We start from the raw sequence: 72089 nt of genomic DNA, 5'->3' as shown, positions 1-72089 counted from the left end.
CATAACTTGACACCTTAGGTAGCCTTGGGCCTCAAAAAGTAAAATGTATTTTTTTTTGTTATATTAACCATTGAGGGGGCCCGGCCCTCTAAGGTGTCGGGCCCTGTGGTAGCTGCTACCACTGCTACTGTGGTAGTTACGCCACTGGGTACAAGTGGTTATAGTATCTTGACACCATGCAGCCATATTTAGATCTATTACATGTATTGAGCTTTATTTACTTAAATATTTATGCATTAATCACTTTAAATATCAATTGGTTATGCTTCCTAGATAATTATGCTACTACTTATAGATCGTTCCAACTACTAGGTGTATACGTTTTGCCTCTCAACAGTCTTGCCATGATCCTTATATTTCATGACAGCTATTTATCATTACATATTGGACATTTCTCACTGACTTCTCATGGATATACTGTTCTCCCACTATCAGAATCTGTTAACATATGTGCCAAATAATTGGCTCATTATACTCTTTGTTTTGAAGTGTGAAGTCTGTTAACTACATTGATGTATGTATTGGGATCCTACTTCCATGCATAGAATTAATGGTGTGCAGCCTATACCTCTTTAGAAGAGCAGTGGGAGGATTACTTATTTGGAGAAACAGCAACACTTTCACGCTCCAAGGAGCTCATTTGATTATTGGCAGAAATGGTGATATCTCAGCAAAGAATGCACAGATTCACAAGGGGAAAACACTGCTTGATTTAGGTGACCCTAACCTATCTGTGGGAGTTGATAAACTGGATTTTCTTGTCAGACTCCCTTTAAACCATTAAAATACTGTCATACTATACCTTTCAATCTATTGGCAATTTTGATTTTGAACAAATTTATTGGGAATGAAACACATCTTGGGTCCAAATTTGCCATATTCAAAACTAAACAGACTTTGAAAAGTTTGGTCTCTTCTTTAAAGGGGCTCTATCATTGGGAAAAGTCATTTTTAACTAATCACATCCTTGCATAGCCTTTAGAAAGGCTATTTCACACCTACCTTTAGTATGTAAATTGCCTCAGAGGTTTTTGAATAAGTCTGTTTTTATTCATATGCTAATTAGACTGGTGCATGATGCATTGTGCACCCCATTTGCTATTGTTTCCTATGGGTGTATACAGCACAGGCTGCTGCTGATGATGATGACTCAGCTTCCTGTTTGCACACACACATAGAGGATAAAAGCAGAGAAGAGGCTGCTGGGAACTTCCTGTGCTGGCTGGGAGCTCATTAGCATATGAATAAAAACTGACTTATTCAGAAACCACTGAGGCAATCTACATAATAAAGGTAGGTGTGGAATAGCATTTCTAAAGCCTATGCAAGGATGTGATTAGTTAAAAATGACTTTTCCCAATGATAGAGCCCCTTCAACAATACAAATAAACTCAAACCCCAAACCAGACCCAAAATTATTGTAGTTCCCTGTACATAAGCTTCAAAAGCTAAAGAGGGATTCTATGTGAGGATGATATTATCTGCTATTTATTATTCAATGAATCAGATAGTGGATTTTATACAATTGGCACAATGATGTAGGTAGGAAATAGTTTGAATTGTCCTGGCTAACCCTAAACTTGCCACAGAGCTTTTCACTACTGAGGCAAAGATTACATTTACTTCCCTAGCCCTGTATCTAAATACTCAGGGCAGTCACTTGTTGACTCTTCCTTTGGCACTTTGTTCCCAGGGCGTATGCTATAACAGTTACCTACAGTTCTCTGGCATGCAACAAATTCTTAAATGGCATTGTAGCGTCTTGCCTGTTCAGGTCTTTGTGCCACCCTCCGTTTGCATGCTACGGCGCAGGAGGTTCAGAGTTTTTCGTTTCTCTGTGTGAACACTGTCCTTGTTTCCATATGTCCATCTAATAGTTAATCTTAGCCTTGCCTGTGTGATTGACAGCCTGTCTACCAATCAAGTCTGTGGCAGGTCCTGGACTTCCTACATACAGATCATCAGCCCACACAGGTTTGCTGGCTATTGTGACTCTGTCCTTAGACAATGTCCCTGCTAAGCTCCTCTTTCTTCTCTTATTGTATAACTGACCTCTGACTCCTGGCTTCCCTTGTGACTACTCTTCCGGTTACGATTTTGTACTGCTTTGTCTTTTTGGCTTTGACCCTTGCCTTGCTGACTCCTCTTCTGTGTTGTTTGTCTTGTCTGCATTCTGCATCATGTATATCTAGAAAGGGCTTTGTTGAACAGTTGTCCTCTGCTGCCTATGGCAGTGAGGCAAATAGGCAGGGGAAGAGGGGTCAGTTTAGGGCTCACTGTCAAATCATGCTCCTCATCCCTGGGTTCACCAGCAGCTACCGAGGAATTGCTCCTCTAGCAATTCCCTCTCAGGCATGCAGCATGTTAGAAATTGCAGCACACATAGCAGTGATTGTACAGACTAGTATACCACAGAGCAGTTTTATGGAAACTATGTACTAAACTGATGGGAAACTGATATATATGTAGTATAAGTCTACCGCATCGGAGGTTCTATCTAAATCATATGTTACAATAATAGTAATGTATAGTCATGTAAGAAGAACCATCACTTCAAACCATAACTCGTGAAGACCGTTATGCTCTGCAAAATAACATCCAGTCATCAATCAAAATCACTAAAACAATTAAAGCTAGACATGTTTTTTGCACTATCATTACCTGGAGGAGCTATTACTCATAATTACCTTATGATTAAAGTGGAGTAGTTATTCCTGACTTTATTATCATAGGCATTGTAGGTGTGACTGCAATTTAGTGTGTCCCCAGTGTCTGCAAGCAAGGATGAAAACAAGGTATAATGTTAATAAAATATGTATTCAGCACATTCTTCAGTGAACAAAGTACAATTATTTCCTTTTATAGTGCCTGAAACTTTTTTTTGAAGTTTCATGGAAATAGCAGAAGAAGAGGTGTTAAATTTTAACTTTATTCTGCTTTGGCAGTTTTTTTTCCCTTGACAGCAAGGAAATATGTTATAGCACCATTATACGTTTAGAAAATTAACTGACTGGAGGGCAGAAGTAGTGCAGGAGGATTATAAGGATCTGAAGCATCAACAACTAATGCATGTAAAATTCTCAGCTCTGACGCATTGTTGTCTGTTGTGTATATTAATTAAGTAAAACTCAAGTATATTATAGCCAATATGAATATACCTATCTAACAAATGTGCCTACGCATTTTAATAGTGGTATTATCCTGTTAAATATAACAAACTTGGAAAAGATTATGTTTAGTGGGTAAAATTAATGGGTTGTACAAAATTATAAAATTAATCCATTTCAATAGGCCAGGGGATAAATTCATGATCGGGAGGGGGAGCCCACCAATTCCAAGAACATGGCTCCAGTTCTCCCGTCCTGATGGAGCAACAAGTAGAGTATGTCATCTGCTGCTCTATTCATTCTCTATGGGAGTGCTGAGTACAGCACTCAGCTATCTCCAGCGCTCCCACAGAGAATAAATGATGTGGAAGAACATCTGCTTGACCTGCTGCCCCATCAGGATGGGAGAGCCGGAGTTGGAACAAACAGGCAGACCCCACCATTTTCAGGAACAGGGCTCCAGTTCTCCAGTCCTGATGATGAGGATGCGTGCTGCCATTTCATTCATTGTCTATGGGAGTATCAAGTACAGCATTTCACTACCTTCAGCGCTCCCATAGTGAATAAATGGAGAAGAATAGTGGTTGCCTGTTTTGATGTTCCTTCATGATGGATGAACTGGAACTCTGTTCTCAGGATAGGTAAGGGTATAGAGTGGTTGGACCCCCACCAATTATGAAGTTATCCTCTATCCTATCAGTAGAGGAAAACTTCATGACTTGGTACAACCCCTTTCATACAACATTTACCAGTATCATAAATAAAGGCTCACAAACCTCAATCTAGGCCCCTCTCTGCAACATTTCAATATAATTTACATATCTTTTCCCTTTGCTATCTTGGCCCAGACCACAATGAAGATTTGTTCACAACATGTCTGTGTATATAAGCTTTCCATAATTTCCATCGCTTGTCTCTGTCTCTACACAGTAATCCTGCTCCCCTTTGCATCACAGCCTACTCTACAAAATTCCTTCTTGACTATATGCTGACCCATTGCATTGAAAGGTAAATTTTTTCCTTTCTAACAAGGTAAGGCCGTGTATCATCAATGCTCTTTGCTTCTCTCACTCCAGTGTACCAGAGTACACAGATAATAAATTCACATGCACAGACTAGAAATCATCCATGTTCAATCAGAACGGAGGTCAAAGAGGTTTAATCAGCCTTAAGGTGACTTGTAGGCCCCCTGGCTCATCGGCCCAGTCGCATCTGTGACCACTGCATTCCCTATAGTTATGCTAGTGCCATTGACTCTGGGACTGAGGCTGAGCTTACACAGAGTTTTTTTGATTAGGAATTTGGTCAGGAATCCGCCTCAAAATCAGCCTCCAAAAAAAGCCTCCCAATAGACTTTTATTGGGAGGCTTTTTTTGGAGGCTGATTTTGCGGCGGATTCCTGACCAAAAAACTCTGTGTGAACTCAGCCTGAGACTAGTGACATTACAAACACCGGCATGTTGGTATGATTTAGTATAAGACACACACTTGTCAAACAGAATGCTCTCAATGGAACCCCATATTAAACATTTTGCCTAAGAATTGCAAAATAAACCGCGGGGTATGATATACTAACTGACCATTCGGTCTGTCAATGATGATGACATATAGAATATGGCTGGAAAATGGCAGTATCAGTTGTGCTGGGCTCCGTTCATATTACACTTTCCGTATGTTCCATTAAATTTCCACTGCTTTTTCACAGTATAGTCTGTGCAACTTTTCTTTCTTTTTGAAAACTAGAACTGGGTTCTTTTATATAGACAGCACAACTTCAAAGGGAAAATACTGTGATGTAAGGTACAGTAAAATACAATTCATGCTTGGAAAGAAGAGGATATCAAAAGGCTATTCAGGCACCGTAAAAGTTATATTAAACTACCCCCCCATTTTAAAATAATAACCTAAAAAAGAATGTTATCTAATTTCAGATCGTGCACGCTGGGCGGGCATTCAGGGTGTATCTTCATCTTCCTCCACGCCTCTTCTTCCTCCGATGTCCTCCGGTCCCGTCCTCCGGCGCTCGCGAATGGACATTGATAAAAAAAAATAGCCTGGGCGCATGCGCAGTAGCCGTAGTAGAAACCGCATGCTACTGCGCATGCGCCCAGGCCATTTTTTTTAATCAATGTCCGTTCGCGAGCGCTGGAGGAAGACGAGACCCGAGGACATCGGAGGAAGAAGAGGCGTGGATGAAGATGAAGACACACCCTGAATGCCCGCCCAGCGTGCACGATGTGTAAGTAGAGCACATTCTTTTTTAGGTTATTATTTTAAAACGGGGGGGGGGGGTTAGTTTAATATAACATTTACGGTGCCTGGATAGCCTTTTTAAAGGCTATTCATGCATATGTGGGGCTCTATCAGCATGATTTTGCTGATAGAGCCCCTTTAAAGTAATGGTGCCTATACACCTTCAACACCTGTTAGATAAACAGCTGTTCCTTTCTACTCCTCCATAAACTTTCACACTTAGTTCATCCAATAATGCCTTAAATTCACCAGAAGACATTTCTCAATTTTGAAATATACTCTATCTGTGGGGGACACAACAAAACATATATAGGACCTCATCTAAAACCATGTCAACCATTGGGTGTGGAAAAAGCCCATTTTCTAAGGGCTGGTAATAACTTACCACTAGATAATAGAACAGATCTTACAACCATTAATCATTTGTATTAAACACTAGAAAAAGAACCCAACTTTGCCCGGGTATAACGTTTGGGTGCAAGGGACTCCACCAGGTCAAGATAATCATCTGGCAGTAGCTGCCTCTATTCAATAGTTGTGACTAACAACTAATGTGTGCTGAAAAAGTGGAAAATGATTTATCTAAAGCAGGCTTCTCTATAACATATCAAGACATCCAGTGACCTAAGAACTGGGGTTGCAGTGGTAGCAGCTGCCACAGGGCCTGGGACCATAAATGCCAAGGAGATGCACTAGTACATAATGAAAAGTAGATGGTTATATAGCAAAGCTAACCCCCAAAATTATTTAATTATATCATTGGAAAAAACAAGGACAGAACAAGTAGGTCCCCTAAATAATGGTAATAGAGAGTTGGTCACCGGAGATCAAGAAAAAGAAGAGCTACGAAATGGGTTCTTTAGCTCTGTGTATAGAGAAGAACAGGGAGTAGTTATTGTAGGTATCACCAATGCTGGTAATACATCAATCAATATGTTAAACTGGATAAACTTAGAAATGGTCCAAGGCAAGACAAGCAAAATAAACCTGAGCAAGGCTCCAGGTCAAGATGTATTAAACCCATGAGTACTTAAAGAACTCAGACCTGTCATTGCTATACCCATATTCTTCATTTTTAGGGATTCTCTAGTGACTGGAACAATACTAAGGCATTGGTACAGGGCAAATGTGGTGACTATTTTCAAAAAGGGCTCTAGGTTGTCTCCAAGTAATTATAGACCGGTGAGATTAACATCCATTGTGAGAAAACTGTTTGAGGGGCTCTTAAGTGGCTAGATATAGGAGAATTTGACTGTACTGTATATTATAAGTGACAGACTGCAAGGTTTTACTAAAGACAGAAGTTGTCAGGCTAACCTGATTTGCTTAAATCAAGAGGTGAGTAAAAGTCTGGACAGAGGGGAGGCTGTGAATATAGTATTCCTGAACCTTGCAAAAGCATTTGACACTGTGTGGGTCCAGTATTATAAGTGGTGTACCCCAGGTCTCAGTGCTGGGTCCTCAGTAGGGTTGAGCCGATCTTTAAATTTTAGGATCATTTTTAAAATCCGATTTCCAATCATTATCCATTCGAACCCGATCCCGATCACAATGAAAGTCAATGGGATTTTTTAAATAATTGGAGATCGGATTTTAAAAACGATCCTATTCACTACACAGCATGTAGATTCAATTTTTGGACCCCACGCTGTGTAGTGATTAACCGCCCCACCCCTCAGTGTCCACTTACCTGCACAGCTGCAGCAACCTCCCCCCTCCACCGCCTCCCTAAACTAGTATTGTAGAGATGCAGGGAGTAGGCGGGGCTTGGTGCGGCTGGAGAGTGTGGGCGGGGAGATGTGAGTGCATCAGTCAAGTCTCCCCTCCCAGTACCCACCCACACTCTCCTAAGCCCCACCTTCTCTATAATACTAGTCTAGGGAGACAGAGGCGGGGGTGGGCCGCTCTGAAGCCACATGAAGGAGAGAGGACCGGACCAGCAGATGGCAGCAGCAGCACTTCTGAGCAGGTAAGTTGAGTGAAGTTCACGAGTAGATAGATATTACTGTACATTGACTTGTCTAGTAGATAGACAAGTTAATAGTATCTATCTACTCGTGAACTTGCCTTGTCATCCTCACAGCAGCGCAGCACACAGTGATTTACCGCAGCCTGCCACTCTTCTGCTTCGTCCCTGTTTTACCGTATATTCAGCTGAGTATACAGTAAAACAGGGACGAAGCAGAAGAGTGGCAGGCTGCAGTAAATCCATAGGAATGAATGGATGCAGCCGGCACGCAGGGGGTTAAGCGGCTTCCATTCATTCCTATGGGTGCTAAGCTTTTCCCACAATGTTTGGCCAGTAGCCAAGCATTGTGGGAAATAAGCCCCAATCTTGATCCCGCCCGAAAAGATCGGGATCAGAAGTCCGATCGCGATTGTGAAATTTTCTCGAATCGCCGTTCGGTATCCGATCTTTTCCGATCCCGATCACTCAACCCTAGTCCTCAGTTACAAGTGGTGTACCCAGGGATCAGTGCTGGGTCCACTGTTATGTAACTTATTTATTAATTATATAAAAGATGGGATTAATAACACTGTCTCTATTGTTGCAGATGTCACCAAGCTATATGATACAGTGCAGTCTATGGAGGATGTACATAAATTATAATAAGTCTTGGACAGAAAGACTGTTTGGGCATCCACATGGCAAATGAGTTTATATGGATAAACATAAAGTTATGCACCTGGGTGAAAATGACCCGCATGCAACATATGTCCTGGGGGAGTAAATCTGGGAGAGTCATTGGTGGAGCAGGACTTTAGTGTATTTGCAGATCATAGATTAAGTAACAGCTTGCAATGTCAATAAGCTTCTTCTGATACCAGCAGGATACTGTTATGTATTAAAAGGGTTATGGACTCATTAGACAGGGATGTAATATTACCACTTTATAAGTCATGGTGCGGTCCCATCTGAATGATGCAGTTCAGTTCTGGGCACCGGTACACACAAAGGATGGAAAAGGTTCAACAAAGGGCTAAAAACCACTAAAGGGCATAGATAACCTCAGTTATGAGGAGAGCTGAAAGGAGTCAAATCTGTTTAGTCTGGAGAAGAGGCATTTAAGAGGGGATATGAGAAACCTGTATAAATATATAAATGTCCCATACAAAAAATATAGATAAAAGCTGTTCCATGTAAAATCCCCTTTAAAAATGCATTGACCAGTGTTGATTGGCCAGTGTACAGCATTCGGCCAATCAACGCTGGTTCTGCTGGAGGAGGCGGAGTCTAAGATCCGTCCACAGCAGTTTCCATTGTGGTCCGATCTCAGATGTAGCAGTGCTGACACAGTACTGTACATCGGAGATGAAGCAGAGCTGGGCATGCACTCTGCTTGGCTGCATCTGCCAGCTCTCCTACATTGAGCCGTGCACTCAGCTCAACTACTTCGGAGTAGTTGAGCTGAGTGTGCAGTATCATCTGCAGAGTGTAGTTGAGCTGAGTGTGCAGTATCGGACATTACTACGTGGGAGAGGAAGCAGAGCTGAGATTTTAAAGACAATCCTATTCACTACACAGCATGTACCAGGGCTCACCAGACTTTAGTTATGCCAATGGCTTAGATCCTTGACTCCTAAAGAAAAAGCACCTCAAAATAACAAACAAACCAGGGCTAACATAATACGAACCACAAAAAACACAGAACCAGCCCAAAATAAATGGTCAATAATGACAGAATCAAAATAATAAAATAATAAGCAAAATGTATTGATAAATACAGCAGAACAGATGTTAAAGCCAAGATACTCAGAAAACATACAGTAGGACAACCAGCCAGGGAGACAAATGGTATCCAAAAATCAAAAAAGAATGATGCACAGATGCAGGTACAAGTGTAGACATGTAAATAAACAGAGAACATATAGTGACTAGGAAATGTGAAGGTGAAACACCCTTTATATCTAAAAATTACATCAAGGAATATATAAACAGTATGTGAATATATAATCCTGTCAGGAGGGCTGAAAGCTGGACTTAGACTCCAGACACCTCACTGCACAATGCCGAGGGCGAGGTTTGGATTGGCCCACAGGTGGCACTATGCGCTGGACAGGAAGCCTGCGGGACCCCATCCTAACATCAATCCACAAGTGGATCCTGACAGTTTAGTATGGAGAAATACACAAGTTGACCTAGTCAAGCATGATCACATTGCTAAAAGAGCAAAATCTGAATGTACGTTATCAAAACAACCATGAGTCCCGCAACCCACAATACTCAGTGGATATGGACGAATATGGTACCTGTAGTCATGATGTAAGTAATAGATCTCCACACGTAAACTGTGTTCAAGATAATTTATTGTAGCGAATGAGTGAGTACTTTCGGTCTATTTTTCGACCTTCCTCAGACTCTACATAGAACATAAAGAGACATTCTGTCATGAAAATTGCAACATGTTGTAACAGCACATGCTGTAAAAATAAAAGGAACAAAATATGAACATTTATGACACAAACAAATCACAAACATAAAAGCCATGTATCAGCAAAAAGTGGGTCGCCATCTGCAGTGTAGTTAGGGTCTGGATAGTAATAGTAGTATATATTGGTCAAGGAAAATTGTCAAACCAAAACACAAAATATAACATTCCAGTAAAATAGTCTATAGATAAAGATAATACAAAAATATGTCATTTTGGTATGGAGCTGCATGTATTGTCCCATACATAAAGACATAAGTAAAGCAGAACAGAAATAATCACCTGTTGATTCAGTAGTCCAGTATGCATAGGGAGTTAATTTAGTTCTGCCTATTAGATTAAAGAGTGCATAACATCAGTATAATAGCCCCCCATGAGAAGGGAGTATAAATGTAAATAGCAATGCTCGTTGCCAAGGGTCCTTACCTCCCGCCCGTCCGGGCCCGCATAGGGTTAATGCAGCAAAAGTTTTTGCAGAGATGCGCAGCAGGGAATTGCCTTTGGCGAAATGGAAAGAAGCGCGCCATGTCAGCGTCCCTGTCCGCCTTAAAAAGGGGGAATTTCCGGCCTCTTGCTATCAGGCCAACGCGCGCATGACATCAAACGTACGTGCATAGAGGTAACTGCGCATGTGCGCGCGCCCGATGCATAGAGAGACTGCCGGTCAAAAAAGGGCGTCCGCCCGAGAGGCGCATGCGCACTAGGGAAGTGCGATGTGCTAGGAGATCTCACGTATATAACATAGAGCATAGGTAAAGAGGGAGAAGCATGTGCAAAGGACTATGGGGCAGGGATGGGAAATGGCTGAAAATAGAGGATACTATCTGATACTAGAAGAAAGATAAAAGGAAAATGAGGAAAAGAATGTGATAAATAGTGAAAAGACCAGTGAATATAGAGGTGGAGATAAAAGGTAATGAAAGCCAAAAAATAAAAAATAAAAAATCAAGACCAAAATAAAGATAAAAAATTGAAAATTACAAAAAAATAATAAAAAATAAAAAAATAAAAAATAAATAATAAATAATAAAAAATAAAAAACAAAAAAATGAAGAATAAAAAATAAAAATAAAAATATGAAAAGGATATATTTTCTATCATGCGGGCCCAGGCGGTAGTCGGGGAGCAATCTTAGCGAGCCTGTGAAGAAACAAGAAGAATGAATTTTTGAAATAATGGGAACAATATGCAAGAACAAACAAGAAAAGTATGTTACGAAAAACAAGTGGGAACACCTTAAATGAATGCCTGTACTTCGTATTCTCGATTGAGACCCCTAGGCTCCATCGTCTGGAGCCTATGAATCCAGTACGCCTCTTTTTTCTTTAGCATCAATATTCTATTACCACCCCTCCGAGGGATGCTCACTTGCTCGAGTACCTGGAATTTTAACTGCGAGATGTTGTGCCCCATTTTGTCAAAGTGTGCTGGTAAGGGCAGCAGTAAGTTGTGACAACGAATGTTGGATTTATGTTGCTTCATGCGGTCCTGCACACGCTGGGTTGTCTCCCCAACGTATGCGAGACCGCATGGACATTTTATTAGGTAAACGACAAAACTTGAGTTGCATGTAAAGTAATCTCTGGATAATATTGTTTCCCCTGTTTGTGGGTGATAGATCTTTTCCCCTTTTAATACATTAGAGCATTGATGGCAGGATAAACACGGAAAGGTCCCTTTCCGTGGTGTGCTGAGGAATAATTGACGTGACATCTTAACCTCAGAGCCTAAATCTGCTCGAACTAGTCTATCCTTGAGGTTCTGTGGGCGTCTGTAACAGGGGCGAAAACTTTTATGAAATGATGGTATCTCGGGGTGAGCTCTGGCCAAGAGTGGCCAGTGTTTTCTAATTATGCCATGAATTTTATAAACAAAGGGATGGTAGGTGTGTACTAGTGTAATTCTACTGTCATCCTCATCACGATTAGGGATTTGTTCTTGTGGGCGATCCTGTCTAGTTTGTTGCAATGATTCAGAAAGTAATTTCTGTGGGTAACCCCTGGCTCTGAATTTACTTTCCATCTCCCTAAATCTTTTTTCCCTGGTCTCGGGATCCTGGACTATCCGTTTCACTCTACAGAATTGTGATTTAGGAAGGGATTTTTTTGTTGATGTTGGGTGGCAGCTCTGATAATGCAAAAGGCTGTTTCTATCTGTCTTTTTTATGAAGAGATCTGGACAGAGTGTGCCATCTTGTTTTATAGAGATCATGGTGTCCAGGAAACTAATCTTTTCTATGCTGTAATGGAGCGTGAATTTGAGTTCAGGCCAGATGTTATTGATGTAATGGGTAAAGTCATTGAGACTCGAGGCTGGTCCTTTCCAGATACAGAATATGTCGTCAATGTATCTCTTCCAGGTCACTGCGTGATCCTGGAAGAGATAGTTAGTGTAGATGAAATTCTCCTCAAAGAATGCCAGATAGGCATTCGCATATGGAGGCGCGACGTTGGACCCCATCGCGGTTCCACGTTTCTGCAAGAAAAAATCATCTTGGAACAAAAAATAGTTTTCTTCCAAAATAATTTGTAAAAGATCCAATGCAAGATCAATAATTGGTTGGTCCACCCCATTATGTTCCAATAAAGTCTTGGTAGCCAACAATCCCTTAGAGTGCTCGATACAGGTATATAAGCTTACCACATCTAGGGTTACGAGGAGAGTATCTGGGGTAGTCTCGTGGTCTCGTGTATTAGTTTGAGGAAGGCTGAAGTGTCCAATAAAAACGATTGTGTGTTTTTGATATGAGGAGTCAGAAGTTTTTCAACAAAAATGGATAATGGTGACAGAATAGAATCACAGGAAGCCACTATGGGACGACCAGGTGGATCCATTAGATTTTTATGAATCTTGGGTAACACGTAAATTACGGGTGTAATGGGGTCCTGTTTGGTTAGAAAGTTGACTGTGTAGGTATCAATGGTTTTAGATTCTAGGTGTTTACGGAGAACCGTTTGAATTCTGTCTGTGATTCTGTGGACAGGATTCCTGGGAAGTGGGGTGTATATTTCAGGATCTGCAAGTTGCCTTTTAATTTCTTTGGTATATTTGGACTTGTCCATAACAACTATGGCCCCACCCTTGTCAGCTGGTTTAATAACCAGAGTGCTATCTTTGACAAGTTGTTCCAGGGCCATTCTATCATTATTAGAAAGATTAGATCTACATGTAAATGAATCTTTTTCTACCGTCTTTCTAAAGTCATCGACTTCCTTCTGTATAAGTGAGATAACCGTTTCAATGCCCAGTGAATTTTTGGGCGCACAAAAGGTGCTTTTAATTTTTAGACCTAGGTCTTTACATGATACCAGACTTGGTCTGTCAATGACCTCAGTAGGTGGAGGTGTCTTTGAGAAATGAGCTTTAAGTCTAAGTAAACGATAGAATCGTTGCATGTCTAAGTCAAGTTGAAACAAATTATAGCCATATGTAGGGCAGAAGGATAGGCCTTGCTGCAGCAGCTCAATTTGGGCGGGGCTTAATATTTTCGAGGAAATGTTTACAACAAGGGATTCGTTCCCTACCTGTGATCTGGTTGATACAGATGATGTTGGAACTGGGTTTTGTCTCCCGCGTCTCCTGTTGGTTCCCCTCTGAAATTGAAAAGAGGTTGGGGCCCTATAAGATCTGTCGCTGGCAGCGCTTGAATCAGATGATTCTGGTGATGTCTGTCGTAAACGAAAGGTAGGTCTATTACTCGGGTACCCATCCTTCCATCTATATACCCTATCATTTTTATAATCCTCCTGATCACGCAGGAATTTTTTCCTCTTTTGGGCCTGTAGATCTTATTTGAATTGTTTCCCACTTGGTATCCATTTTCCCTTTAAGGGTTGAGAACTCATCGCTAGAGCATGAGTTACGAAGTTGTTGTTCAGCCGCTTCCACCTGTTTTCGTAAAGACACTATGTTTTTCTGTAAAAAAGTAACGGTAAGAGTCATTAAATCAAATGAACACTTGTTCAAAATAAACTCAAATTGTTGACAATATTCCTTATCATCTTTGAATAAGGTTGGTACAACCCCCATCCTGAGACCCCTTGGGATTCTCAGGTTTTTTATATATTCGGCAAGGGTAACACAATGTAATTCCATACTGATAAGTTTTCTCCAATCACGTTCCAAGTCCCTTGTTTTAATTTCAACCGGAGCTGATTCCAGGAACTCACTGCTGAAAGTGACCCCAGCTAGTATATCAGCTGTCTCAACCTGGTTATAGGAAAAGACAAGTTGGTCCATGGCTGTCGGGATTTCCACTGTAAAGGGTACTTCTAGTTGAATCAGGGATACAGTTGCTGTCCCGTTGGTGGAGATAGGGTCCCACCCCGTCAAGATTGGTAAGTAATAGATCTCCACACGTAAACTGTGTTCAAGATAATTTATTGTAGCGAATGAGTGAGTACTTTCGGTCTATTTTTCGACCTTCCTCAGACTCTACATAGAACATAAAGAGACATTCTGTCATGAAAATTGCAACATGTTGTAACAGCACATGCTGTAAAAATAAAAGGAACAAAATATGAACATTTATGACACAAACAAATCACAAACATAAAAGCCATGTATCAGCAAAAAGTGGGTCGCCATCTGCAGTGTAGTTAGGGTCTGGATAGTAATAGTAGTATATATTGGTCAAGGAAAATTGTCAAACCAAAACACAAAATATAACATTCCAGTAAAATAGTCTATAGATAAAGATAATACAAAAATATGTCATTTTGGTATGGAGCTGCATGTATTGTCCCATACATAAAGACATAAGTAAAGCAGAACAGAAATAATCACCTGTTGATTCAGTAGTCCAGTATGCATAGGGAGTTAATTTAGTTCTGCCTATTAGATTAAAGAGTGCATAACATCAGTATAATAGCCCCCCATGAGAAGGGAGTATAAATGTAAATAGCAATGCTCGTTGCCAAGGGTCCTTACCTCCCGCCCTTCCGGGCCCGCATAGGGTTAATGCAGCAAAAGTTTTTGCAGAGATGCGCAGCAGGGAATTGCCTTTGGCGAAATGGAAAGAAGCGCGCCATGTCAGCGTCCCTGTCCGCCTTAAAAAGGGGGAATTTCCGGCCTCTTGCTATCAGGCCAACGCGCGCATGACATCAAACGTACGTGCATAGAGGTAACTGCGCATGCGCGCGCGCCCGATGCATAGAGAGACTGCCGGTCAAAAAAGGGCGTCCGCCCGAGAGGCGCATGCGCACTAGGGAAGTGCGATGTGCTAGGAGATCTCACGTATATAACATAGAGCATAGGTAAAGAGGGAGAAGCATGTGCAAAGGACTATGGGGCAGGGATGGGAAATGGCTGAAAATAGAGGATACTATCTGATACTAGAAGAAAGATAAAAGGAAAATGAGGAAAAGAATGTGATAAATAGTGAAAAGACCAGTGAATATAGAGGTGGAGATAAAAGGTAATGAAAGCCAAAAAATAAAAAATAAAAAATCAAGACCAAAATAAAGATAAAAAATTGAAAATTACAAAAAAAATAATAAAAAATAAAAAAATAAAAAATAAATAATAAATAATAAAAAATAAAAAACAAAAAAATGAAGAATAAAAAATAAAAATAAAAATATGAAAAGGATATATTTTCTATCATGCGGGCCCAGGCGGTAGTCGGGGAGCAATCTTAGCGAGCCTGTGACTCTTACCGTTACTTTTTTACAGAAAAACATAGTGTCTTTACGAAAACAGGTGGAAGCGGCTGAACAACAACTTCGTAACTCATGCTCTAGCGATGAGTTCTCAACCCTTAAAGGGAAAATGGATACCAAGTGGGAAACAATTCAAATAAGATCTACAGGCCCAAAAGAGGAAAAAATTCCTGCGTGATCAGGAGGATTATAAAAATGATAGGGTATATAGATGGAAGGATGGGTACCCGAGTAATAGACCTACCTTTCGTTTACGACAGACATCACCAGAATCATCTGATTCAAGCGCTGCCAGCGACAGATCTTATAGGGCCCCAACCTCTTTTCAATTTCAGAGGGGAACCAACAGGAGACGCGGGAGACAAAACCCAGTTCCAACATCATCTGTATCAACCAGATCACAGGTAGGGAACGAATCCCTTGTTGTAAACATTTCCTCGAAAATATTAAGCCCCGCCCAAATTGAGCTGCTGCAGCAAGGCCTATCCTTCTGCCCTACATATGGCTATAATTTGTTTCAACTTGACTTAGACATGCAACGATTCTATCGTTTACTTAGACTTAAAGCTCATTTCTCAAAGACACCTCCACCTACTGAGGTCATTGACAGACCAAGTCTGGTATCATGTAAAGACCTAGGTCTAAAAATTAAAAGCACCTTTTGTGCGCCCAAAAATTCACTGGGCATTGAAACGGTTATCTCACTTATACAGAAGGAAGTCGATGACTTTAGAAAGACGGTAGAAAAAGATTCATTTACATGTAGATCTAATCTTTCTAATAATGATAGAATGGCCCTGGAACAACTTGTCAAAGATAGCACTCTGGTTATTAAACCAGCTGACAAGGGTGGGGCCATAGTTGTTATGGACAAGTCCAAATATACCAAAGAAATTAAAAGGCAACTTGCAGATCCTGAAATATACACCCCACTTCCCAGGAATCCTGTCCACAGAATCACAGACAGAATTCAAACGGTTCTCCGTAAACACCTAGAATCTAAAACCATTGATACCTACACAGTCAACTTTCTAACCAAACAGGACCCCATTACACCCGTAATTTACGTGTTACCCAAGATTCATAAAAATCTAATGGATCCACCTGGTCGTCCCATAGTGGCTTCCTGTGATTCTATTCTGTCACCATTATCCATTTTTGTTGAAAAACTTCTGACTCCTCATATCAAAAACACACAATCGTTTTTATTGGACACTTCAGCCTTCCTCAAACTAATACACGAGACCACGAGACTACCCCCAGATACTCTCCTCGTAACCCTAGATGTGGTAAGCTTATATACCTGTATCGAGCACTCTAAGGGATTGTTGGCTACCAAGACTTTATTGGAACATAATGGGGTGGACCAACCAATTATTGATCTTGCATTGGATCTTTTACAAATTATTTTGGAAGAAAACTATTTTTTGTTCCAAGATGATTTTTTCTTGCAGAAACGTGGAACCGCGATGGGGTCCAACGTCGCGCCTCCATATGCGAATGCCTATATGGCATTCTTTGAGGAGAATTTCATCTACACTAACTATCTCTTCCAGGATCACGCAGTGACCTGGAAGAGATACATTGACGACATATTCTGTATCTGGAAAGGACCAGCCTCGAGTCTCAATGACTTTACCCATTACATCAATAACATCTGGCCTGAACTCAAATTCACGCTCCATTACAGCATAGAAAAGATTAGTTTCCTGGACACCATGATCTCTATAAAACAAGATGGCACACTCTGTCCAGATCTCTTCATAAAAAAGACAGATAGAAACAGCCTTTTGCATTATCAGAGCTGCCACCCAACATCAACAAAAAAATCCCTTCCTAAATCACAATTCTGTAGAGTGAAACGGATAGTCCAGGATCCCGAGACCAGGGAAAAAAGATTTAGGGAGATGGAAAGTAAATTCAGAGCCAGGGGTTACCCACAGAAATTACTTTCTGAATCATTGCAACAAACTAGACAGGATCGCCCACAAGAACAAATCCCTAATCGTGATGAGGATGACAGTAGAATTACACTAGTACACACCTACCATCCCTTTGTTTATAAAATTCATGGCATCATTAGAAAACACTGGCCACTCTTGGCCAGAGCTCACCCCGAGATACCATCATTTCATAAAAGTTTTCGCCCCTGTTACAGACGCCCACAGAACCTCAAGGATAGACTAGTTCGAGCAGATTTAGGCTCTGAGGTTAAGATGTCACGTCAATTATTCCTCAGCACACCACGGAAAGGGACCTTTCCGTGTTTATCCTGCCATCAATGCTCTAATGTATTAAAAGGGGAAAAGATCTATCACCCACAAACAGGGGAAACAATATTATCCAGAGATTACTTTACATGCAACTCAAGTTTTGTCGTTTACCTAATAAAATGTCCATGCGGTCTCGCATACGTTGGGGAGACAACCCAGCGTGTGCGGGACCGCATGAAGCAACATAAATCCAACATTCGTTGTCGCAACTTACTGCTGCCCTTACCAGCACACTTTGACAAAATGGGGCACAACATCTCGCAGTTAAAATTCCAGGTACTCGAGCAAGTGAGCATCCCTCGGAGGGGTGGTAATAGAATATTGATGCTAAAGAAAAAAGAGGCGTACTGGATTCATAGGCTCCAGACGATGGAGCCTAGGGGTCTCAATCGAGAATACGAAGTACAGGCATTCATTTAAGGTGTTCCCACTTGTTTTTCGTAACATACTTTTCTTGTTTGTTCTTGCATATTGTTCCCATTATTTCAAAAATTCATTCTTCTTGTTTCTTCACAGGCTCGCTAAGATTGCTCCCCGACTACCGCCTGGGCCCGCATGATAGAAAATATATCCTTTTCATATTTTTATTTTTATTTTTTATTCTTCATTTTTTTGTTTTTTATTTTTTATTATTTATTATTTATTTTTTATTTTTTTATTTTTTATTATTTTTTTGTAATTTTCAATTTTTTATCTTTATTTTGGTCTTGATTTTTTATTTTTTATTTTTTGGCTTTCATTACCTTTTATCTCCACCTCTATATTCACTGGTCTTTTCACTATTTATCACATTCTTTTCCTCATTTTCCTTTTATCTTTCTTCTAGTATCAGATAGTATCCTCTATTTTCAGCCATTTCCCATCCCTGCCCCATAGTCCTTTGCACATGCTTCTCCCTCTTTACCTATGCTCTATGTTATATACGTGAGATCTCCTAGCACATCGCACTTCCCTAGTGCGCATGCGCCTCTCGGGCGGACGCCCTTTTTTGACCGGCAGTCTCTCTATGCATCGGGCGCGCGCGCATGCGCAGTTACCTCTATGCACGTACGTTTGATGTCATGCGCGCGTTGGCCTGATAGCAAGAGGCCGGAAATTCCCCCTTTTTAAGGCGGACAGGGACGCTGACATGGCGCGCTTCTTTCCATTTCGCCAAAGGCAATTCCCTGCTGCGCATCTCTGCAAAAACTTTTGCTGCATTAACCCTATGCGGGCCCGGACGGGCGGGAGGTAAGGACCCTTGGCAACGAGCATTGCTATTTACATTTATACTCCCTTCTCATGGGGGGCTATTATACTGATGTTATGCACTCTTTAATCTAATAGGCAGAACTAAATTAACTCCCTATGCATACTGGACTACTGAATCAACAGGTGAATTTTTCTGTTCTGCTTTACTTATGTCTTTATGTATGGGACAATACATGCAGCTCCATACCAAAATGACATATTTTTGTATTATCTTTATCTATAGACTATTTTACTGGAATGTTATATTTTGTGTTTTGGTTTGACAATTTTCCTTGACCAATATATACTACTATTACTATCCAGACCCTAACTACACTGCAGATGGCGACCCACTTTTTGCTGATACATGGCTTTTATGTTTGTGATTTGTTTGTGTCATAAATGTTCATATTTTGTTCCTTTTATTTTTACAGCATGTGCTGTTACAACATGTTGCAATTTTCATGACAGAATGTCTCTTTATGTTCTATGTAGAGTCTGAGGAAGGTCGAAAAATAGACCGAAAGTACTCACTCATTCGCTACAATAAATTATCTTGAACACAGTTTACGTGTGGAGATCTATTACTTACCAATCTTGACGGGGTGGGACCCTATCTCCACCAACGGGACAGCAACTGTATCCCTGATTCAACTTGTAGTCATGATGTAAACACTGGTCGGGTGTACCCACAGAAAACACACAGGGCCCAACTATCATATAAAAAATTTCAAAAACTGTGGTTCCCTTGGATTGCATACCATTAGCTTTGAAGAGACTTCTCACCTGGATTACTTCCTGACTCTACTCCATTGCTAATTTTCGGTCTCAGCAATGGGATATATATATGTATTTTAATTACTGTGAAAAGGTTGCTATGTCTCCCCCAGATTCCTCACTTATGTATGGTAAGTGAGGCTACAATACAGGTAATGGTACCAAAACCTCAGCTGTGAGAAGTGTTAGTATGTAACCTGTTCTTATTCTACTAGGGAGTGGCCTTAAAGCAGAGGTGGGAGCTGGGCCTCATTAAAGACCTGTAAAAGGTTGTCAAGTCCTCAGTCCTGGGCAGCGAGGAGGAGCTGGGTTCTGTCCCAACATTGTGAAGACTGGTGAGACTCCTGGGTGAACCTCTGCCACTGTTTTTGCCCTGTCTGTTGACCATGTGGTTGAAGCAAGCCACCCATACAGCTAGTAGCTCAGATGAGCAGGTTTTATGTTACTGTTTTGCCTGAAAGTTAAGGCTTACTTTGTTTAGCCATTTTTTTATGTAGATTGTGAGCCCTATATAGGGATCACAATGTATATTTATTTTTCCTATTAGCATGTCTTTGTAGAATGGGAGGAAATCCACGCAAACACGGGGAGAACATACAAATTCGAACCCAGGACTCCAGCGCTGCAAAACTGCAGTGCTAACCACTGAGCCACCATGTTGCCCGTATTGTTTAGCCATTTTTGTAAAATAAACATACAGGGTAAAACCTGTTGGCGCCCGACTTTTTTATGTCTGCCTCTGACTGTCTGGGTCCGCTGCAGCCACCACCTAGCCTATCCTCTCGCAATACATTGTGCAAGAAAGTATTTGCACTATGCTCATCTACCTCCTCTGTTTTCCTCTTAACACCCACGTCCCCCTACCTGTCTCACATTCACCTACCTCTTACCCTCAACCTGCCAGTCTGTCTAAGGCCATCCACCTACCAGAAACTATAGATTCATTTTGTTCTTCCCTTATCTCTTTTCAAAGTCAGTATTTTAGGTAATCATTTCTTGTCACTCTGTTTATATATCAAAACCTAAATAAATTAATAAAAAGTGACAATTTTGGGAGGATTTTTACAATTTGAATGTAACTGTTAGGGGGTTAAGTAGTGAGTTTAACAAAATGATACTAGCTTAATCTTCTCTTTTTCTCCTCTTCTTGGCTGTCTCTCCCTTGCGTATCTTTCCTCTCCCTTTCCCTATTCCTTTTGTTCTGATTCTCCCACTCCATGCTCAGCTCCGTGATCCCCTCAGGGACAATTATAGGATCATAAATGCAAACACAATGATAAAGATCAGAGGCTTGCAGATCTTGATGACTCTGTGAGCAAAACCCTTTCTGTAGAATTCCAATTTCAACATGAGCTTAAAGTAATTGCTCAAAGTTTGTACATGGATGTGTGCTTGGACATTTTAATTATTCATGAACACATACATGTATAGCATTTCTAATTTTTATTAAAATCAACTGTAAATTATTATTAGAACAGTGTTATGTTTTATCTTGCAGAATCATATTATACCTTTGCTTAGCAGTTTTCTTCCGGCAATCTTGCATGTGTGAGATGAAATTACTTCAAATGGCAAAAATGCATTCCCAATAAAAACTGCAAACTAATGTTGCTTGTATTATCCTGCAGTACCACTACACATATGAATATTGATTTTTTATTTTTATCTTGCATTTTTATGTGCAAATGAACATTATTGTAGATTGCCTATTGTATTTCACTCTTGATTATCATCTATAAGAGTAAAGTGTTGTTCTTTCATAGCAGAACTAGTCAATAGACACATTTGTATATGATATATCTATATTATACTGTATAAATCTAAATACCACAAGACAGGTTTTACAGTAACTTAGTCAACCTCAGTCACAATGCCTTACAAGATATTAGTGTTGCATAAGTGCCAAATATGGAGCCAGTAAAAATTGTTTGGGCCTGTACTGTACATCTGTGAGATTTCAATATTATATGTTGTGAGAAGATGACAGGCAGAGTGCTGGAGTCACGATATATATCCCTCAGATTCCTGACCTATGTGTGGTCCAGGGCGGGTCTTGGATAGGCTTCAGGTCCAGGTGTGGGTCTTATTACCGGACATGGCCCATAAAAGGTTGCAGAGCCTACACTTCAGGGAAGATCCTGGGAGTGGGATGAGGTGCCTGGGTCTGTCCTGGAGAGCTGAGTTTTGGTGAGACCAGACTGGGACTTGTTGTGCTTTGTTTGATCATGTAACCAAAAGTAAGCCACACATACAGTTACTCTTATTGTTTTAGTTAGAGCTCGGACGAGCAGGAGTTTTATATTGCTATTTGCCTGAAGTTAAGGCTGAATTTTATTTTACTTATTTTTGTACCTGATGTGAAGGTTTATTTATTTTGCTGTTTTTCTAATTAAACCTGTTTGCACCACATTTTGTGTCCCTGTTTCTGACTGGTTGGGTCCGCACCATTGATGCTGCCGAGCTACCTTACCCACAATGCAAACACAAAGATATATTTTCTGACTGATTGAAAATAATATTATACTTGAATGACATAGATATAATTTTATGCTGAATACATTTAATATATTAATACTGTCAGGAAGACATTATAGTGCACCACTCAGATTATCTATGGACCCATAAAATTGACTACAGAGAACTGTATATGCTACGCTACAGGTCTCTGCAAGCACCATATATATATATATATATATATATATATATATATATATAAGAACTTATTCTAGGTATTGAAACTTTGCCAGAGACACTTCATCTGACAAATTCAAGCTTACTGAAAAGAAATAATTAGCATTTAAATAAAACAATTTACATTTTAATAAAAATGTTAACAGGATATTCTGAGCAATATTAGCTCTAAACCAATCAATGTATGAATGCCAAGCAATTCAGATCTTGGAGCTGTATGACCATTGCCTATCTCCAGCATCATGAACTCTGTAAAATAGCAATACTAAGAACTCCTTTGTGACCTCTTTGTCGGCACAATTATGTATAAAGGCTTTGTGTTTCATATATCGCACAACTGCTAAAAAGATACAATCTTTTTTTATTTTTTTGTTGTTTATTTATTTATTTATTTTTGTCAGTGTCATGGGAGAATACGGAATCCAAACTGTAATATATCTTTCACAAAGTGATAAAATTTGACAATAAACCTTATTTCATGCAACAGCTCTGAGTACATTGACAGAATGACCGCAGGGATCTTTTAAATAATGGAGCTTGGCCTTTGTCTCATGGTATGTTTCTATCCTATACATTCTTTAGCAATGATAATAAATTGAAAAAAGTTTGCCAATACTATAAAATGCCTCCAAAGCTCCAACTCATCACAGTCCAGTTATTATCAACTGTCTGACAAAATACTCTAGCCAAAATTTTAGTAGTGGAACATTCAGTTACTGTATGTACAACCTACTGCTCGGTACAAGAACATATATAGGCATCAACACTCACTCACATGTATTGGTTAGTAATAATTGATATACAATATTATCATAAATAAGCGTCATATTTAGCATTACAGCCTATTCCCTGTGGCCATTTACAGGGACAGTACGCTTGTGTAAGCGTCCACAGTAAAATGGCCGAACAGACATGCGCAGTCAGCTCTGCCTGAAGTCCGATGGCAGAGCCGACTGCGCATGGGCCGGAATTACATCACGATGATAGGATCGCTGGAAGAAGACAACACAGAGGACATGGCAGAGAGGTGTGGCTGTAGAAGATGGAAAAGGCTCTGGAGAGTTTACAAGCTGCATAGGGGACACCCTGGTCTGCCTGAAGACTCATTAGAATACCGAGAAAAAACAGGTTATCTATGGAACGGAGAAGAATTCTAAAGGTAAGGGAAGATTAGCCTTTCTTAAGGCTATTAGTTAATTAGTTAAAAAAGGGATTCTAATGATAGAATCCCTTTATTCTTCCCTTTATATTACCTGTATGCAAAAAAAAGCGTCTTTAAGCTTTCTTGTGTAAAAGAAACACAATTACGCCAAGTTCAGTCTGTAAGATCTGCATTGATAATTTTACTAAGAGCCACAGACTTTCACTCAACTTCTGACTTGTCAGAGGCTTGTCTTGGAAGCTTCTTGTGAGCATGAAATCTTTACTGTTCTAAATATTGGACCAGCATGTAGTGTACTGGCGGTCATGCAAGGTGAATTTCTGCTTTCTAGGCAGGATTACGGAGACTGACAGAAAGCAAACAAGGAAGGCAGTGGAACAGCTATGGAATAATGATACATTTTGCTTTGCAGAGTTCTACCTGTAAAGATGGATATTGAAACAAAAGAAATGTTTGTTTTATGCTTTACCTATTAGATTTTATTTCATTTTTCAAATAATTCATTTTATGGGATATTAATGTACTAAATATTTCTATTAATTATATTGGAATTTTATATATTGATGGCACAGTATATACATATTTATATTTACTGTAACATGCATGATTATGGCCCTTGGTACATTATATAATGTTATCTTGTATTACATTGTATTGTAAGCTAAAAGAAAGCCAGGTATGTATCAATTATTAACATACTGGACAGCATACTACCTTATGAACATATTGTGATGTACAATAGTAAGGGTTTTAGAATGGCATGATACTTACCACTGTCAGGGTATCAACCATTACATCTGTAGTTATCATTAACATAAAAGCTCCATGAACAAGGTGCATTAATGGTTAAAATCAATGGACTATAATTGTTATTTCCCTTTAATGTATCTTAGATGTGATTTAGTGATTACATGAAAAATAAAAAACTTCCACAGCATAAAGAAGATGAAGAAAAAATGAGATTTTGATTTCTACCAGTCCACTTGTAACTAGAAATACACAACACAAGGGCCAGTGATTTACATTTAATAGGCCAACAACATTTCTGCGTTCACATAAAATACCTAGAAGCATTTGATGTTATCTCCTATCTCCTTCAATGGGCCTTTCAAAGTGTTTTCAATGACGATGACATTCTGTGGCACACATCTGCTTCTTTGCATCATCTAGGGCTTAAAGTGCCATTACTAATATAAGTGTATCACACTTTCAATGTCACAATATATAGCAGAAAAAAAATATAATCTCACAAGTACATCATAACATGCAGTAGATGATTTAATCTCCTTTCATAGTGGCCCTGTACGGTAATGCTAGTGAAACTGATGTAGTACAATTGATCTAAAGAATTAAATGGGGGTATAGACTCCAGGGATATTCCTGGTTCAACAAATGAAGATAAGTAATCACTAGATAGATAGATAGATAGATAGATAGATAGATAGATATTAGTAATACTGTAAGGGAACTACTATAACTACTGGTGAACCCTGGGAACAACAATATGGTGAGTCCTCAGCTGAACCTGTCCCCTGTCCCTGCATACTTGCTTCACTTCCCTAGGTGGAGGACAATTGGATGACAGTCCCTTCTTATAGATAATAACACAGAATGCAGACAAGACAAACAACAACAAAGAGAAGGTCAGCTACCCAAAGGGTCGGAACCAGTTGAACAGTGTAGCACAGAAGCAAAATTCAAGAGAATAGTCACAAGAAAAGCCAAAGATCAGAAATGTCAACATAAACAGGAACAGTATAGAGCAGGCACAAACGGGAAAGCAAATAGCAAGCACTAAGGTGAGTGCGGTAAATCAATATATAGGAAGAAAGAACCTGCCCCAGACTTGATTGGAAGGAAAGATGTCAATCACACAAGTAAGGCTGAGATTAACTATTTGTGTAGCAGAGGGAAACAAAGGTGTAAGAGATGGGTGTGGTAGAAAATCAATTACAGAGGTGAGGGAATAGAACAGTGTTCAGATAGTACAACAAGAACCTAAAGCAAGGAATCCTAGCCGGGCACACCTCCTGTACCATAGCATGCAATCGGAGGATGGCCCTGAAGTCCAAACGGGCAAGGATGTTACATACTGTGGAAACCATTTGTAGGATCTCTTCTTGTTGCTATTTGTATTCTTGTAGATAAATATCTTACTTGTGGTTAAATATCTGCCCTACAAATAACCCATAATACCCTTCAGTTTGGATGGACCATTATTGTGTTAAAACTGGGCCATCCAGGGATATTCTGGTATTCTGGTTAGTTAGTCCAAGTATGTTTGTCTGACCATGTAATAGACACAGAGACACAAAACACTCTAGCTGTACTCTAACTATAAGGAGCTGTACATTTGTGTATCTATCTTGATATGGGGTACTGTATTCATGCTTCTTCTCATGAAAAGATCTTATGTCATGTGAATTAATGTGTAATGGGCAATGAGGATTTCATATTTACAAACTCTATTATTCCACAACCACAACTCAAGTCCAACTTTGAATCCTTCATAAATGGCTGATATGGTCAAAGCTCATCTAATTTACAAAAAAAAAACCTAGTAATCAAATTTTTATGAAAGTAAATATGCAACAAATTATTCATCTAAGTAATTATAAAATATCAATAATTCTATAATCATTTTATATTGAAGCAGGAGTCGGAGTCGGTAGCTATTTCTTCAACTCTGACGCCACTCCAAACTGGTCCTGAATCCTGATTCTAATGCCATAGCCCTGCATTTTACACCAGTTTCTGGCCTAAAATATAAGACACAAATTATGGCACAGCCTTTTTTACTGCAAAATTTGTGACTTTTTTCACAGAATTCAATGGATTAGGCATATCTTCTCTCCTGGCCAGGAGATGGAGACTGGTGTGTGAAACGCCCGTCTCAATAAATCTCCCCCACTGAACGTATTAGATGTAGATTTGCACATAATAGAATGAAGTTTATACAAACTTATTCACATTGATACAATTAATCGTTTTAAGTGTCTTAGGCAAAAGATGTGTATTTTAAACAGTTTACATTATCCCTCGGTAGTTTCAGTAAGCCATTAAACATCCCTAAAGGCTGTATAGATTCAGGACGTCTTATTTGAAATTTATAGCCTATGCCAAATTCCAGATAATTAATATAACTGTGCAATATCTCACATAGTAATTGTCTCCTGGCAAGTGTTCCATCTAAGTCCTGACATTTACTACAAAATTAATATTAATTACACAAATGATATACAAAGATACACTTGCTTTCATTAGGCTGTGAAGAATATTGTGTGAATTGGAAATAAACAGCGATGATAAAAAGTAATGGTTTCAAGTTCCATGTTTAAACAACAGCTTGGCTGAATTTTTTTTCTTTGTTATATTCGATATGATAAAGTACAATAGCAGCTGAAAGAACTTTGCTTTCACTCAAGGTTCAATGGAAGCTGTAATTGTTTGAACTATAGAGAACCAATTGTAGCTGTACTGAATGGTATCTTTGCAATTTTATTAACTTAACAGGATTTTTCTTTTTGTTTGAAAAAATAAAAATATAAAGCAAAAGTAGTAAGCATATGTTTTAAACTGCGCCGGAGGCTCCATTAGATATTGCAGACAGAATGTCATCCAAGCAAAATTATGGGTATCATAATGGATAGATGTATGACCTCATTATAATCAGTGGGGTCTCTTGGCATCCATTAGTGTAGATCATTTAACGTTATGTTAGGGGTTTCCATCTTTCTATTCCTGTACCAGAACAAAAAAAAAGGAAATCCTGCATAGATGTGAACATACCTTTAGGTCTGGTTCACATCTGCATTCAGTATTCTGTTTGGGGAGTCTGCTTGTGGGCCCTCCAAACGGAGTACCAAATGCATTGACAAGCGGTGAGCAATGAAAGCACACGAACCCCATAGACTATAAAGGGGTCCGTGTGTTTTCCGCGCAGTGTCCGCACAAATCATGTGGAGAGTAGTTCATGAAGTACTTTTCATTCCGCATAACTCATGAGGACATGCGCATAAAACCAAATTATAGTCTATAGGGTGCATGTTTTTCATAAGCCCACCACTTGTCAATGTGTTCTGTATTCCGTTCGGGAAGTGTCCCCAAGCAGACTTCCCAAACAGAATACTGAGCGCAGAAGTGAACCAGGTCTTACATGCTAAAGATAACTGTTAAAAGTTTCCTTCCTGGAGCTCACGGGTTAATCTAAGTGGCTTGAAAATTTGATGACAAATTGCCATTTTTTTTAGCATTACTTTTATCAGTGCTATGTTTACTGACTTTCACAGCGTAATCTCCTCTCCTTTGGTTATTCTATCCCCCCTCCTTCTCTGATCTCACAGGGTCCATCAACAGCATCTTTGGGACCAGATAAGTAAATTAATATAATTATATCACTTCTGATAAATTTTCTCATTTGACTTTTGTCACCACAGCTTAAATTAAGAAGTTTAATGTACAGTACAGACCAAACCTTTGGACACACCTTCTCATTCAAAGAGTTTTCTGTATTTTCATGACTATGAAAATTGTAGATTCACACTAAAGGCATCAAAATTATGAATTAACACATGTGGAATTATATACTTAACAAAAAAGTGTGACACAAGTGAAAATATGTCTCATATTCTAGGTTCTTCAAAGTTCCACCTTTTGCTTTGATTACTGCTTTGCACACTCTTGGCATGCTCTTGATGAGCTTCAAGAGGTAGTCACCAGGAATGGTTTTCACTTCACAGATGTGCCCTGTCAGGTTTAATAAGTGGGATTGCTTGCCTTATAAATGGGGTTGGGACCATCAGTTGTGTTGTGCAGAAGTCAGGTGGATACACAGCTGATAGTCCTACTGAATAGACTGTTAGAATGTGTATTATGGTAAGAAAAACAGCTAAGTAAAGAAAAACGAGTGGCCATTACTTTAAGAAATGAAGGTCAGTCAGTCCGAAAAATTGGGAAAACTTTGAGTGTCCACAAGTGCAGTTGCAAAAACCATCCAGTGCTACAATGAAACTGGCTCACATGAGGACCGCCCCAGGAAAGGAAGACCAAGAGTCACCTCTGCTGCAGAGGATAAGTTCATCCGAGTCACCAGCCTCAGAAATGGCAGGTTAACAGCAGCTCAGATTAGAGACCAGGTCAATGCCACACAGAGTTCTAGCAGCAGACACATCTCTACAACAACTGTTAAGAGGAGACTTTGTGCAGCAGGCCTTCATGGTAAAATAGCTGTTAGAAAACCACTGCTAAGGACAGGCAACAAGCAGAATATTATGTGTTTGGGCTAAAGAACACAAAGAATGGACATTAGTCCAGTGGAAATCTGTGCTTTGGTCTCCAAATTTGAGATCTTTGGTTCCAACCACCGTGTCTTTGTGCGACACAGAAAAGGTGAACGGATGGACTGTACATGCCTGGTTCCCACCGTGAAGAATGGAGGAGGAGGTGTGATGGTGGGGGTGCTTTGCTGGTGACACTGTTGGGGATTTATTCAGGCATACTGAACCAGCATGGCTACCACAGCATCTTGCAGCGGCATGCTATTCCAACCAGTTTGCGTTTAGTTAGACCATCATTTATTTTTCAACAGGACAATGACCCAAAACACACCTCCAGGTTGTGTAAGGGCTATTTGACCAAGAAGGAGAATGATGGGGTGCTATGCCCAATGACTTGGCCTCCACAGTCACCAGAACTGAACCCAATCAAGATGCTTTGGGGTGAGCTGGACCGCAGAGTGAAGGCAAAAGGGCCACCAAGTGCTAAGCATCTCTGGGAACTCCTTCAAGACTGTTGGAAGACCATTTAAGGTGACTACCTCTTGAAGCTCATCAAGAAAATCCCAAGAGTATGCAAAGCAGTAATCAAAGCAAAAGGTGGCTACTTTGAAGAACCTAGAATATAAGACAGATTTTCAGTTGTTTCACACTTTTTTGTTAACGTATGTAATTCCACATGTGTTAATTCATAGTTTTGATGCCTTCAGTGTGAATCTACAATTTTCATAGTCATGAAGATACAGAAAACTCTGTGTCCAAACTTTTGGTCTGTACTGTATTTACAGCAGTATGCAAGGGATTGTCTTATTTCATAATTCTTTTATATGCTATGAAATATTCAAGCATATACAATAAGTGCCATGGATAGCTATTGATAGCTGTCACAGCAAAATGAGCAGACTTATAGCAGCACTCAGTAAATAAGGGAATGTATGTAAAGTAACATAAGAGAAAATGTTATTGCCTCATTTAACAATTTCAATAAACTTACCATTTATAACAACGGAAATAATGGATGTAGTAAATTACTGTAATATCTACTGTACTGTACAACTACTGTATCTGTATCCTTTCTCCTGCATGCTGAGGAGTTTTGTCGTGTTGAATGGCATGTGGGTAGTGCAGATGGCAGTCTCGCCAATCGAATCAAAGGCATATTAGTTAAGGATACTTCTCATTTGCTTCTCTGCCAGTTATATGGGTTTTTAACTTGCTGAGCTTTTTTTACAGTAGTTTAGCTTGTTTTCTGCTGTCTGTCTGCTAAAGTATATTAATTAAATAACCCTGGCTTGCCTGACTGTAGTCCATTAGTCCATCTGACTAGTACATAGTACTGTATAACCATGCTGCTTGACCTTCATTGCATGACCCTGACTTGTTTTACTACATTTATTATTACTCCATGGTACTGCACTGTGGATCTTCCTGACCTCTGTTACTGACCTTGGCTAGTCTGAAGATGTCTACATTGGATGCATCAGTATATTCAATATAACCAACTCCTCTTGCTGGTATGTTTTTACATAGACTTTTAGTTTTTGTTCCTCCTAACAACTATCTTACGAAATGTTCTAGTATTTTGGTATGCTAAAAAAAAATTCTGGAAATAGGACACTGTGATGATGAGCGACCCCCAGCTATGTATTTTATAGTTATGTATTTCCCAGTTATGTATTTGGACTTGGTGAATCATCATCTGTTCAGACTACTCATACACAGTGTGGTGCTTATGACTGTTAACAAAACCCGTTTAGCTTCAAGAATGTGGTATATCTGTTCTGTAATCAAAGCCCTTTGTTTTGCTGTCCCTAGTCACATTAGCATACCTGTTCTAAATTCATTGTCACAGCAGGAGACCCCAAAAATATGTGTATTGTATCCCTGCTTAGCCCAGAGAACCCAGACTATATGTCTTTATGCCAAACTTCAATAGCTTAAAGATAATCTTCTGATAATTTTTGTTATAATCTTTCCCTAGGAGGACATGCCACAGTTGTACTGTTAAATTCCTCGGGTGTGCAAGGCGGAACTGAATGCTTTAACTGCAAACTTGGTAGTGTTGCGAAGAGGGGAAAGGTCAAGACACCGAACTCATTACTCAACGGGAAGTGGGGTGTCATTCTTGGTGTCTAGGGATCTTGCCATTAACCCCATCATAACCCTTGCCTAACTCTATGGTTACCTGGTGAGGAACTATGATGATTTATGTTTATTTGGTTTCAAGATGGAGAGTGGAACTTCCCCTCCTAATGACATCACTCAGGGAGGAGCCTGGGAGGAGACTGATAGAGTTATATGGTCTCACCTGGGGGAAGGTCTATTTGTTCCTGGCCAAAATGTAAGACACATGCCCTTTAAGGTCTTCTTCCTGGACACCATCTGAGCAGACACATGCTCTTTGACTGACTTAAGCATGCACCCTAAGGCCTAGTCAGGCTTCAGTGAATTCAATTTGGTATTGTTTCCTTTCCATCTTTTATTCCCATTATATTTTATTTATTGTAGTATGCTTTTATCTGTATTTGCTTATTATCCACTGATATGTAGTTCTGTATATGTTAGTAGCTAGTACAGACCCACTTGAGTTAATAAAAATATAAAATTTATAAAACTGGTTTTGTATTACCCTATAACCCCAGGTACTCTCACGGGGGTGAGTGGAAAGTAAGAAAGAAAAGTGATCACAGGTGTGCCAAGGGCTTGGTAAGGTGATATCCTTCACAGACACCAAACCAGATTAAGGCATCAAAGTTCTGAAGCCATCTGAGTGCCTTGATTCAAGTCATAGAGAAAAGGAAGTACTATAGGTAAGTTTCAGATTGGGGCCTTACCAAATTATCAAAAAGACAGAACCAATAATTTTATGCAATATAACAATTACAGGTTCTAAATGGAGCAATAAATTAAATGGGTTGGTCAGGATTTTGTTTGATGTCCTAACCTTAGGATATTAATATCTTGGTGGAGGAATGACAGCCAGACCCCACATGGATCACCTATTTGGAAGTGCATTCCCTGTACTATGACATGCACTGAGCTGGAAGCAGATAGTGCTGCTCCCTGTATAGTGTCCAAGCACCATTAGTCTAGCTCAGCTCCCATTGATGTCAACTGGAGCAGAGCTGCAAGAACTGCACCTGGCCTCTGTACAAGTATAGACCTATCTGAAGCACCCTAAATAGCTGAACCGTGCAACTATCTTCCATTGTTGCACCTCTCAACTATTGGAACTTATTAAAACTATCAATTGTTACATGAACAATGCTTGCTTATGGCACAACACAGATAGACAGCAAACTAGTAGCATATACAACAATCTTTGGCACGCATAAAATATCAAATGGTATAAATTACTAGTTGATATCTACAGTAACATACATTTATTTGTAGCCAATTTAGGTAGTTACAATTCAATAAAAAAAATTAACAGTGCTATAAAAAATATATAAAATGTGCATGATTACTAATTTATTAAAACAATATCTATATATGTATATTTAAAGAAGCAGGAAATATTAAAGATAGTTTTCTACATCATATAAGCTGTCTAGAAATGTCTCTACAGTCCATGTAATTGAAATGAAAAGCACCACTCTAAATGTACAGAGCAGAGTCAGTGTCGGCTCCTGTTGATTTCCATTCTTCATATCTAGGATTGCCATACACTTTCTATCATTTCTCTCTCTGAGATAGACCTATAATTCACTGCAGCTAGTGGAAGATTAACCTCCAACTGGGGTACATACAAAGTGAAGAGAACTGCTAACCCTAATTATGAGTTCTCAGCGATGTGTAAGAAGACAGTCTACCCTGCAGAATTCACTCACTGGCAGACTTTCTAGAAAGAAAAGAGGTAGAAGTGAATTCTTACCACTTCCAAATGGGATTTTATAGTTAGTAGCTAAATGTAGATACCATACAAGGAAATGCAATTCTTATAGGCATTTTACAGCTGTTGTCCAGCGAGCATTATATAGTTGGAGAACCACACTTTTATTGATCAAGAATTGATTCAACTTTAACCAATTGCACTGAATAGGTATTGAGCATTTCACAATCGATGACCTCTCTGTAAAAGAGGCCATAATGTTGAGATCAGTGGAAGTCAAAATCTCAGGCATCAGTTATCTTTATGGACTGCAACACTTCAGCAGGTACTTCATCTCCTTCTCTGTCTAACAGGCATGGCATCATACTTCTACTAATGGCTTTGTCTCATCTTAAGTGGGGCATTGAACTATAATGCCAGGTAACCCCATTATTAACAGTAAAGACAAAAACCTGTGAAAAAGTAAGTAATATATAGCAATTGCAGCAGCACAATCGTTCCCGATAAAGTTGAATAGAAAAACAGTTTTTCATCTACTATTGTTGGTCTGTCATAAGGACATAAGGATTGAGGTTCTAGGCAACTCCTTTAAAGGGGTTCTCCCATCTCAGCCTTTCAGCCAGGCTATATGCAGTGTCTGCTTCTCACTTCCTGTATTTCTCTCCTCCCTCCTGCTGAACAGGACAAACAGCACTTCTGCAGGTCAGATAATCTGCAGATTCTTGTGTAGAACAGACTCAGCATTATCTATGTGTTTACATAGAGTGATAACATACTTATCCTTATCAGCTAAACTACAAATAGCTAAATGGATTGCCCTGCCAGCACTGAATTAGTGACATCACTTGTCCTATCTCCCAGGTCCGTGGTTATAGCAATGCACTGTAAACAATGGGAGGAATAAATACACGTAGCAGGCAAACAAAGCAGAATTTCTGAAGCAATATACTTAGAAAAAGGCTTTAATTTATATGATACCAGTATAGATAGAATCCTAGAGATGGGACAACCCCTTTAAGTCTCTCCAGTGACATTATTTTCATTTGAATCTCTGAAGATTCTATTCAAATTGTCACTGCACTCTAAAGAGTTAAAAGGGTTTTTTGGTAACAACATGCTCATATAAGAGAGAGTAACTTGCTTATTGGTGAGGTTCCTACCAAAAGAAGCTCCATCAATCACAAAGAACTGGGGTGTTATGTTATGTTTGATTCCCCCCTGATGAAGCCAGAGAAGGCAAAACGTGCGTCGGGGTGCGTTCCATGCAGGGTAATGTAATGGCATCAGTTCATGTTTTTCATTTGTAAGGGTTCATCTGTGTATTACTTCATGTACTTTTTGTATTGTCATCCTAGCCGTATTTATACATATTTATAAGTGGCACTTGAGACTCTATACCGAATTTTATTCATATATACATAGCCCTTCTAGCATTGTTTATATTGAACATCATATTCACCTGCATGCTTACACACTTGGATGTGTTTTTTTTCCCTTTTGTACTTATTTGTTATGTGTCTTTATGGTTTTAAACCATTTTTCAATAAAATTTGGATACATTTAAAAAAATACTTTTTTGGAGTAGTTTTGCCTGATTTCAGCAAATGTTTCAATATCTTCTTGATATTTACCTATATTGTATGCCCTATTTATACATTTTTTGTGTATACCAATTTTATGTTGGCAGAAATGCACATTATTGCTTCATTCATTTTTAATAGGAGCTGCCAAAGACAGTCAAAGTACAGCAGTTGACTATCTCCATCAGTTCCCATTGAAATGAATAGATTGGCAGTGTGCCTTTCTAACCTGCTACTTCATTCAAATTGGGGTGCAAAGCACTCTAGTCCTCATGATCAGGGGATCCCAGGAGTCAGACCCTTACTGAGCAGTACATTACCTACTACTTTTTGCATAACACGCCACATTTCAGAGTTTTTACAAAAATTATTTTAATATTGTAGTAAATAATAGAGTGTGTCTACTGTCCAGCCTTCTCTGGATCGTGTAGTAATTTGACTTCTCGAAGAAGACCGACATGATCTTAGATAGCACACCATTTAAGAAAACAGTTCCAGAAAGCCATGCAGCTGCAAAAGAATATATTCCAAGCATGTTAGCAGTGACATTCAGGGTAATTTTAAACTATACAGGCTGCAGAAATGTATGCTATGCAGACTGCAGAAAAAAGGTAAAACAGCTTGGAAGCAGACATTGAGATAATTTGCTTTCTAGAGATAAGCTAATTGATTTGGCTTGCACAAATTGCTCAAAATGGCAGTCACTACCCTACAGGTCAGAGAAAAACTGAGAAAAAGTATTAAATGACTATGGGTGATGGTCTGGGGCTTCCCCATAATGCCTTGCAGGCAGCCCACCTTCTAGCAAAGTCAATCACGACAGACTATAGGTGTTACTGTCAGTTTTACTTTATTAATACAATCTTGGCATTAAAGGGGCTCTATCAGCAAAATCATCCTGATATAGCCCCACACATTTGTGAATAGCCTTTAAAAAGGCTATTCAGGCACTGGTAAAGTTATATTAAACTACCCCCCAGTTTTAAAATAATACCCTAAAAAAGAATGTGATCTACTTACCCATTGTGCATTGTGGGCGGGCATTCAGGGTCCGCCGTCTTCTTCATCCACGCCTCCTCTTTCTGCGATGTCCTCGGGTCCCGTCTTCCTCTGGCGCTCGCGAACTGACATTGCTAAAAAAAAAAAAAAAAGGCCTGCGCGCACGCACAGTAGCATGCTGCTTCTACTACGGCTACTGTGCATGCACCCAGGCCATTTTTTTTAGCAATGTCAGTTCGCGAGCGAAGACGGGAACTGAGGACATCGCAAGAAGAGGAGACGTGGATGAAGAAGACGGCGGACCCTGAAAGCCCGCCCACAGTGCACGATGGGTAAGTAGATCACATTCTTTTTTAGGGTATTATTTTAAAACTGGGGGGTAGTTTAATATAACATTTACGGTGCCTGAATAGCCTTTTTAAAGGCTATTCACGCATGTGTGGGGCTCTATCAGCATGATTTTGCTGATAGAGCCCCTTTAAAGAGCTTACACTTTCACTCCCTCCATCATCCACATTATTTACTTATGACCCTGGAGAAAAGTTAGTTTTAGTAGTAGAGGTATGATAATATTATTGGCAAACACAGTCCTCTTTAAAGGGGTTTCCCATCTTACTGTTTCAGCAGTTTGCTTTCTGTCTCTTCTTCTCACGTCCTATATCCCCCCCAGCTTGCTGAATGGGACACTATGAAGTATCAAAATACTTATGCAGATCAGATAATATGCACATACTTGTAGAGGATGGACTCAGTGTTATCTGTGTGTTTACATAGAGAGATAACAGACTTGGCTTTATCAGCAAACTGCAATTAACTGAATTGATTGTCCTTCTGGCAAGGCAGTGAGTGACATAACTTTTCCTATCACACAGGTCCGTGGTTATAGAAACACTGTGTAAACAATGGGAGGAATTAGGTGACATAGCATGAGAACAAAGCAGAATTTCTGAAGCTAGTAAAAGACACCTTCATCCATCCAAAGTAATGTTCAAAGGGAGGGACTTTACTATTCCCTATATGTCAGAAAACTGGCGTAGATGGGAGTAGTGTGGGGCATATGTTGGCATCTGGCTCCTTTGTGGCAAAGGTGAACCATTTTTTGTTCCCATCTCATCACTTTTTCTAAAAGTGGTTGGGATGGGGAGGAGACCAAGACGCCCCAGGTGCATCTGAATTATTAATAGACCAGACAGGGGTCTGGGAACTGTTTCAAATACCTTAAAAAACGAGGCACCAGGTATTTTTACTGTGTATTATGAATTCTTTGCACGGTCTCTTTAACACGTTTATAGTTGATTTTCCAAACAGATCCTGATGTATGGGCATTATATAACTATACACTTGCACTATATATGCACATATTAGTGAAATATTTGTAATTATATAATGTATTTAGAATAAAAGGATTAAAGAATTAAATTGAATAAACTACTAAACAGTTGTTTCATGTTTCATGTTAAAGCTTTATAAGGCTTGGTTGGTCTATTATAGTTTAACAAATAGTGTGATTAGCTATAAAAATAAAAGCAGACAAGCAGTCATTGTCTAAATTAATTAGATAACCTCAAAGAACCTCATTCCCTGCTAACTATCTGAGTTTACATCATATTTAAATGTGAACCACTAATTACAATTTACTGACAACCCTCCCCCTGAGGGAGTATGATGTGAGCAGTGAAATGTCAATAGTAGATTTGTAAACGATTGATGGGATTCAAGACCTAATAGACATCATGGCTGTCAGCCGGGAAGACATTGCTTTGCATTTAAGCAGATTTAAAGAATTTGTTGGATTTAGACAAAATCTTGTACTTTTAAAAAATAAGCACAACACTGTATATAGTAAATTGGTTCTGTTTCTAGTTATTGGGCCGACCAGTAAATAACTGAGGATTTCCCTAGTGTTACAGAAAAGCTAGAAATATTTTCAATGCATTGCATTGAAACATTGTGGATTAGACAATTTATACCTTTGCAACAAGCAAAATATTCAGAGATGAAAGCCTACAGTTATTTTCCTATCTATCTATCTATCTATCTATCTATCTATCTATCTATCTATCATGCAAAAAGAAGAGAGCAACACCAAACAAAGAAAAAGAGATCTACACTAGAGATGAGTGAACAGTGACATGTTCAAAGTTCGAAGTTTGATTCGAGTAGCTGCTCAATACTCAACTGTTCAATCGAACATCGAACCCCATTATAGTCTATGGGAATAAATACTCGTTTAGGGGGAAAACACTATTCGACTCAGGAGAGTCACCAAGTCCACTATGACACCCCAGGAAATGATGCCAACACCCTGGAATGCAACTGGGACAGCAGGGGAAGCATGTTTGGGGCATCTAACATGTCCAAGTCACTGTATTACGTCAGGATCCCTGTCAGCTTGCGATAGGCGGGAGCTGACTTTTTCCCATAGGAATGCATTGACCAGAGTTGATTGGCCGAATGCCATATAGAGTACAGCATTCGACCAATCAACGCTGGTTCTGCCGGAGGCTCGTCTGTGAGGAGGCGGAGTCTAATATCAGACCAGAATGGAGACTGCTGTGGTCCGATCTTAGACTCTGCCTCCTCCAGCAGAACCAGCATTGAGTGGCCAAATGCTGTACTCTGTATGGCATTCGGCCAATCAACACTGGTCAATGCATTCCTATGCTGAGATGTAGCAGTGCTGGCCGTGCGCTCAGCTCGGCTACACCAGAGATGAAGCAGAGCTGACTGTGTGCTGAACCCTGCTGCACACTCAGCTCTGCTACATCTCTGATGCAGCAGAGCTGAGTGTGCAGCAGAGTTCAGCGCACACTCAGCTCTGCTACATCTATGATGCAGCAGAGCTAAGTGTGCAGCAGGGTTCAGCGCATTTCTGATGCAGCAGAGTTGAGTGTGCAGCAGGGTTCATGTGACTAGCTTAACTTCCTCCTTCCTTAACTTGTACTCCCTGTATCCTCTTCCTGATACACTCAATTGTGCATTTGCAGGTTTTGCAGGTGGACTATGTGAGTCTTGTTTGTGTCTTACATTGATATCTAATTGAGTATGATGTTAATCCTGCAGATGTTTTATCCAACCATGTATTTATTGCATATATCACATTAATTATGGTTGTTTTACACATGTACTTATGAACTTTGCTGTTTTACTACATTTATGCACTGGCACTTTGTTTTGTGACAATAATTGTCTCATGGCACTTTTACTTATCTGTAGTATGTTGTGATTTTTATAGTATTTCACATTTTTTTCACAAGTCCTGTTGAAGGACAAACATATTTTTTTTTTTTGTTTTCTGTTTCTGCCTACAGAGGTTTATTGTCCAGGTGGGATTTAAGGATGAGGAGAATGCATTTATCTTCTTTTGGCATTTGCTGGACCAAAATCCATCACTTCTTAGTCTTCTTCTCTTTACTATATAGTTAAATATAGAGTAAATTGTATACCGTGTGATATACAGATGTGTCCAAACTTAACTGATCTTCAATTTGGTTAATAATTCCAAATTTTTCTTAGTCAATTCAACACAATGTCATGACATGCTAACAAAAGTCTGGAATGGCTTCAACTAAACAACCCCCACTGGGTGGCTACTCTTAGACACCTATTGGCTAGTTAGCATTCCACTTTGTGATAACTTGTCATCAGAACGTTGTGTTGTGTTTAGGAAACACATTTATCTTGCAATATATATATATATATATATATATATATATATATATATATATATATATGTGTCCAGCCAAAAAGACAAGCAAAGAAGGACACTTCTGTACTCCATTAACATGCTGGTCGATGGCAAATGTATGCCACTGAATATCTATGTAGTAACACCCTTGGGACGTCTGTTGAAGTATATTGTATTCCCAGAAATACTTCCAAAATATATCTCTGGCAGAAACTAAAAGAGAAATGTCAGCATGGTCTTTGAGAGTTGTAATGTATATGCAGAAGTTCTTCTTTTAATCAGCTGTGGAGTCCATGATTATGTAAATAGATGTTTTATTCATATGCAAATGAGAAAACTTCTGCTTTGGCCTGAGCTCTAGATTCCATGAGCAAAGCATTTTTACATTAATTTGCATACACATAAAATGCAATTTACATGAAATTGGGGCTCCAAAGCTGAATAGCAGAGGCATAATTGGAAATCACCTCCACAAGGAACTGTGATTAGATTTCTAACCAATATTGCTGACAGACTCCCTTTAAGTCATTTAGTGCATAAACATCACTAATGCTCTTCTGATCTAAGGGCAATTCAGACTAATATTGAGAGACCAATGTTATTGTTTGTATAAAAAAAAGTCGTACAATTTTCCAGTATACTTTCTGTATCAACTCCTTATGGATTTCAAGATCTCTCCTTGCAGTCATTTATTTTGGTCTGAAAGTGGCCAACCCCTTTAAGTAACTGTGGTAACATTTATATGCCATGAGCTTCAAGGCATGGTTTTGCATGGCTGAGCAGCTGTCTTCGAATATTACATTGCCAAATTCAAAACCAAACATTGGATGGAGTGGTATAAAACACTCTGCCACTGGTATGGAGCAGTGGAAGTGTGTTCTATGGAGCGACAAATCAAACTTTTCTATTAGGCAGCCTGATGGACATTTCTGGATTTGGAAATTGCTAGTCAATGTGACCTGCCTGACTGCATCGTGTCAATTCTATAGTTTGGTGGCTTAGAAATAATGCAATGAGGTTAACTCTCTTACTTCCAGTGAAAGAAAATCTTACTCCTGGATGCCGAGACATTTTATTCAATTGTAGGCTTTTACCTTTGTGTTTGAAGGATGACTGTGCCCTAGTGTACAAAGAAAGGTCCATAAAGGCATTATTGGGTGAATTTAGTGTGGGAGACCTTGGCTGGTCTGCACAGAGCCCTGACCTTAACCCCACTCTACATCTGTACAATAAACCTGGACAGAGATTGTGAGCCAATCTCTCTTATCCAACATCAGTGTCAGACCTCACAAATGCTCTTCTGGATGAAAAAAAAATCACTAACAGTCTAAAATTTTGTAGAAAGCTTTCCAAGAATAATGTTATCTCTTTTTAGCTGCAAAGGGGACCAGCTCCATATCATTGCCTATGAATTTAGAAAGGGATGTAATAAAAGCTCCTGTAGGTGTAACATGTCTCCCATTATTTTTGTACATTTAGTACAGTCCTATGAAAAAGTTTGGGCACCCCTATTAATCTTAATCATTTTTAGTTCTAAATATTTTGGTATTTGCAACAGCCATTTCAGTTTGATATATCTAATAACTGATGGACACAGTAATATTTCAGAATTGAAATGAGGTTTATTGTACTAACAGAAAATGTGCAATATGCATTCAACCAAAATTTGACTAGTGCAAAAGTATGGGCACCTCAACAGAAAAGTGACATTAATATTTAGTAGATCCTCCTTTTGCAAAGATAACAGCCTCTAGTCGCTTCCTGTAGCTTTTAATCAGTTCCTGGATCCTGGATGAAGGTATTTTGGACCATTCCTCTTTACAAAACAATTCAAGTTCAGTTAAGTTTGATGGTCGCCGAGCATGGACAGCCCGCTCTCAAATCATCCCACAGATGTTCAATGATATTCAGGTCTGGGGACTGGGATGGCCATTCCAGAACATTGTCATTGTTCCTCTGCATGAATGCCTGAGTCGATTTGGAGCGGTGTTTTGGATCATTGTCTTGCTGAAATCTCCATCCCCAGCGTAACTTCAACTTCGTCATTGATTCTTGAACATTATTCTCAAAAATCTGCTGATACTGAGTGGAATCCATGCGACCCTCAACTTTAACAAGATTCCCGGTGCCGGCATTGGCCACACAGCATGAGGGAACCTCCACCAAATTTTACAGAGGGTAGCAAGTGTTTTTCTTGGAATGCTGTTTTTTTCGGACGCCATGCATAACACCTTTTTGTATGACCAAACAACTCAATCTTTGTTTCATCAGTCCACAGGACCTTCTTCTAAAATGAAGCTGGCTTGTCCAAATGTGCTTTTGCATACCTCAGGCGACTCTGTTTGTGGCATGCTTGCAGAAATGGCTTCTTTCTCATCATTCTCCCATACAGCTTCTCCTTGTGCAAAGTGCGCTGTATTGCTGACTGATGCACAGTGACACCATCTGCAGCAAGATGATGCTGCAGCTCTTTGGAGGTGGTCTGTGGATTGTCCTTGACTGTTCTCACCATTCTTCTTCTCTGCCTTTCTGATATTTTTCTTGGCCTGCCACTTCTGGGCTTAACAAGAACTGTCCCTGTGGTCTTCCATTTCCTTACTATGTTCCTCACAGTGGAAACTGACAGGTTAAATCTCTGAGACAACTTTTTGTATCCTTCCCCTGAACAACTATGTTGGACAATCTTTGTTTTCAGATCATTTGAGAGCGGGCTGTCCATGCTTGGCGACCATCAAACTTAACTGGACTTGAATTGTTTTGTAAAGAGGAATGGTCCAAAATCCCTTCATCCAGGATCCAGGAACTGATTGAAAGCTACAGGAAGCGACTAGAGGCTGTTATCTTTGCAAAAGGAGGATGTACTAAATATTAATGTCACTTTTCTGTTGAGGTGCCCATACTTTTGCACCGGTCAAATTTTGGTTTAATGCATATTGCGCATTTTCTGTTAGTACAATAAACCTCATTTCAATCCTGAAATATTACTGTGTCCATCAGTTATTAGATATATCAAACTGAAATGGCTGTTGCAAACACCAAAATATTTAGAACTAAAAATGATTAAGATTAATAGGGGTGCCCAAACTTTTTCATAGGACTGTATATGTTTCTTGCACAGGGTTTCCTGCAATCTAATGCCACACATGTTATATTATCCACAGTATCTATCTATCTATCTATCTATCTATCTATCTATCTATCTATCTCTACACTATCTATCTATCTATCTATCTATCTATCTATATATTTCTCTATTATCTCTACACTATCTATCTAGCTTGTCAAGATAAAAAAATATTTTATCCATACATGTAAAAAAAAATACTCTATGAGCCTTCCATTTGGAACATACTTAAAAACGTGGTCTTATGATATTTTGCAGACTGTTATAAAACGCTTAATATGATTGCAGTCTTTACAGTAACCTTTACAGTAATCCTAGCACGCAAATATTTGTTGTCTATCTTTGCAGAAAAGAATTGCTTAGCTGACTCTGATATTTACTTGCCGAGAACAAGCTTACCTGAGTTCTGCGTAAGCTCTTTGTGGCCGTAAGAAAATCATTCCATCTTCCATGATGGCAGCGTGTATTGCAGACTATATCAGGCTTGGACATAGATTTTTTTCTCACCTAACCTCTGCTCTAAATCTTCACCTTTCTTTCCCTGTACTGAAGAACCAAAGTAGTTTGTGTCACTTATTTAGAATTTTATAGTAATGCGTTATTGTAATACTATGGGCAGCGAGAAGGCATTACAGTATATATACTATTTGAGAATGGTTTTATATGCATGGATATAGTATATATGATATTCTAAAAAATACATCTTTATAGTTCAGTAATTTTAATAGCTATCTTGAAAATAATATAACAAAGTAAATGTTTTCAATTAAGTTCCATAATATTGAAATGATCTAATACTTCTGGTTGTCTTCAGTGGGCACTTTTGTCAACGAACGCACAGTGCTTGCCAGAACAGACAGACATTGGATCACCAAGGACAGGTGAGTATGATTTTTTTTTTATGTTTCACTTTACCCAGTCTCCTCTGTGAGTTGTCCAGTTCCTGGACAACCCCTTTAACTAGGGCCTCTCCCTCTCAAAAGTCTATCTCTTAGACTATGTGCACCTTGGAAAATGTGTGATTATTTTTCATTAATTACATTAAAGGAGTTTCTTGAACTATGAAATCTGGTCTACCCTTCACTATCAGACTGGTTGGGATCTCACAAAGTCATTGTTTGAAGGGTGTACTGCATTTGGACAAGTGATGCAGCATTATTACTGCTTACCAAGGACAGCGCCATACATTGTATAGAGGCTTAGATTTGTATTATGGTTCAGTCCCATTCACTTGAATGAGAATGATCTGCAGCATGTGTTATGTTCAAAAAGTATTAATAAAATTTCAATTTATTCCAGAGGAAAATATCTATATACTATAATCTCATGTGAATAGTCTACAGGTGCATTGTATGGAGATACAGGAACTTTCTGCGCCCTTACAGCCTCCTTGCACATAGCACTGTCATATTTATAAGCCTGATCCTCTGGGAAAAATCAATAATGTATCTATGTAATGTCCATGAACAACATTTTGAAATATGAAAATATCTTAGCTGAAAGCCAAAATGACTCATTTATTAGGAAAATCTCTGAGTCCCAGTTTATAGACCTACCAATAGCATATGAGAACATATACCAGCAGAGCAAGGTCTACGTAGTCTGAATTCTTTTATAAAAGGATCTTAGACACCAGGATAGACCATGATATAACTGCTAATAGCTTAAGATCACACACATTTATTCATATAGCCAGCAAAAACACAGCAACCATAATGATCTTCCTAAATCCCCACAACAGAGTGTTCAGCTTTTAGAGTTATCATTATGTCTTAGACATATCATCACAAATTGTTACAAGGTCCCTTTGGACTTACCTAAGACATAGTGAATATCTCTAAGGATGTTAAAAAGGTCAAGAACATTAATATTTGTATTTTTCCTGTCAAACATATGCAGGCTTTGGAATTATTGGGGAATTTATGGCCGGCAATAGAATGTCCTAAGGGATCGTACAATAATCTAAGCAACTAAAACCAGGAAATGGACCTCAAAAAACATACATACTTTATTAAAATCCATTGCCTAGTAGATACTTACTTTTTTGGTTTAAATCTTAAAATATAGTTTTAGGATTATATAGCCATAAAACTAACACTTCTAGCTCAAATACCATATGTTGTCTATTCTTGTTCGTGCAGCTGCATGTGCTTGATATCCGCAACAGCTCATCGCTACCATAGTATATTCAACAAATCCTATTTATCAAATTTATATCCTACACTGCATTAATGGAAGATGCTTCTAAGAAACCTCACTTATCATTGCCAAGAAAACCTATTAAAATTATGTTTCATGTAAGTGCAACAACACCCTCCATATACCGATTATGTATTACTATATGTGATATTAAGAAAGAAGATTGCTGGGAAAGTGTTACTTCAATGTTCTAATAATCCAAGGAACTCTAAATGTGAAATACAAATCCTACAATCCACTAAAAGAAAGTGCATCCAGGGACATTCATCTATAATGACCAAGAAAACTGGCTTAAATAAAATTCTATGCAGGCGCCAAGATATGCAAATGTGTTTTCCACCATTTTAATAGTGTACCTACAGTAGACTTCTATAAGTGTCTGCGGCACTGTGAACTCCGCTATGATCATCTGAATTGTTACAATCGCTAAAAGGTTCCGTCACCTCAAAAGATCTGGGACTCTATTTAACAAATGCACATTGCACAATATAAAACATAATACTTGGGAGAAACATTAACCGGTAATGTCTTAAGTACAGTACATTCAACAGCCAGGGTCATTGCTTTTGATGTTGCTTAACAAGTTTACAGTCACAGTCTGCCATAATAGCATTTACTATCTTACAATGCAATGAAAATCTTTCTTTTACATTTGCAAAAAATAATATGAGATGTAATAGCGGGTGTAGAATAATTTTAATTTGAAACAACTGGGGCTGCCTAGATGGTTTACGACAGGAGATAATTTTGTAACTTCATATATTAATATGTATATAATGTAATCTGATTTTTATTTTTATTTGTCATATACATACAGTAATTTTCATGTGTTCCAAAGATTGAGAAAGCTCTTTAAGTCTTTGCGAAAGTGTAGTCACAGCCACATGATGTATTCAAAAATAAGTATTAAAGGCTTACTTGTATTTAGATGCGATGAGACCCAAGAAGAATCCTGGAAGTGCATGGAAAACCTTCCGGTAAGGCAAAGAGGTAATGGCAAAAAATGGATGTCCAGCACTCCGATGCTTCTTAATGTATAAAAATAGTAGACTTTATTGTGGAGACATGCTCCCTTAAAAACCGCGTATATACAACATATGTACAAATGCAGACGAGATGGAAGAACAGGAAAAACCGACGCATTTCGGGGCTTGTTACCCCTTAGTCATGACTTAGAAAACCATGACTAAGGGGTAACAAGCCCCGAAACGCGTCGGTTTTTCCTGTTCTTCCATCTCGTCTGCATTTGTACATATGTTGTATATACGCGGTTTTTAAGGGAGCATGTCTCCACAATAAAGTCTACTATTTTTATACATTAAGAAGCATCGGAGTGCTGGACATCCATTTTTTGCCAAAGCTCTTTAAGTACCCAATATAATTGTGGAAAACTGCAGTTCCCCAACTATAATAGTATCTCACAGTCTACCAGTAATTAATTGCAAACTGTACTACAAAAACAGAGGTAGAGTAAGTAAGTTTTTGTATATTTAAAAGCTTACTGAATTGAACAAAGATTATTTACAGAGCATACATTGTAAGGTTAACATCACATGAGCAAATCAACAAGTAATGACAATTGCATATACCTCCAAAACTTCAACAATCTAGGAGTGTTAAAGAGCCATCTCAGCAAACCATTTATTTTTCCATTTTCTTGAAGGGGGGAGGGGGGAAAGTGGGAGGGACAGATGTTAGTACTGGGTAACAAGAGAAAGAAAGAGAAGGTGTGTGTGTAGGGGGAGGAAAGAAGGGTAGGCGGAAGATTGAGACAGTAATAAAGAGAAGAAGAAGAGGAAGAAGGAGGAGGAGAAGAAAAAGAAGAAAAGGAGGGAAGGAGAGGAAAAGAAGGAGGGAAGAAAGAAGAATCAAGTCGGATGGAACACAGATGAACCGAAACTAAAACTGAGTTATATAGCATCCAGGTCTGCAGAAATCGAGATCTTCTTATCCAACTGATCAACTCTTTAAATCTTAAGATTTGGTTCATCTTGTTCTTCCACTGAGAGACTGTTGACAGAGTCCATTGTAGCCACAAGGATGGAATAAGAGCTTTTGCAGCAGATAACAATTGGTGTCACCCTCTCTACCTCATAGATTGTAAGCTCTTGCGAGCAGGGCCCTCAGTCCCATTGTGTGAAATGACGTTCTTTGTTATGTATCTGTCTGTATTTGAACCCTACAAATTGTACAGTGCTGCGGAATATGTTGGCGCTATATAAATTAAATTTTTTATTATTATTATTATTATTATTATATAAGGTGTTGGGAAGACTTTGAGAACCTAGGCAGGGACCTCGGGAAGACTAGCATGTCAGCTGTAATACTGAGTGACGAGAATCCAATTCTGTGAATTTCTCTTTCAACCTCTCTCCAGATTCTGTGATGCCGGGGCATTCCCACCAGATATGTAAAAGTGATCCTGTTGCTTTGCCACTCCTCCAGCAAAGATCCAACTGAGCCAGTCCATGGGTACAGCCATTCTGGCATCCTATACCACCTTGCAATCAATTTAAAGTGGTTTTCTTGCAATCTGACACAAGAGGAAAAACCATGGGAATGTTGGAGGACATGTATCAGTAAATTCTTGATACAATTGAATTTGGAATAATTTTTTGTACTTAACACTGACAACATTTTGCATTCCCTGAGCTTATTATTTTATTTATTTATTTTTTAGCTAAAACAGGGCTGCTCTTGTCCCTGGACTGCATTTGACATTGTTGTTATTATCCACAGCCCAATGTATCTAAAATAGGCTTGTAATCCTAGACATAGGCCATTATAAAGAGTGGTGCTGTTACTGGAAGAAAAATATCTGATACCTCTTTAATATTATCAAAATAAATGTACAAATTAAATTAACAATGGTTGACTATGTATAAGGCAGTCCTTAGATCCTGGGTTATAAACGAATCTATACCGGGCTGTCGATAAGGCACATATATAGAAATTAAGACAGTTACATTAGGTGGTGTATACCAGCCTGTGTTTATTACTCTATTAGTAATATCTATGCTAGGGTCTATGAAGTATGCTATAGAGATCTATAACCGATTACTACCTATTGTATACTGTCTGAGCTATACACATATAGATGCCAGGTCTCTTACATCTACTCATTGTTTCTGCTCCAAATAACTACATAATAAGTATAAGACTCAAGAAACATGGGCATAAGTTGTTCTCTTAAAGATGAAACTATTTTAGAAAAGAAATTTCTGCTTAAATATAAAAATAAAAATTAAACAGTAATTTTGTATGGAATCGCCTGTTAATTGTAATTTGATTCTACAATCATGGCTTTTCATTTTCAATTACTTTCACTATGATCACAAATTACATTTCTAAATTACTGCCTGATTTTAAGCTACTTGGGAAAAAAAAAAATCATTTGCCTCTGCTAGTGAAAAGGGATTTTTCTTAATTCCTGTTCTAATAAAATGAAGACATACTGTAACAAATGTAACAGAGACTTATGTGAATTGAATTAATATAACATCTATCTATCTATCTATCTATCTATCTATCTATCTATCTATCTATCTATCATCTATCTATCTATTTCAATCTATTAACATTAATAAATATAATTTATAGCAATGATTCATCATAATTTAAGTTTGCTATTGAACAGATCTAGAGCTTCATAGCATCTTCAATGCTTATATTAAAATTTATAAGAATCGAGTAGGTCCTTCCTCACAACCGGGATCAGGCTACATAATCTACATCAAACCAAGCAAAGATCACTCTGCACAGAGAACTAAGTGACCCTGAAGTCTTCCTTCTTTCGTCTCTTACTTTGCTGCTAGACTCCTAGTATATCTTCTTTTTCTCAGTATAAGTGTGTCTACTTCTGTAATATATTACTGTTTTATTATCCTGTATCTGTATTACTATGCTGCTGTAACATACTGAAATTTCCCCACTGTGGGACTATTAAAGGATTATCTTATCTTATCTTCTCCTATACTGGTGGAGACAAAGGAGATTATCTTAGTATGTTTGTTCTTATCAAGAAATGACGCAATTGTTAATTTTGTCATTGCCATATTAGACGATACGTAATGTTTTGTGAATAAAAAAGTCTTCAGAAGTTGTTAATTACTTCTAATTATACTTATTGGACAGTGTAAAACTGCTCTCCAACACAACCAAAAATTGTTAAGATGCTGGCTGAGTCAACTATACCTCCATACCCCCTCTTTTCTTCTCACCCACTGTGAATGTGTTCTCATGGAGAAGAAGGGTATAGTCAGACATCTCTGACAGCTGCTTGATTGATATATTTTTCGTATTTTTTCCCCCAAATTTCGGAGGAAAATGAGGGTGCGTCTTATAGTCTGAATGTGGGTTTGCAGCATGGCCGCGCTACTGCCACCGCTGGTTTTCTTCAGCGGCAGTAGCGTGGCAATCCGCAGGCCCCGGCAGCTAAGACAGTCCCCGGCATCTGCTGTAATAGACCGGCGGATGCCGGGGAGTGTCTTAGCTGCCGGGGCCTGCAGATTCCCGCGTTACTGCCACCGCTGATTTTCTTCAGCGTCAGGAGTGTGACAATACTGCAGGCCCCGGCAGCTAAGACACTCCCCAGCATCCGCCGGTCTATTACAGCAGATGCCGGGGACTGTCTTAGCTGCTGGGGCCTGCGGATTGCTGCGCTACTGCCGCTGAAGAAAACCAGCGGTGGCAGTAGCACGGCCATGCTGCAAACCCACTGCTCCTCCGCAGGTCCCGACAGTTAGTTACCCCCCCCCCCCCCCGGCCTCATACCTTTTAGTGATGCAGGCCGGCTCCTGCACAGCGGAGGCCGCAGGAGCCGACCTGTTCCGATGACAGCCGGGAGCCTAATGAAGGCTCTGAGGCTTGTCATAGATATATATTACTATCGCGGCTGGTCTATGACCCTCCGCGATAGTAATGTATAGAATCTCCCATAGACGGCAATACACTTGTATTGCCGTCTATGGGACTTGCAATCAAATGATTGCAGGTTCAAGCCCCCTAGGCGGGGGATATTAAAATAGTAAAAAAAAAAAAACACTTAAAAAAAATATAATAAAAAATAAAATAAATAAAAGTTCACCTCCTTTCCCTAGAATACATAGAAAAGTATAACATTACTGTGAAACATATACATTAGGTATCCCTGTGTCTGAAAATGCCCGGTCTACACCTGGCCCCACAAAAAAAACGCCCTATACATCCCCGTACAGCTGCAGGGTCACCTGTCAATGTGGCCATGCAGCTGTTCCAAAACTACAACTCCCATATATTAAATATTTTACCATTTTTTTGCCTGAAAATTTTTTTTCGCCATTTTTTTCTTCTCTAAAACCTGGGTGCGTCTTATAGTCCGAAAAATACGGTATATATATATATATATATATATATATATATATATATATATATATACATATATATATATATATATATATATATATATATATATATATATATTAAAATGAATGGAGGTAAAAAAAAATGCTAGCTTTTTTTTACAAGTTTTTGGGAAAAACTGAAATTCTGACTCGAAAATCCACCTACAACAAACTCCATGTGAACATACCCGTAGACTTACCTAGCATCTGTACTCCTTGTGTCTGCACAATGGTTTAGTGATGCTGGGGAAAGTACACCTTCACTGCACATGCGCCAGACCTTGACTAAAATCGGGAAATTGCCACTTCATGGCCCCTGCTGATCATGGACTACTTCCCTGCAGCCATTTCGCATACATCCATATATAAATCCATGAAGCAATTAATTTATGTGATTTGCTGCATCAGTCATATGCAGGTCATCGTTGTCAGAAACTAAACAGCCAGTTTGGCCCATGAGACCATAGATGCTGACACTAGGATAAAACAGTGCAAGTGTTTATTCATCTAACAAGATTTGCCACTGTGCGCTAGCTATTTTATTAATGCAGTACATGGTTCCATAGAAAATAAGTAATCCATTCATATAATCATGTTAATGGCCAATCTGTTATATAATAAAACACGCCATTTGCCAGGCCATTTTCACAGATATTTCAATAGACTGAAGTCTAGGAGGGGGTCTGTGAAAATGGGCCAAATTCATGGCATCTTCACATTAAATGCTCTAAGTAATGGTTATTTTTTAGTTTTCACGTTACTGTTGTTATTGGTTTTCTTAAATCCCAGTAAACCATTTTAAATAAAAACTCATCCACATAAAACTTCTCCTTCTAAGACACAGTAATCTTGAATTTATTTCATTTGTATCTGTTTTTTTTTTAGCTATGTATCTGAAAGGTCAGCTGAAATATTACATTTAACATAAACAGTAGGCTGAGTGCAATCCAAGTCCAATATTTGGTTCCTTTCCAGTATTTCCTTTCTGTTCCAACAGATTTTAATAGGCCTGACCTAAAAATATCAGAGCATCAGTACACACTAGGTCTACACACTTGGTCGTGTGCATGAACCCTAATACTGCTCATTACTAGAGATGAGCGAACACTAAAATGTCCGAGGTTCGAAATCCGATTCGAACAGCCGCACACTGTTCGACTGTTTCTTCCGGCTGGAATTCACTCTGCCTAGGCATCGGGACCTAGGCAGAGCCAACTGCGCATGCGCGGTCATGCGCGGACATGCGCAGTCAGCTCTGCCCAGCCCGACACCTGAGCAGAGCTGACTCTGCATGCGAGGGCATGCCTGCGCATGTGCAGTCGGCTCTGCCTAGGCCGGATGCCTAGGCAGAGTGAATTCCAGCTGGAAGACGCCGCAGGGACGCTGCACGGAGAAGACTTCTAAAGGTAAGAGAAGAACCAGCGTTGATTGGCAGAATGTATAGCATTCTGCCAATCAACGCTGGTTCTGCATTGAACCTTAAACTTCGAACAGCTAGTAGTGTTCGACCGAGTACGAGTATTTAGAATACTGTAGTATTCGATCGAACACCTACTCGATCGAACACTACTCGCTCATCTCTACTCATTACATGTATGGTGGCCACAAGGTCTTGGTTTCTAAAACCAAATCTGTCAGATGATCGCCATTGGATTCAATTTAACAAAACAATTGTCTGTATACCTTTTAATATTTTAGCAGAAAAATAGGTTATATTCATTTCTATTGCATGTTATGTGATATAGGTTTTATGTTAACACGGAAATGTGAAAATGTTTTTTTTAGAACTTTGTTTTTGAATGGACACGAGAAGCATTTTTTATTTCAACAATTACATTCGGGAGATCACCAGAGGTATCATTGTTTCAAAACAAATAAAAAAAATAATCCATGGGCAGTTTTTTACTTCTATTTCCTTTTCTTCCTTAATAAGCAAGAAGCACTATGATGTTTAGTTGCAGTTCTTTCAATGTAATGACAATCCTCCGTCTCTGACAAAGGGGTCATCTAAAGCATGATTACCTTTTTTAAACCAAGTTGAATGATTGATGATCTGTGCAGTGTGATACTGGTATATTTACTCCTTGATAAAATACACTCTGTGATGAGAACCAATACTATCAAAAATGCAGCTAAAAAATCTATATCACAAGTACATTATAATTGATGGCACCTGTATGAGTTTAGAGAAACAAACAAAACACAGCATTAGGTATGGTGTACAGAGGTTGATCAGAAATTGTATGGCTTCAATATTGTTTGTATTATATTTTTTATACTATTGTATTACTTTATAAACTACTACTGTACCTAATAGGACAGATTTACAATTGTAGATGCAACTTTACCATGACTTAAGATACAGTAAAATTTGTTGCAAATTGACCAAAATTTTACAAATCAATCATGGCTTCAGTGGAAAAGGGATGTGATCTCACATGATGAGTATTACTTTATAAACTACTACTGTACTCAGTGGGACAGATTTACCAATGTAGATGTAACTTTACCATGACATAAGATGTAGTAAAATTTGTCGCAAATTTACCAAAATTTTACAAATTGCTCATGGTTCCACTGGAAAAGAATGTGGTTTCACATGGATAGGGGGCAGGGATTAAATGCACCAGAATGGGGAAAAATGTTGAAGAAAAATAAAAGCCCTAAGTAAGTCCGTTAATATGGTAGGTGGTATACACTTAGACTAGACAGTGTACAGAAACAAAATATTTATTATCACCATATTAAGCCTGGTACTTTTGCAGAGTAGCTAAGTATAGGTTATCTAGCTATTAGTACATGCTGGCCATTGTGGGTACATCCCAAAAACAACCATTTGTTCTTAAAGGGGTTGCATAGGATTCAAGAAGCATGGCTATTTAGTTCCACAAACAGTTCCACACCTGGTTATATATTGCATAATGGTTTACAGGTCACATATGGTACAATTTTTGATGGAAAGCAGCACTTTTGTACTGTAGAACTGTAAGAAACATTGAACATAACCTATAAAAGTAGGTAAAGAATGTTTTCAATGACATTTATATTTGTAAATGCACCTTCTAGGACTGATTTGGGAACCTACAGTGTGCATCATTTGTTTATAGACGTCTAACAAGTATAGTTCATACACAAAATATCATCAAAAGAAAATGATTTCTTAACAAATAAAAGAGGTTCAGACAAGGCTATACCCACAGGAAGGAAGGTGGGCAATTGCCATGGCCTAAAACACTATAGTGGAGAATAGAGCTATTATCTTCCTGCCTTGCCATTTACAGTTATAGACCAAAGGTTGCCTTTACCCCCTGTAGCCTATGAGATATCAGAATAAAGTGAATGATATCAAACTGATATCAGTGGCATAGTATGAGTGGCATGGGTCAGTTGACATCACATCACTGGTGCTCAATGCTTACTCCAGGCAGGGAAAAGCAGAGAGCATGTAGAGTGCCTATGGGAACAGCGTTAGGTGAGTATTTGTGTTTTCTTTCAGCTGTGTTTGCCTTAGAGATCTAGAAATTGTATAGGCAGATTTTTTAGAAGTTCCGAGAGTGTTCTACGCTATGTTTTAAGCCAATTTAAGGTGTGGTTCATACAAAACGTGTTTGACCCGAAACAAATTAAGAACCCTTTGTCTGCCAAATATGAACACAAGCAAGTCTTGAGAGGTTCCCTCATCTCTAATAGTAACAATTTACAGAATTTCGAGAAAAAAATTGTGCCAAACCATCAGTGTGCATAGTTTTCCAGCAGAAAACGCTGGACTATCTTCCAAAACTGATCATGATGAGTTGGAAGGTGTTCTTCTTTCTTTCACAATTATCAGCTCTTGTTTCTGTAGTTTTCTGCATGCAGCTATCATTCATCATAGACTGCAACTCAAACTGATGATCCAGCATGTGCCACAGTGCCACTCAATACGTGCTTCACCTTACAGCCCTAAAATGAGGAAGGGGGAGTATAAGCAATGGCCTAAACTGGTGAAGTTGGGGGCAGGAAATAATCCACTGTAAAGGAACTGCTACAAAAAATTTCCAGGTGCCAATATTAGAAGCAGACCTAACCCAGGAAGGTTTTTTGGATGTTGGAGCTGCATATCGGATGGAAATCTTTCTATTACAGCTGCCACCACCCTCTACCTCTGATGTCACCCTAATACAATTGCTAGGTCTTATCTGTAATATTTTGATTAGATTCGGTAATTTCATCATCCTCCCCACCTTTTTGTGGGTCACTATGACAATGAGATTACTCTATGCCCTCAAACTTCCTAACATATTTCCCTTAGTGTCCCTACCACATGACTACTTGAAGCACACCTCTTGTCACTATGACCTCAACCAACACTCATGTCTTCCTCCTCTACATCCCCCAAAAAACTCCTTTCTCATTAAGAAGAGGAAATCTTGGGCTATGAGGAAAGCCTCTTTCAGAAGATACCATATGACCTCTAGAGAAAGGGATCTATGTCAGTGAAGACAAGAAGACATGATTGACAGTACAGAAAGACAGCATGGTAAATTAAGTTTTACAACAGAGGAGGGACACATACAACACTTACTAACATTTGTGGTTCACTGTTTTCAAAAAACATTTTTATCCTCTTGAAATATGATAACACTGCAGCAACTGGTGGGGCTGTCAAGAACAGAACTAATATTACTGTTGCCACCCACATTCCTATTGTTAGTACTTGCATGAGTGTTTCATACTCTGCCTTCTTTTGCCTGTCCTCTGCTCTGTTTTTTCTCAGTCATTTTATCGCACGCTGCTTAATTATAATAGTGATTGGAAACAATTATGACCTCATTTTGATGCCATTTTTTGTTTGTTTTTTACACAAATCTATTTCAGGAAAAATAGCAAAGCTCTACAAATGTAACTTAGTGAGAAACTATTAGACAAGAAAGTGTACCAGTGAGAGATTTTTCAGTATTTTACTATGCAATGCATGTCATGATGGCCATTTTAGTTCATCCCAGACAAATTGAAAATTATTTGGTATTTGGAATATTCAAGTTCAACCTGACCTGAAATTAATCGGTTTGTCCATCACTAATGACACTAATATGTGCCTGGCAGTATTATCTGGCCCTTACATACTGGCATTATTGGTAATGTTAGTCATGATCTAGCATGATGTAAAGAGATGTGTACTTATGAAGACAATGCACCAACTATACTGCTGGCAATAATGTAACCAGTTGGCTAAAAGAATGACAAATATTTTCCATTTTGATGTCCGTTCACCTTTAGTACAAATTTATTTGTGCTAACAAACGTGTTTTCTATTTTGCACTTTTAATACCTGGTTTATCTCCATTTAATGGATTTCCTATTGTCAGATTTTTTACAATGGTCTCACCCAAATTAATAACCATTGAATGAAAAGTTTAGAGTGGTTTACACATGCTTGTTCTCCTATTCAGATACAACTATATGAAGCAGACCTAAATATATGTTATGTGGAGACTATTTGCGGTCTAAAGCAGACAAAAGGTTCAATGTGACTTATTTTCCTTTAATGAAGGATGTCCACAGTTATTGATTTAAAGGGGTTATCTGGGTTCTAGTATCGATAGCCAATTCTTAGGATAAGACCATCAATATTACATCTGTGGGAGCCATGCTGTCTTAGTACAGATAAACTGCAGGGAATCCCAAATGTTAAACCCCTGAGATTTAATATTGATGGCCTAACCTAAAGATAGGACTTTAATACTACGAAACAGATAAATGCTTTTAAAGTGTTTATTCATACAAGTGCTATATAGCAATGGCACCGGACACCCAGTACTGGCAAAAATGGTGTTACATTTTCTTCTCTTCATCCCTGAATGTTATTTATGGTATGCCTTTAAAATAAGTCAGTGTTTTTGAGACAATAACTACCCCTGATCATGTTTAGGTGTTGGACGTGCCTGAATTGCAAAATACAGTTCCATGGTACTTTGTATTCACTCCCATAAACAGTAAGCTGCAGAGATGGGTGAACTGATTCCGAGCTGGGGTTGACCCGAATATTCAAAATATCATATTTTACATAATAAAAGGTTATCTAACTTACTAACGGATGGGTATACAGAGAGACATACAAGTAGAGGGTAGGGAAGGAAGTGCCCATCTAATTAGAATTAGTAGTAGTTTCTTATATATATATATATATATATATATATATATATATATATATATATATATATATATATATATATATATACACACACACACACACACACACCCATATACACCCACAAATCCACTTTCACTCAGGTATCACCGAGCCTTTTGGATGATGTTCCTCCAATCAGTTTTTAGTAGCATGAAGTGGAAGTTATTGCTGTAATAGTCTTTTTCCACCTTTGAATGGCGCTCTTGCACTTAGAATAAGTGTTTTTTGATTGCCAGAATCATGACCTTTCAACCTCCCCAAATTTTCTTGTATGCTGAGGAAATGAATTAGTGTTTATGATCCTGATGAAACCTTAACTGTTTATTTCAAACCTGGTATTACCCTCCTGGGTATCAATGCTCATGTTACCTCCCAGCAGATGTCCATACAACACACTCTTCCATTAGTATAGCTGACAAGGACATAGCAGCATAAAAGCAACAGGGGTTCTTCTAAGGAACACATCAAAGGACAGGCTAATAATAAGCAATTGACATGCAAACAGTTGTATATACCACTGCTTGCCTTGCATCAATATGTATCATTATGAAGGCTGTCATATTGGCCTCCAGCAACTGCCATTAAAATCAACTTTTGCACATAGACCAGAGGAAAGGTAAGAAAAGACACATCTGTACACATTGATGGCTGAAGACATCAGTAATAAGTAGATACTTTACTGTATGAGATGCAAAAATTTTTTAGGTCACATTATGTTTCAATGTCCACCTTGTCTCTGTTCAGATACAGATACATTCACAGGTCACCTGATGTGCTGTGGCATACCTTGCTTTGGTGTACCTTGCTATGGTATACCTTGCTGTGACATACCTTGCTATGGTATACCTTGCTGTGGTGTACCTTGCCGTAGTATACCTTGCTGGGGTGTACATTGCTGGGGTGTACCTTGCTGTGACGTACCTTGCGGTGATGTACCTTGCTGGGGTGTACGTTGCTGTAGTATACCTTGCTGGGATGTACCTTGCTGTGATATACCTTGCTGTGATGTACCTTGCTGTGGTGTACCTTGCTGTAGTATACCTTGCTGGGGTGTACGTTGCTGTGGTATACCTTGCTGTGGTGTACCTTGCTGTGGCGTACCTTGCTGGCGTGTACCTACCTGTGGTGTAACTTTCTGTGGCGTACCTTGGCTCTGTTAAGATACACAAAACATTGAACACAATAAAGACTTCTGTTAGTTACTTAGATATCTAATAACATATATTCAATAACCAAGTTCAGTTTTAATACAATGTGGTAGCAAACATTATCATATGAAGATTTCCAGTTTCCACAAGTTTTGATATAAACTAATGACTTTCATTATGATTCATTTTATCAGCAGCTATCACATATAATCACGTCATCAATAACATCTGTTGGTAATAACATTTAAGAGTGTAGCATTCCTTCTTCTCCATTAAAGCTTTGTCAGAAAAAAATGTTATCCTGCAATATTTATTTGTCTTATTCTTGTGGTGGCGAGTACCTGCTGGGCTTCAGGCTCCGGCCTGGTGTTTCTCGGCATCTATGCGCCGTGTAATGAGACACTGGGGACTGACACTTTCGGAAGGAGCTATAACAAGGTGAAGTCACATCCAAGAATCAATCCTGATGTTCTAATTAGAAAGTTCACCTGTAGCCAGCGAAATAATTGTTCTAATAAAAACAATCCCATTCTTATTCTACTCCGTGCAATACTCACCTGTTCTAAGAGGCCTTAAGATCTGAATATCTGATCCTATTATTGATGACAATGGCTGTCGAAAAAAACTTTGTTGCGTTGTGAAAAATTATTTCTAAGTTACTTTTTATCACATTCTTTAGATATATCACTTTAAGGCATGTTTTAATAATACAAATAGACTGCTCCGAAACAGGTGAGACACTGACGAATGTAAGTCAAGCAACATTGGTATATACACTGTAGGACATGTAAAGGGCCAATACCCGACAGTGCTCTGTGTAAATAGACACTAGGGATTGATAGGAAGAAGTTTTAACAAGGGAAGGTCATAGCCATGTGCCAATTAGAAGGGTCACCCGGAGATCTGCTCACACAACCTTTACTACACAGCTCACATATACTATTTCTTTCAATGCAAATGTCAAAAAATATCTGTCAAAATCTACCTTTATATTCTTTTTTTTGCTTTTAGCAATTGTTTTTTGTGGAACCACAAAACAGTCATTTTCATATTAATTATTAAGCTGGTATGATGCATACATGATCTGCAGTGCAGTGTGGGAGGAACTGAAGGACAACAAGTAAGCAGGGGAGAACATGCCATAAAAAACCCATGCAGATGTTACCCTTAGTCAAATTTGGCCACACATGATCTGATCATACAATATCTAAATCTAGGCCATTCCATTCTGTAATAGAACATAGTTTGTATTGAGGTGTATGTACAGTATAAGACGTTTAGTTATTGTAAGACTACTTGTAAGCCTGTTATCAATGCCTTAGGATAACATTATTATTTATCTATTTAACTGCATAACCAATCTAATACAGCACCAGTATCAGAAATGTAACTGTACTGATTTATGTAACTTCAAAATATTCTACAAATGATTAAGTTTATTATTATGGAGTTTATTAATAGAGATGAGCGAATACTAAAATGTTCGAGGTTCGAAATCCGATTCGAACAGCCGCTCACTGTTCGAGTAATCTATGGGGAATATATACTCGTTAAGGGGGAAACCCAAATCCGTCTCAGGAGGGTCACCAAGTCCACTATGACACCACAGGAAATGATGCCAAAAACTCTGGAATGACACTGGGACAGCAGGGGAAGCATGTCTGGGGGCATCTAACACACCAAAAACCCCTGTATTACCCCAACACAGCCTAACAACTACACACTTTACACATTCAAAAAAAACTCTATCAAAGTGGCAAAATACCTGGAAACATGTGTATTTGGCCCTTGGAGTCAGGAGAGCTTGTCACCAGCAGTGAATTTGGCTCTTGTAGTGAGTTGAGGTTGGCACCAACATTGCTTTTGAAAATCAGGGTGGATAGAGCCTCTAACCAGCAGAGTTTGGGAAAATTCATGGTGGAAGGAGCCTCTAACCAGCACAGTTTTGTGAAATTCATGGTGGAGGGAGCCTCTAACCAGCCAAGTTTGGGGAAATTCATGGTGGAGGGAGCCTCTAACCAGCCCAGTTTGGGGAAATTCATGGTGGAGGGAGCCTCTAACCAACACAGTTTGGGGAAATTCATGGTGGAAGGAGCCTCTAACCAGCCCAGTTTGGGGAAATTCATGGTGGAGGGAGCCTCTAACCAGAACAGTTTGGGGAAATTCATGGTGGAGGGAGCCTCTAACCAGCACAGTTTGGGGAAATTCATAGTGGAGAGAGCCTCTAACCAGCAGAGTTGTGGGAAATCAGGGTGGAGGGAGCCTCTAACCAGCAGAGTTGTGGGAAATCAGGGTGGAGGGAGCCTCTAACAAGCAGAGTTGTGGGAAATCAGGTTGGAGAGAGCCTCTAACCAGCAGAGTTGTGGGAAATCAGGGTGGAGGGAGCCTCTAACCAGCAGAGTTGTGGGAAATCAGGGTGGAGGGAGCCTCTAACCAGCAGAGTTGTGGGAAATCAGGGTGGAGGGAGCCTAGTAGTAGCAGAATTGTGCAACGCTTATGGTGGATGAGTATGAGTATGCGGAGGAATTTGAGAGGTTGAGCACAGACATGGAGTTTCATGTTGGGGTGCTTTACACAGGTGGGCACGAAAATGAAGGCTCTATCCAGTGGTGGTTCATTTTTATCAAAGTGAGCCGGTCGGTACTCTCAGCTGACAGACGGGTGCGCTTGTCAGTGATGATGCCACCGGCTGCACTGAACACCCTCTCAGATAGGACGCTGGCGGCAGGACAGGACAGCACCTCCAAGGCATATAGGGCAAGTTCAAGCCACAGATCCAACTTCGACACCCAATACGTGTAGGGCGCAGAGGGATCGGAGAGGACAGGGCTGTGGTCGGAAAGGTATTCCCGCAACATGCGCCTATACTTCTCACGCCTGGTGACACTAGGACCCTCAGTGGCGGCACTTTGGCGAGGGGGTGCCATCAAGGTGTCCCAGACCTTAGACAGTGTGCCCCTTGTTTGTGTGGACTGGTGAGCACTTTGTCGCCTACTTGAGGAACTGCCCTCCCTGCCGCCAACGTCACATGCTGGAAACATCTCCATCATATTCTGCACCAATTGCTTGTGGCAAGCATTGATGCGATTGGCCCTCCCCTCTACCGGAATAAAAGAGGAGATGTTGTTTTTTATACGGGGGGTCAAGGATAGCAAAGATCCAGTACTGGTTGTCCTCCATGATTTTGACAATACGCTTGTCGGTTGTAAAGCACCCCAACATGAACTCAGCCATGTCTGCCACAGTGTTAGTTGGCATGACTACTCTGGCCCCACCGGAAAGTTCAATCTCCATTTCCTCCTCATCCTCCCTTTCTACCCATCCGCGCTGCAACAATGGGACAATTCAAAGTTGCCCGGAAGCCTCCTGTATCACCATCACATAATCGGACAGCTCTTCTTCCTCCTCCTCCTCCTCTTCCTCCATTAAACGCGATGAAGCGGACAGATGTGTGGACCTACTCTCCAGCTGTGACGGATCGGATGCTATCCCTGACTCCTCTGTGTGATCTGAGTTATCCCTGATGTCAATCAGGGATTCTCTCAGAACACACAAGAGTGGGATTGTAAGGCTCACCATCGCATCTTCAGAGCTCACCCTCCTTGTGGACTCCTCAAACACCCGTAGGATGTCACAAAGGTCTCTCATCCATGGCCACTCATGGATGAAAAACTGAGGCAGCTGACTTTGTGGCACCCTAGGGTTTTGTAGCTGGTATTCCATCAAAGGTCTCTGCTGCTCAACCACTCTACTCAACATCCGAAACGTTGAGTTCCAGCGTGTGGGGACGTCGCACAAAAGCCGGTGTTGTGGCACATGCAGGCGTTGCTGGAGAGATTTTAAGCTAGCAGCGGCTACTGTCGACTTGCAAAAGTGGACGCACATGCGCCACACTTTCACCAGTAGCTCTGGAACATTGGGGTAGCTCTTTAGGAAACGTTCCACCACTAGGTTGAAGACGTGGGCCAGGCATGGAACATGTTGGAGTCCGGCAAGCTCCAGAGCTGCTACCAGGTTCCGGCCGTTATCACAAACGACCATGCCTGGGCCCAGGTGCAGCGGCTCAAACCATATTGCCGTCTCATCGAGGAGGGCATCCCTCACCTCGGAGGCAGTGTGCTGTCTGTCCCCCAAGCTGATCAGCTTCAGCACGGCCTGCTGACGTCTACCAACGCCAGTGCTGCAACGTTTCCAACTCGTAGCTGGGGTCAATCTAACAGCGGAGGAGGAGGCGGTGGCGGAGGAGGAGGCGGTGGAGGAGGAGGAGGGTGTTCTTCTCGTGTCCCTGCCAGGAATGTTAGGCGGGGAGACGAGGTACACCGGGCCAGTTTGGGAAGCAGTCCCAGCCTCAACTACATTCACTCAGTGTGCCGTCAGTGAAATGTAGCGTCCCTGTCCGCATGCACTTGTCCACGCGTCGGTGGTCAAGTGGACCTTTGTGCAAAGCGCGGAACTAAGGGCCCGCCTGATGTTGAGTGACAAGTGCTGGTGCAAGGCGGGGACGGCACATCGGGAGAAGTAGTGATGGCTAGGGACGGCATAGCGAGGTGCCGCAGTTGCCATCAGGTCCAGGAAGGCGGGAGTTTCAACAAGCCGGAACGCCAACATCTCCTGGGCCAGCAGTTTAGTGATGTTGGCGTTCAAGGCTTGCGCGTGTGGGTGGTTAGCGGTGTATTTCTGCTGCCGCTCCAATGTCTGAGAGATGGTGGGTTGTTGTAAAGAAGCGCCTGATGGTGCCTTTGATGGTGCAGGAAAAGGAGATAAGACAGGAACAGTGGAGGATGAGGAAGAAGTCAACAAAGTGGTGGAGGCAGATGAAGTGGTGTCATGGCTCGTCCTCTGGAGTGCATCGCCAGCACTGTGAGCAGAGGCAGAGGCAGTGGCGTGAATGGCGGGTGGCCTTTGTCCTGCCGTTGCTGCCTGCCACTGATTCCAGTGCTTGGATTCCAAATGACGGTGCATTGAAGTGGTGGACAGGTTGCTCTTCTCAGAGCCCCTACTCAATTTTGAGAGGCAAATTGTGCAGACAACACTATATCTGTCCTCGGCGCATTCCTTGAAAAAACTCCACACCTTCGAGAAACGTGCCCTCGAGGTGGGAGTTTTTCGGGGCTGGGTGCGAACTGGAACATCTTGGGAGATTCCGGGTGTGGCCTGGCTTCGCCTAAGCTGCTGACCTCTGCCTCTAGCTACCCTTTTTGGTGCTGCACCTGCCTCAACATCCACACTACTTTCCCTGCTTGACATCCCCCCTGTCCAGGTCGGGTCAGTGTCCTCATCATCCACCACCTCCTCTTCCAACTCCTGTCTCATTTCCTCCTCCCGCACAATGCACATGTCAACTGGCTGCCCTGACGGCAACTGCGTCTCATCGTCATCGATGAGGGTGGGTTTCTGGTCATCCGCCACCAAATCGAACGGAGATGGAGGAGACTCCAGTGTTTGAGCATCTGGACACGGATGCTCGTCTGTTAGGTCTGTGGAATCGCGAAATGGAGGGGCAGGTTGAGGGACAATGAAAGGAGCGGAGAACAGCTCTGGGGAGCAGGGACAGTTGGGGTTATTGTTCTGGGAAGATTGGGAATTTTGGGAGGAAGGAGGACAAGACTGTTGGGTAAGAGGAGGAGAGGAGGCAGAGGCTGACTGGCTGGTGGACAATGTGCTGTAAGCGTTATCCGACAGCCATTGCAAGACCTGTTCCTGGTTCTCGGGCCTACTAAGGTTTGTACCCTGCAGTATAGTTAATGTGGCAAGCCACCCTGGCACTGTGGAGCGGCGCAATACTTGCTGCCCCACAGGAGTAGGCACGGGACGCCCTGTGGCTTCATCGCTAACTTGCTCCCCAGAACCATTCCCCCGACCTCGCCCACGGCCTCATCCACGTCCCTTTCCGGGAGCCTTGAGCATTTTGAATTCCCAGGCAGAAAATGACACTATATACCAGTAGCAACAATTGTGGGTGTATGTAACCCCAATATATTCTTTGAATTCCCAGTCAGAAACTGGCACTATATGGCAGTAGCAAGACTTGAGGGTATTTGTAACCCCGATATATTCTTTGAATTCCCAGTAAGAAACTGACACTATATGGCAGTAGCAAGACTTGAGAGTATTTGTAACCCCAATATATTCTTTGAATTCCCAGTCAGAAACTGGCACTATATGGCAGTAGCAAGACTTGAGGGTATTTGTAACCCCAATATATTCTTTGAATTCCCAGTCAGAAACTGGCACTATATGGCAGTAGCAAGACTTGAGGGTATTTGTAATCCCAATATATTCTTTGAATTCCCAGTCAGAAACTGGCACTATATGGCAGTAGCAAGACTTGAGGGTATTTGTAACCCCAATAAATTCTTTGAATTCCAAGTCAGAAACTGGCACTATATGGCAGTAGCAAGACTTGAGGGTATTTGTAACCCCAATATATTCTTTGAATTCCCAGTCAGAAACTGGCACTATGGGGGCGGAGCCTGACCGCTGAACGAGACGGCCGCTTAACATCAGAGCTCCCGTCGGTTCGGCTGGAAAACCTGTTTATATCGCACTTACCTGGTCCGGAGATGGTGAAGCCGCTCAAGGAAAAGGTGGGGGACAGACCGGAGACCCCGAAATCCAAGAAAGGTACCGGGGATCTTGACAAATTTCTTCGTAAGAAGGCCCTAACTTCTCCAGCGCGCATTCACAAAATGGCGCCGACGCTCCCTCCTGCAGAGGACCAAGACGGCCTAGACGACTCAGACCGAGACAGCTCTGGCGGCGGAATGGAGGTATCAGATTTACACGATTCTTCCCCTATTTCTCGTGCTTATTTGAAAAAAGTGCTTTCTCAGGCCCTAGCACAGGCCCTCTCCCCTGTAATGAAAGAACTGGGGGATATTAAGGCTGAAGTTGGACGTATGGGGGAGCGCCTAGACGTTGTGGAGCATACACAGACGGACATTATTTCTTTTTGCAATGCTACTGAGCAATGCTGCAAACAACAACTTAATGCATTGAATCTGGCCTTAGAAAGAATAGAAGACCAGGAAAATAGGGGAAGGCGCAAAAATATAAGATTTAAAGGCATTCCAGAATCGATACCACATCAGGACTTGCCTGAGGTAGCTATGAAACTTTTCACTAAGCTTTTGGGGGAAGAACAGGCAGCCTCCATTTCCATTGAGCGCATCCACAGAGCCCTGCGCCCCATTCCACAAGATGGCGACTCACCCAGGGATGTAATTTGTGCTTTACTTTGCTATACAGATACGGCGGCAATATTTAAGGCTGCTAGATCTCACAAGGATTTATCTCTAGATGGAGAACCAATCCTCTTATTTCAGGACTTAGCTCCTTCTACTTTGTACAAAAGACGTTTAATGAGGCCACTCACTACTTATTTGAGAGAGAAGAAGATTTTGTTCCGCTGGCTCTTTCCTTTCGGTATTCAATTTCAGTATGAAGGCAGACGCTGTACCATTAGAGTCCCGGACGACCTGCCTGCAGCATGGGACGTTCTCCATATTGAACCCATTCGTATTACGTCGTGGCTATCAGTCACGGATGAACATTTGGACTTTCCAAAACTGCCCTCTTTGGAGCAATGGTCTAAAGTGTCCAAAGGGAAAACATCGAAAATTCGTAAATTTACCTAAAAGAGCTGCATTGGTATTTATGTTCTGCTGTTATTTGCGATTTTGTCTACCTTTTATATAAGATCCTCACCTATCCAACTAGAGGCTGCTCTTTATGAGACTTTATAAGTTTTTATGCTTATAACTTTTTGACTTTATGTGCCGTTTCCGTTCCTGGTAATATTTGCTATGCTGTTTTTATAGTTCCATATGGTTCTCCAGTCGACATTGACGATCAGGTGATCATGTACTATTCGTGGTCCTACATAACCTCCGCTTCCTCTCTATACCCCCCCGAGATTGTTTACCCTTGGTTTTCATTTTTGACTTCCATCATGTTTTTATATGTTTGGCATAGTTATTCCATGTTCTTCGGGTCCAAAGGTGCTAGTCTAACATTACTTAAGATAAGCTCTCCTGATAGCTCTTTCTGCTCAACCCACATTGATTTTACATGGCATCTATCAAAGTGACATCATGGAATGTTTGTGGTTTGAATACGCCGCAAAAAAGGTCCCAATTGTTGGCCTTACTAAAGAAATTTGGCTCAGATATTTGTTTTTTGCAGGAAACCCGCTTTAAGGCCTCCTCTGTGCCAAAACTCTCAACCATCCGTTACAAACACTGGTTTCATAGTTGTAATGTTAAATCCTCCAGAGGGGTGTCGATTGCAATAGCTATGACGGTCCCCTTTGAACCCTTGGTGGTATGTGCCGATCCAGAAGGGCGCTTCCTTTTCGTGAAAGGTAAAATAGGTAATCAGATTTTCTCATTTTGTAATGTATATGCTCCCAATGTGAAGCAAACAATGTGGGTCTCACAAACGCTTGCTAAATTTCGGGACTTTGCTGAGGGAATAAAAATAGTAGGAGGGGATTTTAACATTGCAATGAACCCTAGTTTAGACTCCTCTCCGCCCTCCAAAGTACATTCTCAAAAAGCCCTCTCTAGGTTACATAAATCGTTACAGGAGACAGGTATTATTGACACTTGGAGAGTTCACCACCCCTCCTCTAAGGATTTCACCTACCAGTCCCCGATGCACTCCTCTTCTCATAGACTTGACTATTTGTTTATTTCACTGCCGTATCTTAACATGGTTACTCTTGTTCACATTGGCTCTTTTACTATTTCAGATCACACACCGGTCTCCATGTCTCTGGCCCTCCGGGAGCTCCCCCGCAGGAGTTGGTCCTGGAGGCTCAATGAAACTCTTTTGGACAACCAGGGTCATGTGGATGCACTTACTACCTCCCTGAAACATTTTTTTGATGAGAATCCAGCCTCTGATACGTCCCAGTCAATTACTTGGGAGACCCACAAGGCCTTTATACGGGGTGAGTTGATCGCTTTAGGGGCGAGAGTTAAGAGAGAATGCATGTCCCAACTAAATAATTTATTAGCAAGGATTTACACTCTTGAATGTCTTCAAAAACGCTCTCTTGCTACCTCGGTCCAGTCTGAATTATCACAACTTCGTGTGCAATTGAAAAACCACCTAAATGTCCGGCGTGCCAAAAATTACCAATACTCTAAATTTAAATATTATGCTCATGGAGATAAGGGCAACAAAATTATGTCTCACCTCCTTAAGAAACGAAAAGAGTTATCTTTTGTTAGTAAAATTGTCCCTGATTCGGGCCCGGCTGCAACTTCTACTGAAGAGATAGCCTCTCAATTTCAAACCTTTTTTCAAAATCTCTATAACCTCACCCCAGCTCTCGATCCTTGTTCTACGGAGACTGTCTCCCGGATTGATAGTTTTTTAAACGATTTGAAGTTGCCTTCCCTTTCCTTGGATCAAGCCGCTCTGTTGTCAAGCCCTATTACGCAACAAGAGGTTCAGAGCACATTGAACTCGCTGCCATTAGGGAAAAGCCCAGGACCGGATGGTCTCCCAGTAGGTTATTATAAAAAATTTGCTTTAGTTTTACTACCACATCTTACCAATTGGTGTGAGGAAATCAGGTCTACTCGCTCCTTGCCACCACAAGCTTTAGAAGCAACAATTACGATTCTTCCTAAGGAGGGCAAAGATCCATGTAAATGTGGAAACTATAGGCCCATCTCATTACTTAATGTGGATGTAAAATTATGGGCAAAAATTCTGTCTACACGCCTTCAATCTTTCCTCCCTGAATTGATAAACCAAGAACAGTGCGGCTTCGTCCCTGGAAGAGAGGGCAATCATAATTCCTGCAGAGCCCTCCACCTGACTCAACACGCTTTGCACCATCGCTTACCTTTAGTGCTCCTCGGCACTGACGCCGAGAAAGCATTTGATCAGATAAACTGGCTATATATGTACCGCACTCTACACAGGTTTGGGATCCCAGAAAACCTAGATTGTCTTTTGATAGGCTGGTCTTCCCGAAGGAATTTGGAGGTTTTGGCATGCCGGATATAGCAAACTATTATAAGGCGGCTTTACTTAAACGCTGGCTTCGGTTGCATTCGGAGGGTCAAAAATCCTTGGATGTATTGTTAGAGCTAAACTCTCTTGACTCTCGCCAACGCGCAGGCCTATGGGGTGTGACCCCTTTTTTGGATTCTCCTTATCTAATATCTAATGCCCTGTCTAGGGTTTTCAGGGAGACTCACGAATCCTACACCCTGATTGGTTCCCCTCCACCTTTATTACCTGGTGATCTTGCTCCTTTTCTTCTTCGCTCGGGTGCGAGGGAGGTGTCAGAGGCATGGAGACTGGTCAAACAAGTGAGACTGAAAGATATTATTGCTTGGGATCATGTCCCTACACAAATCCTAGAACAGACACACACCTTCCTACAGTCCTCTGACCTGAAAAATTCTCATTTTCGACTCAAGTCTATATATCCCTCTATAGCTTCACCACCCTGGTTTGAGAACCTTTTGCTCAGAGCAAATATATCTAAAGGTATCATCTCGTTACTATATAAATTCCTGCTGACTTCGGGGAAAATAGTAAAACCAGCTTATATTTCTAGATGGGAGTCTGACTTAGGCCGTACTTTTACTGAACCAGAAATAGCTCATATCCACACCAAATCCCATGGATTCTCCCCATGTGTGAGAATCCAAGAAAATTCTTATAAAATTGTAACGAGATGGTATCGTGCTCCATCAGATCTTCTGAGAATGGGCCTGCGTAATAACGATATATGTTGGAGATGTGAATCACCAGGTGGCTCCCTAGGTCATATGTTCTGGCACTGTAACAAGGTGCGTAGATTTTGGTCCCAGGTAGAAGAGATCCTCCGCAAAGTCGGACCCCCCAATATTAAGCTTTCACCAGTATCTGTTCTGTTGGGTTTACCAGAGAACTTTTGGGCTCCCACAGCTAGAAACCTAGTCACATTATTAGTTCAAGCAGCAAAACTACTGATACCCCTACATTGGCTAGAGAAAGACCCCCCTACTATAGAAGAATGGGTACACAAAGCAGATGAACTAGCCAGGTTAGAAGAATTATATAGCTGGGAGCTACGAAAACACCAGGCTTTTAAAGACCTTTGGCAACCATGGTTTGCTTTCAGGAGACAATCTACCTTCAGTTCACACTCAGCTACTACGTAATCTGCTTATCAATGGTATACTTCAACACAGCACTATTATCTATTGGTACCTTTGGACCTTTAACAGGTATACGGGAATACACTGTCAGTGTATTCCATTCAGGATCCTGGGAAAGCTGGGTTGCGGCGATTGAGCCAGTCAGTGCCACGTTACACTGACAAGCTTCTCCCTGGAATTTAGCTCTTACAAGAGCTGTTGTTTCTCTTCTCCTTCCTATCCTATTCTACCCCTGCCTACCAGAATCTAAGCCCTAGCTAGCTGGACGGAAACCTCCATCCCCGGTGAATTGCAAGCTCAGAATGACGCGAACCTGGGCGGCGCTGTTCTTTTAAATCAGAGGTCACATGTTTTCGGCAGCCAATGGGTTTTTCCTACTTTTTTCAACGTCACCGGTGTCGTAGTTCCTGTCCCAGGGAGGGGAATCGAGTAATGGCGCACTTTCCCACACGGTGTTCGATTCGATTCGAACATGGCGAACAGCGTGATATCCGATCGAACATGTGTTGGATAGAACACTGTTCGCTCATCTCTATTTATTAAGGGTTCAAGCACAGGGCCGTTCATCTAGTTCTGTTTTGTATAAAGCCATAAAAGTCTTCCATAGAGGTAAATATGGCCTCTGCATCTGATTTCTAACTAAGGGCTACACAATTTTTTCTGATGGACTTTCTGCAAATCCAATAGCAACAGAAATAACAACATGTTCTTTGGACTTTGTACATTGTACTGAGATATCTGTACTAAGTTTCCACGGGATGAAGGAAGTGCTTCCATCTTTGCATGTATGGGGCCTGATGAATTTAGAAAAGCAGTACAACAACACATTCAGCGCCATACAAGGGAGATATACAGTCTCTGGATGCTGCTGTAGAGGCTCCACATAGCTCTGACATACTCCCTGCCTTCCAAACATCATAACTTTTTTATTTTTCCATTCACTGATCCGTATGAGCACGTTATTTCTGTGGGATGAAGTGTACTCCATAATGATATTTAATATTCCATATGATGTACTGGAAAGCTGGGAAAAAACATTTCATAATGGGGTGGAATTAGAGTAATACTGTATTTGAATGATTTTCTTATGGGCTTCACTTTTGAGATGTTCACCGTGCAACCAAAATGACATGACAACTGTATTCTGTGGGACAGTATAATTACGGCACTACCACATTTATGTATTTTTAATCCATTTTTATTATATTTCAGTGTATGCATGCATGAATCCATAAGAAAAATTTTTATAGGCCAGATCTACTTTTTATTTATACCATTTTGGGAAATGTCTATTGTTTTGATCGCTTTTCGTTTATTCTGAAGAGAGCCTTGTCTCCCCTTTCACAGCTGTACCCTCCCTGCAAGCACTGTAGTTGATGAGGCTCATCTTTACCATAAAGTCTGTAACCCACAGCAATGTTAGCCCAGTTCTCCTTCCTATACCAGCTTTTGATCCACTCGCTGCTTCTTTAATGTAGCATTCTAGAAAATACTACTTTTGAAGTCTTTGCCTTCCGCTTTTTTCCCAAGTCCATTTTTCATTTATGCCAATTTGCACCATGACAAGGATCCTTAGCAGCACCACACAGTAATCTATTAACCACTATGTGTTGAGCGCCAGGTAGACAACACATCTTTTCATGATCACAGTCTATGTGACAGGTTGCCATGTCTGTTCCCCTAATAATTGAATCACAGGCTATCAGCACCATCTGGCTTGCAGCTGCATGCCTATACCCAATCCCTACTGCAGCAGGCATTGTCCTAGCTGCAGCAGTGTTATAACTGCAGTTCTACAATTAGTGGCGGAACTAAAGTCTTGTGGGTCTGGGTGCAGTCTTTTGTCCAGGGCCCCTTACCTCATCGCTACAGCAAATTCTTAATAGTGGTAGTTAAGGGCACTAAGGAGTTTAATTAACCTTTGTGTTGTTAGGGTAATCTATGGGTTTCCTTGATGGAAATCTCAATCTCGATACTGATGCCAGAGCTTATGGGCCCCTTAAGGCTCCTGAGCCCAGTGCAACTGCACCATCTGCACACCCTCAAGTTACGCCCAAGGCTACAATTTTTTTATGCAGCAACCCAAGCCAGTTCCTCTTCTGGGAGCAGGAAACTCCTTTCCAAGTTGTAATTGGTGAAGCTCATAATAGCAATTTGTTCATTTAGAATATGGACTTCCAGTTGTTCAGCTTACGAACAAAAACCAAACAGTCAAGATACATATGTGTATGCAATCAGATGATTAGTAGATGGTTTTTAGTTGCCTGTGGCCTCATTCACACGTCCACGATGTGCGAACATATGAGGTCTATGCCCATCAAAGACAGCACCCCAGCCTATTTTTTTTTTTTCCAATCTTATTTTATTAACATTTTTCAAATTTTACAGCAAATATAGCGGTAAGAAAAAAGGAAGTTTGTGAATGTACAAACACGTTGAGCATAGAGGATACAAACAATGAGCAGAGGGAGAAGCCCTCTGCTAAGTATGGGTTGAACAAAGCAAGTCCAAGCGATAATATAAAGCTTACAACATGACCTGTATGGAAGAAAGAGTTACAACGTAAAGGAGATAGGTAGGAGCAGGGGAAGAGGGGATGGGAGAAAATGAGGGGGAGAGGGAGAGAGATAGTCCATGGTAGTCGGGTTACGGGAGGGGACGGTATGGGGGAGCAAATTGGAGTACTTAACATTTTCTGGGAGAGATTACTGGTGGTCTATAGAGATGTCAATTCGACAGTAGCGGGCCCATGGGGACCAGGTTCTCAGGAAGCGTCCGTGCGAGCCAGTGGACCAGCTGAGCATTTCTTCGAATTTGAAAATTTGTGTTACTTTCTCTTTCCATTCTACAACTGACGGAACGGTGGTTTGGAGCCAATAGTTGGGAACAAGGCTTTTAGCTGCTTCGAAAAGGTGAGTTACAAGGTTGGATTTGTTTGGTGTGTAGAACGACGTAGAGAAGAATTGAGGCAGGGGGATACACTAGGGTGGACTTGGTAATGCATTGGATTTGTTGTGTGATTTGAGACCAGTAGTTCTTTATTTTCGGGCATGTCCACCAAATATGGAAAGTGGTACCTTTATCAGCGTGGCATCTCCAGCACAAGTCATCTTTTGCCAGCTTTTGAGCATGTAACCAAACTGGGGTGCGATGCCATCTCGCCAAGAGCTTGAAATGAGACTCTTGGAGCCGTACACAGTTGGAGAAACCATGTGAGGTTTGCAAGATGGAGGTGATTTCGTCCGCATTGAATTCCATGTCAAGATCAGCTTCCCACGCTGAAATGTATTTGGGTTTGGACTCAGGAAGTACTTCTATCAAAGCTGCTTTACAGTTGGCCAGTCTCCTGTTATTATATATATTATGTATATTATATATATACTATATCTCCTCCTATTATCTGAATGATAACACTGAAATTAATGTGCACATATGGCGTCCATGAAAAATGCAGCTATATGTGAAATGCAGATGAGTGAATAAGGCAATTATCTTAATCACACATTTCATTCAAAAACACACACTGAAACCCCACGTTGTGAAAACACAACATTTTTGCCGCCTTGTTTCCAGAAAACATTGCCTTTTACAGTACCTACAAAGTAAAAGGGATTCTGGATAATCCCACCCACAAATTGTAGGAAAAAATCTGCAGAGGGAAAAACTGTGTTTTCAAAAATACCTCCATTTTTGAAAATCGCAGCATATCAATTATACCTCCGGAAATGCTGGCATTTTCCCTATAGATGTAATATGGGCAGGAAATCCTCAGAGAAAAACTCAGCAAAAACGCAATGGAAAAAGTGTTTTTTTAATGCATATTTATTTATTTTTTTTGTTGCATTTTGCTACATAGGCCCTTAGCCTTGGGAAAAACAAAACAAAACATTTTCTTAACAGATGCAAGGTAAATTGTTTAAATTTTCTTTTTAGATGATTTCT

This window comes from Leptodactylus fuscus, chromosome 3 (assembly GCF_031893055.1).
Source record: "Leptodactylus fuscus isolate aLepFus1 chromosome 3, aLepFus1.hap2, whole genome shotgun sequence".
NCBI classification, from domain to species: Eukaryota; Metazoa; Chordata; class Amphibia; order Anura; family Leptodactylidae; genus Leptodactylus; species Leptodactylus fuscus.
The sequence above is the reverse complement of the archived record's forward strand: the minus strand, read 5'-3'. Positions refer to the sequence as shown.